The sequence below is a fragment of the Nilaparvata lugens genome, chromosome 3 (assembly GCF_014356525.2).
Source record: "Nilaparvata lugens isolate BPH chromosome 3, ASM1435652v1, whole genome shotgun sequence".
In the NCBI taxonomy this organism is placed as follows: Eukaryota; Metazoa; Arthropoda; class Insecta; order Hemiptera; family Delphacidae; genus Nilaparvata; species Nilaparvata lugens.
The window spans coordinates 31,504,774-31,566,469 of NC_052506.1; the positions used below are offsets into that span (position 1 = coordinate 31,504,774).

Sequence of the window (61,696 nt, forward strand, 5' to 3'; positions counted from 1 at the left end):
ACATTCCCAAATTTCTGCTCTCACATATTAGTCCAGTCAACGAAAGATTATAGAGTGAAAAGTTTGTAACACAATTTTTGACCTCGCAGCTCTTTTAAGGATAGTAAGGGGGTATTAAAGCTTACAAATTAGACTACAAGTATCATCTGTAACATTTCCCTTATCTCTTCTAGTTTTCTAGGTATGAGCTCTCGAAGGTGTCATATTTTGAAGAAAACCCCTTCCGGATCCAATTTTTCCATCTTTTTGGCCTTTATAGCTTTTTAACGATTGATTGAAAAAATCCGTGCTAATCATGAGCTCATAGAGCATCACATTCTCTTCAATTTCATGTATTATTTCATTATTTTACGCATCTCCCTACGATTGTTGTAGCCGTTATAGTGTTGAGTGTAAAATCATCAGTTCAACAACAATAGATCAATTGACAGGGAAATATGGAGGGAACGTTTGGAACAGAGTATTTGACTTTTCAGCTTTATTTGGACTAGTTAGAAGATTAACATATCAAAAGTCCTCTTCCCTACCCCTTGTGCTCAAGGGATGAGGGTGGTTTAAAAGTTTCTTTTTTTTTATTTCTGGCTTACACGCATGTATCTTGGAAACAATGCATTTCAGCGACATGAATAACTAATCAAAAATGAAGCTAGATAAATTTCCTACAAGTTTTGTAAAGTATAATTTTGTGATCTCCTTTAGTTTTCGAGATATTCACTTTTGAAAGTGTAAAATCTTCAAAATGACAGTTTTTCTTCAAACTTTTTGCACTTTCAGGGCTTATTACTCAACAACAAATAATGCATCGAAAAAATAAGAACTGAACGTGGGGTTGTATAGAAATCAATTCTCTTCAATGTTATGTATTATTTCAACATTTTATGCTTTCCATTAATTGTTATACAAGCTTTACTGTTGAGTGTGAAATTCTGAATTCAGCAACAATTGATCATTTGACAATGTAATTTGGACACAATTTTTGACTCTGCAGCTTCATTGAGACTAGTTAGAAGCTGAACATATTGAAAATCCTCATCTCTAACCCTTGTGCTAAAGTTGGAATAGGTACTGTCAAATTGATACTTGCTGTATTGAGAATTTCACACGATTAATGAACGATGTATAATGATATCTAATATATACGAGTACATTTATATTATGACAGTGTAATGTGCCTCTAAGGTATGAAACATTATAGATCACTTGTAATAGTACTTTACGTCACAAGTCCGGTAACGGTAGTTTACCGCATAAGTATGATTGTTTCTGCCCGAAACGTAGTTGAGGGCAGAATTATCATACGAATGCGGTAAATACGTTACCGTACAAGTTACGTACAATATTTTTTGTCATACTTTTCTCAGAAAGAATAATATTGCTGAGAAACAGTAACCATTACCTTACCTGCTGCTGTTCAAGCTGCTGCATTCTATAAACACGACCTAGCCCATAGCTCCTAGGTCATAACAGACCCATCTAGCTCAAATAGAATAATAAAGGCCAATGCTGAAAAATGTCAGATGAGTTCTTATAACTTGAAACTTATTAGATGAGTTCTAATAATATTTGAGTTATTCTATTAGTTACTTAGATATTATTAACTCACTCTCTTCTTCTCACTAAAGTTCTCAACAATAAGAAGTTTAAATTATTGTTACCAATATAACAACTGAAGACTATAACGCTAATACTATATAGCTATTTGAATCAATTTGAATGTTCCAATTTCGGAACTGGGAAACATACTCGACTGTAAAGAAAACCATATGATCTCTTTACAGTATAGTATGCTGTAATGAAAATCACATGTTTTCTTGTTCTGCAAACAGCTGTTTACCGGCTTGATTTGATGCATGGAAAACAGCTGCAATTGAGTAAGTATGACAAAAACAATATAATAAGTGTATAGTTACAATCAATAATTATACACTTAACAATATAATCAATGGAACAATCTGATCGTCTTTAAAGATTTCATGTTGATTATCAAAAACAATTTAATTTTGTTTGTTTTTGATCGCGATAAATACATTCTAATGCAAGGCAATAATACTTGCAGGGAAAGCATGGACCGCGACTCGACAGTGCTGCTGAGGACAGTGGCGGCGGCATTCGGAGGCGAGAACCGGACAGGGGGCGGCGGGGGGTGGCCGTGTGGCATGCAGGTGTTCTCACGACGTCAGCGCACCCTCTGCCACAAGCGCCCTGCCTTGGCCGCCGTGCTGGAGGGTACCGTCCACCTCGCCACCACCCACTGCCAGCGTGTCTTCCGCTTTAGCCCCTGGAACTGCCTACTGCCCAAACAGATCGTCCACACCAATACAGGTTAGCCGTAAAATGCTACTAATCATTTTTCATGATTAGTATCGAAACCGCCTCACAATGGGTGTTAACATTTAAAATATTTTAGTTTCAATCCCTCATTTCCTTAAAAACTAAAACTTCAATCAGTCACCATTTTGGATACAAGTATCATAGAACATTTTATTGATGTCATCTTTTTTGTTTTGGAAAGGTCTTTAAAATGATGTACCACAAAATGGGTGTTTACATTTAAAATATTCGAGTTACAACCCCTTATAAGAGGTTGAAGTTCAGTTGTACGTCGTAAGGTATAGTATTCGACCAATAACGTGTCCTGAAAGTTACAGTATTATATCTACAATAGTCTCCATCTTATTGATGGGTTCCCTTACACATGACTAGCTCTGTACATAATTATTACTGATGAAAGAGCAGCATAATTTGCATGATACATTGATATTTATTTATTTCTTATAACATTAAAAATGCAATAGATTATAAAAATGAATTATTCACAATCAGGTCTTTACAAAATAGAGCATGAGTAACTAAAGTGATTGAATATCTTATAAACTTTATCAGAGACTACTAGTAGTTCTGCGAACAGTAGACCTCGCTCATGAATACAACTTTCAATCTAATGAGAAGGGCCAGTACAGTAAGTACAGTATATTGTGAAGATTTGACTGTATTCTCAAATATATATATGAGATGGCGGTTGTATCTAGGTTGACTGCTCATTTCGAGAATAATGGATTATTGGTTGAAGACCAGTTTGGATTTCGTAAAAAGAAGTACATTTCTGGAGCAATCTATGATTTTGTCAAATATATGTCACTTGCAATTGATCAATCGCAGCTTGCTGCTGGCATATTCTGCGATCTTTCAAAAGCTTTTGACTGTGTAAATCATGAAATCCTGCTAGAAAAATTGAGCTTTTATGCAATATCAGGCACAGCTCCAAGATGACTCCGCTCCTATCTTTCCAACAGGAAGCAATGTGTGAGAGATCCATCTTCTGCAAAATGCTCTTCATTTACCAGGGTCCCAAATGGAGTACCACAAGGATCTGTCCTCGGACTTTTGCTCTTTCTGGTGTACGGTACATTAATGATTTACCTAAGGCAACAACCAATTCAAAGTTAATTATAATGTATGCGGATGACACAACTTGTATAGCATCAAACGCTGATCAGATCACATTGATAACTCAATTGAAGAATACACTTATAGAAATCAACGAGTGGTTTAAAGTAAATGGACTTTCCTTGAATGGCAGTAAAACACACTTTATACAATTCCGTTCCATACGCAATCAAACGAGGATAGACGAGACTCACCTTTCAACCATTAGAAATAGCTTAATACTCTCCTCCTCAACTAAATTCTTGGGACTTGTAATCGACCAGAATTTTTCCTTGAAGGAGCACATCAAGAACTTGATGAAAAAATTGAACCAAGCCTATTTTGTAATTTCAACTCTTTCCAACTTACTCAACAGAAACACATTATTGACCGTCTATCATGCATATGTTTATTCCCACTTGAGCTACGGCACAATATTTTGGGGTAATTCTGTAGACAGTCGTAGAATTTTCATTATGCAGGAATAGTTATTTGTGCAACTAGTGTGCAAAGTGCCACTTTGCTGCACCGAAAGAAACGTTTACGCACGAGCCGTAGGCGAGTGCGGAATGATGGTTTCTTGAGTGTAGCAAAGAGACTTAGCGCACTTATTGCACATTAAATTTTTCCTACAGTTACCATAGAATGTGGGAAGTCAGTAATAGACGGTGAGCTTGTCCTACATTTAATAAAATGTTTGTTTGTGCAAATCTTCAGTATTTGTAATGCTGATAATAAATATTGCAACCATTCCACAACAGAGTTATTTCAAATTCAATCTGAATGATAATATTGTGAATGTGAAACAACTGCATCAAAGAAATTATCTCAAAAACACTTGTTTAGAAAAAATATATGGCCAGTTGCACGTAGGTCTGTTAAATATGGACATTAAAATATAAAAAACATTAAAAAATAAATAATGAGTTTTGTTGGTTGTCAAAACTCCCTCTGAAAGGTAAACTATTTAGCTATTTATTAAATTTATACAAAATTGGGTTAATTAAGAAAAATATAAAATCCTATTCTTCTAATAGTACTTAATATAACTTATTCTATCTTTTAGTAAAATAACAATAATCATCCATCCATCTATCCTCTTCTATACTATAATAAAGGAAAGAACTGGATTATGCACGTATACACGTGTAAAGTGTGAAAAATTATATTTGACGCATCATCACGTCTGAACAACTGGACTGATTAACTTGAAATTATGCATATAGATTCTTGCTTAACCGAGAATGGTTATAGACCTATTTTCAATTCTTCAATATTTGATTACATCAAGTTTTCAATTATTTGTCATGCTTCCAGTTGTTGTATGGAAGCAGCTGAACATTTCTCTTAAAAGGGAAATTAGAAGATAGTATGATTGGGGATCCTTTTCGAATGATAAAAACAGGTTTTCCGTCGCACCCAAATTTTTTCCGCCATTTTGAATCCAACTTCTCTTTTTTTTAATTGAAAGGTGGGCATATGATACATGATTCCGATACAGGATTTCCAGAGAGAAGGTATGGTGAAAACCGCACATCGATATCTCAAACGTTTCAAAATTTATTCTCATTCATTTCCTTTATTATAGTATAGAACTGGCTTTAACACGTATACACGTGTAAAGGATAGGAAAATTATGTTTCTCATCTGAACTACTGGACTGATTTACTTGAAATGTTGCATATAAATTCTTAATCAACCGAGGATTCTTATAGGCCTATTTTAAATTCTTCTAGATTTCATTACGTAAAGTTTTCAGTTTGTCAAGTTTTAAAATAGACCCTTGCGAAGCACGGGTTACCTGCTAGTGGATTTATAAAATTCAATAACATTCCCAAATTTCTGCTCTCACATATTAGTCCAGTCAACGAAAGATTATAGAGTGAAAAGTTTGTAACACAATTTTTGACCTCGCAGCTCTTTTAAGGATAGTAAGGGGGTATTAAAGCTTACAAATTAGACTACAAGTATCATCTGTAACATTTCCCTTATCTCTTCTAGTTTTCTAGGTATGAGCTCTCGAAGGTGTCATATTTTGAAGAAAACCCCTTCCGGATCCAATTTTTCCATCTTTTTGGCCTTTATAGCTTTTTAACGATTGATTGAAAAAATCCGTGCTAATCATGAGCTCATAGAGCATCACATTCTCTTCAATTTCATGTATTATTTCATTATTTTACGCATCTCCCTACGATTGTTGTAGCCGTTATAGTGTTGAGTGTAAAATCATCAGTTCAACAACAATAGATCAATTGACAGGGAAATATGGAGGGAACGTTTGGAACAGAGTATTTGACTTTTCAGCTTTATTTGGACTAGTTAGAAGATTAACATATCAAAAGTCCTCTTCCCTACCCCTTGTGCTCAAGGGATGAGGGTGGTTTAAAAGTTTCGTTTTTTTTATTTCTGGCTTACACGCATGTATCTTGGAAACAATGCATTTCAGCGACATGAATAACTAATCAAAAATGAAGCTAGATAAATTTCCTACAAGTTTTGTAAAGTATAATTTTGTGATCTCCTTTAGTTTTCGAGATATTCACTTTTGAAAGTGTAAAATCTTCAAAATGACAGTTTTTCTTCCAACTTTTTGCACTTTCAGGGCTTATTACTCAACAACAAATAATGCATCGAAAAAATAAGAACTGAACGTGGGGTTGTATAGAAATCAATTCTCTTCAATGTTATGTATTATTTCAACATTTTATGCTTTCCATTAATTGTTATACAAGCTTTACTGTTGAGTGTGAAATTCTGAATTCAGCAACAATTGATCATTTGACAATGTAATTTGGACACAATTTTTGACTCTGCAGCTTCATTGAGACTAGTTAGAAGCTGAACATATTGAAAATCCTCATCTCTAACCCTTGTGCTAAAGTTGGAATAGGTACTGTCAAGTTGATACTTGCTGTATTGAGAATTTCACACGATTAATAAACGATGTATAATGATATCTAATATATACGAGTACATTTATATTATGACAGTGTAATGTGCCTCTAAGGTATGAAACATTATAGATCACTTGTAATAGTACTTTACGTCACAAGTCCGGTAACGGTAGTTTACCGCATAAGTATGATTGTTTCTGCCCGAAACGTAGTTGAGGGCAGAATTATCATACGAATGCGGTAAATACGTTACCGTACAAGTTACGTACAATATTTTTTGTCATACTTTTCTCAGAAAGAATAATATTGCTGAGAAACAGTAACCATTACCTTACCTGCTGCTGTTCAAGCTGCTGCATTCTATAAACACCACCTAGCCCATAGCTCCTAGGTCATAACAGACCCATCTAGCTCAAATAGAATAATAAAGGCCAATGCTGAAAAATGTCAGATGAGTTCTTATAACTTGAAACTTATTAGATGAGTTCTAATAATATTTGAGTTATTCTATTAGTTACTTAGATATTATTAACTCACTCTCTTCTTCTCACTAAAGTTCTCAACAATAAGAAGTTTAAATTATTGTTACCAATATAACAACTGAAGACTATAACGCTAATACTATATAGCTATTTGAATCAATTTGAATGTTCCAATTTCGGAACTGGGAAACATACTCGACTATAAAGAAAACCATATGATCTCTTTACAGTATAGTATGCTGTAATGAAAATCACATGTTTTCTTGTTCTGCAAACAGCTGTTTACCGGCTTGATTTGATGCATGGAAAACAGCTGCAATTGAGTAAGTATGACAAAAACAATATAATAAGTGTATAGTTACAATCAATAATTATACACTTAACAATATAATCAATGGAACAATCTGATCGTCTTTAAAGATTTCATGTTGATTATCAAAAACAATTTAATTTTGTTTGTTTTTGATCGCGATAAATACATTCTAATGCAAGGCAATAATACTTGCAGGGAAAGCATGGACCGCGACTCGACAGTGCTGCTGAGGACAGTGGCGGCGGCATTCGGAGGCGAGAACCGGACAGGGGGCGGCGGGGGGTGGCCGTGTGGCATGCAGGTGTTCTCACGACGTCAGCGCACCCTCTGCCACAAGCGCCCTGCCTTGGCCGCCGTGCTGGAGGGTACCGTCCACCTCGCCACCACCCACTGCCAGCGTGTCTTCCGCTTCAGCCCCTGGAACTGCCTACTGCCCAAACAGATCGTCCACACCAATACAGGTTAGCCGTAAAATGCTACTAATCATTTTTCATGATTAGTATCGAATCCGCCTCACAATGGGTGTTAACATTTAAAATATTTTAGTTTCAATCCCTCATTTCCTTAAAAACTAAAACTTCAATCAGTCACCATTTTGGATACAAGTATCATAGAACATTTTATTGATGTCATCTTTTTTGTTTTGGAAAGGTCTTTAATATGATGTACCACAAAATGGGTGTTTACATTTAAAATATTCGAGTTACATCCCCTTATAAGAGGTTGAAGTTCAGTTGTACGTCGTAAAGTATAGTATTCGACCAATAACGTGTCCTGAAAGTTACAGTATTATATCTACAATAGTCTCCATCTTATTGATGGGTTCCCTTACACATGACTAGCTCTGTACATATTATTGATGAAAGAGCAGCATAATTTGCATGATACATTGATATTTATTTATTTCTTATAACATTAAAAATGCAATAGATTATAAAAATGAATTATTCACAATCAGGTCTTTACAAATAGAGCATGAGTAACTAAAGTGATTGAATATCTTATAAACTTTATCAGAGACTACTAGTAGTTCTGCGAACAGTAGACCTCGCTCATGAATACAACTTTCAATCTAATGAGAAGGGCCAGTACAGTAAGTACAGTATATTGTGAAGATTTGACTGTATTCTCAAATATATATATGAGATGGCGGTTGTATCTAGGTTGACTGCTCATTTCGAGAATAATGGATTATTGGTTGAAGACCAGTTTGGATTTCGTAAAAAGAAGTACATTTCTGGAGCAATCTATGATTTTGACAAATATATGTCACTTGCAATTGATCAATCGCAGCTTGCTGCTGGCATATTCTGCGATCTTTCAAAAGCTTTTGACTGTGTAAATCATGAAATCCTGCTAGAAAAATTGAGCTTTTATGCAATATCAGGCACAGCTCCAAGATGACTCCGCTCCTATCTTTCCAACAGGAAGCAATGTGTGAGAGATCCATCTTCTGCAAAATGCTCTTCATTTACCAGGGTCCCAAATGGAGTACCACAAGGATCTGTCCTCGGACTTTTGCTCTTTCTGGTGTACGGTACATTAATGATTTACCTAAGGCAACAACCAATTCAAAGTTAATTATAATGTATGCGGATGACACAACTTGTATAGCATCAAACGCTGATCAGATCACATTGATAACTCAATTGAAGAATACACTTATAGAAATCAACGAGTGGTTTAAAGTAAATGGACTTTCCTTGAATTGCAGTAAAACACACTTTATACAATTCCGTTCCATACGCAATCAAACGAGGATAGACGAGACTCACCTTTCAACCATTAGAAATAGCTTAATACTCTCCTCCTCAACTAAATTCTTGGGACTTGTAATCGACCAGAATTTTTCCTTGAAGGAGCACATCAAGAACTTGATGAAAAAATTGAACCAAGCCTATTTTGTAATTTCAACTCTTTCCAACTTACTCAACAGAAACACATTATTGACCGTCTATCATGCATATGTTTATTCCCACTTGAGCTACGGCACAATATTTTGGGGTAATTCTGTAGACAGTCGTAGAATTTTCATTATGCAGGAATAGTTATTTGTGCAACTAGTGTGCAAAGTGCCACTTTGCTGCACCGAAAGAAACGTTTACGCACGAGCCGTAGGCGAGTGCGGAATGATGGTTTCTTGAGTGTAGCAAAGAGACTTAGCGCACTTATTGCACATTAAATTTTTCCTACAGTTACCATAGAATGTGGGAAGTCAGTAATAGACGGTGAGCTTGTCCTACATTTAATAAAATGTTTGTTTGTGCAAATCTTCAGTATTTGTAATGCTGATAATAAATATTGCAACCATTCCACAACAGAGTTATTTCAAATTCAATCTGAATGATAATAGAATGAATATTATAAAGTTATATGAGATTCAATTATAATAATACTTCCTCTACAAGAAGTCATCAGCAAGTGTAGAAATGGCACTTGTCTGGATAATGTATGTATTTTGAGCCATCAATGAGCCTCAAAAACATTATACTCCACCCGTGACTAACAATTTAATATTCTCCTATTCGAAAACACCCGTGACTAACAGTTTTATATTCTCCTACCCAAAAACACAAAAGTTATGCAGCAAAACTTTGCTTATACTTAAACGGTGCCCATTAATTTGGTTCATTGATTAATTTGTCTTTGCGAACAAAGCTGTAAGCTTGTTTCAATTTGTCTATTAATGTAAATAAATAAATAAGTTAATAGGCCCAGGACTGATCAAGGATTAGGCTAGTGGTCAGCCCTCAGGACAGACTTCTAACCTGACCATTCTATGAAATTTGCATGTGTACTTTTTATTCCAGTTCCAAATATCCTCAATTTTGAGTCTGAATGATATATTATACACAATTAGTGAAAAATATAGTTTCAGCTTGTTTTTTTCTTGTAAATACATTAGTAAACGTGTCAATTTGGCCTTTCTGCTTTTCTGGCCAATCGCCTAGTAGCAGCATGAAACGTATAATTAAGGTTATAGGCTTACTGCATTATTTAAAACGTGATTAAATTATATTACATAGACATTACATTTACCTGAAATTCTGAACGTCAATCATTCAAGTCACTGTTGAGTAAACAATATATTGTATTGTGTTTTTGATTACGGTATTCAATAAATCTATTCTGTATTCTGTTTCTAATTCATCAATGGCATTCATTGAAGTTGTTCTACGAAAATGTGAGTAGAGATGTTTCGGGGAGTTGAAGAACTGAATAACATTTTAAAGTGTAAATATTTATGTTTCAAACCTAATGGATACATTATTGTTTTGAAAATATAACCTTAGTGTCAGTAATAAGAGAAACCTAACCACAAAAGTAATTGAATATAAAAAATACTTGATTCCTTGATCATAAAAATGATCAATAAATGTTTCCAATGTCTTCCAGTAAAAAATATAGGCATCTCACACGTAAAAAAATTGTTCATGATAACTTGAATAGAAATAAAATACTGATATTGAATACTATCAAAACTTCTTGTTTATTTACTGTTCGTTATTCAATATCCCATGGTAATAATCAGCTGTTTTACAAAAATTTCCAGCCAGAACATATTCAGGTTTACTAACATTTCTTTTACTTTGCCGCACTCTACCGTCATAAAGCGTGTTAACTATTTTGTGTTGTTATGTTGCAAATTTGGAGTGTGAATGATATATTATACACAATTAGTAAAAAATATAGTTTCAGCTTGTTTTTTTCTTGTAAATATATTAGTAAACGTGTCAATTTGGCCATTCTGCTTTTCTGGCCAATCGCCTAGTAGCAGCATGAAACGTATAATTAAGGTTATAGGCTTACTGCATTATTTAAAACGTGATTAAATTATATTACATACACATTACATTTACCTGAAATTCTGAACGTCAATCATTCAAGTCACTGTTGAGTAAACAATATATTGTATTGTGTTTTTGATTACGGTATTCAATAAATCTATTCTGTATTCTGTTTCTAATTCATCAATGGCATTCATTGAAGTTGTTCTACGAAAATGTGAGTAGAGATGTTTCGGGGAGTTGAAGAACTGAATAACATTTTTTAAAGTGTAAATATTTATGTTTCAAACCTAATGGATACATTATTGTTTTGAAAATATAACCTTAGTGTCAGTAATAAGAGAAACCTAACCACAAAAGTAATTGAATATAAAAAAATACTTGATTCCTTGATCATAAAAATGATCGATAAATGTTTCCAATGTCTTCCAGTAAAAAATATAGGCATCTCACACATAAAAAAATTGTTCATGATAACTTGAATAGAAATAAAATACTGATATTAAATACTATCAAAACTTCTTGTTTATTTACTGTTCGTTATTCAATATCCCACGGTAATAATCAGCTGTTTTACAAAAATTTCCAGCCAGAACATATTCAGGTTTACCAACATTTCTTTTACTTTGCCGCACTCTACCGTCATAAAGCGTGTTAACTATTTTGTGTTGTTATGTTGCAAATTTGGAGTGCGACAAAGTCTTTGCCGCACTCAAATCTACATTCCTGCACTGGGTGTGGGAATAAGGTATTTTTCCTCCACCTACTATCAAAAGTCTCATTTTACACCCTGGAATCGAATACTAAAGTACTACTTTTCCTCCCATGGGACTAAAAATAATTCCAGCGGGAAAAGTGATCACTTTTACTCCCAAGGGAGTAAAAATAAACCCATAAGATTAACATGGAAGAAGTCCGACAACGCCGCGATTGAAGAATGATAATTGCCCATAACAATGAATAATAATTAGCGCGTTGTGCTTCGTTGCACCTCTGCTCACTATAGCAGCCCAGTCACTGTTACCATATTGTCTCGCATATTGTCTGAAGATGTAGTAAATTATTCATTGTTATAGGTATTGGTGTAGGTGGAGGAAAAATGTTGTGTGCATCACGGGACTAAAGTACTTATTCTCCCTCAGGGAAATTGTCGCCCTCGGCTACGCCATTGGGCGACAACAGTTTCCCTCAGGGAGAAAAAGTTGCACTTTAGTCCCTAGATGCACAAATAACTATTGCGTACTATAATTGATGCGGGAATGAGCACTTTTTCAGGTAACTGTAGGAAAAAGATATTGAGAGTTATCTGTAGACTGAGATCAAGGGACTCATGTAAAGCATTTTTCAAAGACCTTAACATACTCACACTTCCTTCCATTTACATTTACCAGCTAGTAGTTTTTGTTAAATTAATTATCAGTAAGTTCAATTTTTACAGATAATCATAAATATAATACTCGAAATAGAAAAAGTATTGCATTTCCAATCCATAGAAATGTAGTTTTTGAAAAAAACTCCATTTATTCAGGAATGAAGCTCTATAATAGGCTGCCAACAAACATTCGAAACATTGTAGTCCAGTCACATATACATTAGTGCATGCATTTTTTATTGTAGTTCTGATTTTCTAATATATTATTTGTGTACCTAAGAGAAGTCCAGAACTTATTACTGAAATGCTGAAATGAAGTGCATCCAACGGGTGATTCTCATAGAACATAATCTCATGAACCTATGTCATTGTGCGAAATATCAATGTAAGGACAATGTAGTTGGTGATGATGGTTGAGACTGAAAATTAGGTATTTTTCACAATACAAGAAGCATTGTTGTCAGGTGTACTTGGAAATCTATATGAGATAGCGCGCTCTACCTGATTTCAGATTGTAGAGCACAAAAATACGCCCAGAGGGATTTTGAATCATACATCTAGATGGTAACAATCGGAAGATATTGTTGATCAAAAACTAAAATTCATCAAACTTGATTTTTTCTTCAAATTTCACTCATTTTCGAAAAAATCATAACTCAGTACTCATTGGAGATAGAGAGTTCCGAATGATCTCATTTTATTCAGAATTTCATGGTCTAAAAAAAAGTCGAGTAAATTTTTCTGTCCGATTACGATATTTGGCAGAAATAGCTGAAAACTGGAAAATGAGCCGAAAATATGAGGTTTTTGGGCCACGCTGTATCTAGCACAAGGGAATTTTGCATGAAGAATATTGGTTCTGGACTTCTCTTAGGTACCCAAATAATATATTGAAAAATCTAAACTACAATATAAATTGCAAGCACACCCCGTTTTTTAAGTCTATATTGACTGGACTATTGAATCAGTCATTCTATTCAAGCAGGCAGTTTAAATAATTTATCCAATTAATTTGATAAATCAATTTTAAAAAAATAAGATGATTCAATTCAATTATTCTATCTAATCATAATAATTTATTTTACACGGTGATTCAGAATTATGGTAAAATAATTCAATACGTGATAGTAGAGGTGAAAATAAGAAAAAAAGTTCTTATAAACATATATCCATAAACGCTTCATTAGCGAGCTATACAGAGTGAAAGATTTCGCTCGGAATTCAGTTCCTCTGGTGAAATACACCGATGCTGAATTGTTTGGGGACTGGTTTTTGAAAAACTTATGCTGGATTCATATGGAAAAATAATACAATGAGGAACTGAATTCCGGGCGAAATCTTCACCCTGTATAGCTCGCTAGTGAAGCATTTATGGATATATGTTCATAAGAACTTTTTTTTCTTATTTTTACCTCTACTATCACGTATCAGATTATTTTACCATAATTATGAATCACTCTGTATAATGATATATTATTAGAATAAGATAAAACAATATAGTATCATCTGCAAAAAAATCTGGTTGGAAGGAGATTTGAACCTGGGTCTCACAGTGTGAGATACAACTCTATAGCTCTCTCAGTCATCATGGGCTGGTGATACTGAAAGCGAAAAAGTAGGAGCATGAATATTGCTGTCTCTCCAAAGATAACGGCGCTACGAAAAAGTAAGTTTCAGGATTGAGGTTGGTCTGCGGTTCTTTAAATTACAAAAAAACGGAGGTGTTTCATTACACATACGTTTTTGCGCCTTGTTCCAAAGAACTTGCATACCAAATTTCATCCAAATCGGACAACAACTGCGACTGTAACTGCAGTACAAACAAACAAAAGCCGATTGAGTCGAAACTAAGACCTCAGCTTCGCATCGGTCAACTACCTCAAAATAGCAAGCTCGAGCTGGGGATAGGGATAATACGGGAATAGCGATAATGATTTTCAGCTAGGACTCTCAGTATTTAAAACTATAATTTTCAGTAGTTTAGAACCTACCAAGAAATGTGGGTCAAATACATTTTTAAACATCATACAGTCTCCTAGCATCCTCGAACAAACCTAAGAATCATACGTAGGCAGTCTTCTTGGGGATTTCACTTTTCAATATTGTTACAGTTGAAAAAATGTAATTCATCTTTATATTATTCTATTGCAACTGGAGTATTCTGTACAAACTTGTAATTTCATGTGAAAATAAATTGAATTGATCTCCATCGAAAAACTTTTCCCATAGAATAGAAGAACCTGAAGTAGCTTATAAGTTTTCTCTGCTCCTGCTGTAATTTTCTTATCAATATGCAGTGTACCGAGAGACGGCTTTCCTACACGCACTGCTAGTAGCTTGCCTGGCAGATAGGATAGCGGACGCGTGCAACTCGGGCAAACTGAAGCATTGCCGCTGCATCCCGGCTGCAAGGCGACTGCAGCAGGACAATGAGCACAATGGCAACTACGTATTCCACAGAGGCGCCAGAGTGCCATGCTCGGCCTACAGCACACGATTTGTGCGCAGGTTTCTGCACATCCATCAGTCTGCTAGTAATCAAATTACTAGGATTCACAGAGACAATGCTCTTATCGGATTAAAGGTGAGAACAAGAAATGAACAATATTCCTTAAAGTAAGAAATTACATATACATTTATTCTCTATCTTGTGTTATTGAGCTTGTTTCAAATCATAATATTACAAAAAATTGAGTGGAAATATACGCGTAGTTGAAATAGTGCTCGTTTCCTTATCCTAAGTGTAACCCTGTAATATAAATTTCATTTATTCTATTACTGTAATAACAATGGAAAAAAAATGGTAAATAGTATAAAAGTTTTTGAATAATAAGATTTGAATGAGAATATCAATAAGATTTTATTGATTGATCACCAATTTTATTTTTATAGGTTATTTAAAAGGAATGAATTTAAAAAGTGAAAGTTCTATGATAATACGCATTGAAAATTAGTTATTCAACTTGAAAGAAATAAGAGTGGCACAACTCAACAGCTACCTTCCTTGTCTTCTAGAGAATAGAAACCAGAGCCAATTGGTCTTGACTTGACTCAAATCTGCACCAATGAAAAAACGTATGTGAGAACCACAGCATTATCTCATCAAAATTTCTGCTCAAAAATAAAATTATATCCATGTACTGGCAAAATTTGTTTGTTGTTCATTGCTTGGTATGACAATTTATTGAATTGTATTTATTCCATGTTTACTTTGTGAAACAAAAAATTCCATGTTGATTTTCATTTATAATAATTAATTGCACAACCATAGCATGTTATACTGAGTACCGGTAGGCCTATACCTAACACTCATTCTAGTGGAGCCTTAAAATCAAGACAATAGTTTTTATTAGTTTATCATCATCAACTACAACGCCTCTATTTTTCCAATGTGACTCTTTCTATCATAAAATTCAGTCTCAAGTTTCAATGCAATTAATGGGCTTGAATTTGAATAAAAGTTGCAGATTTACCAATGTACTGTTTGGAAATTCGATTAATCCAATGCTCATCCTTACTATAAACATTGTAAGATGACTATTTATGTTAAAATCGAACATTTTGAGGATAATGTGTATGGTTTTATTATTTTTTATGAAATTTGATGATTGAAAAAGAGCCTATGAATTTTCAGGTCCATATTGTTGAATGTAAGATATATTCAATTCATTGTCCTCTCGTTTCACACCTTCGGCCGGTCGTTACGGTCACAAAAAGTTAAAAGTTACTAAATGCAGTCTTGAAAATTTAATAAAATTATTCCTCCTAATATGATCTCATTTCCTTATTTGATGAAAAAGGAAGATCAAATTAGTTTTGTAATTGATGAACAATTTTATTCTATTATTAATCTTGATAACTATATTTCAGGAATATTTGAGGAATCTACAAAGGTTCTGCTTCAATAAAATGGATGACTGCTTTACACAGGAATCCAGGGATTGCAACAAACGGGTTTGCTGGTTGAGACCAGGGAAGTTCACTGATGTAGTCGAAAAATTGAAAGAGCACTATCACAGAGCACACCAGAAGTCAATAAACAATGATCTCATGAGACATCAGCAGGTGAGTCTATTATCAAAAATAGAATCCTATTATATTAAGCGAGCAATTTCTGTAGTTATATATCTGGTTATTTTTATATCTGGCTATTTTTATATCTGGTTATTTATGTTTAACGGATCTCGAAAACGGCTCTAACGATTTTCACGAAATTTTGAGCATAGTAGGTTTATGATATAAAGATGCAATTGCACTAGGTCTCATCCTTGAGAAAACTTGCTGAACGACATTAAAAGGATAATTCATCCTTGGCTGAAACAGCTGTGGATAGTAAAAAAGTGAGTTTGTGAAAAATCACAATATCGCATCCCTGAAATTCATAAGATGACGTATAGCCAGCTGTGAAATATAAACACGATCATTTTAGAGAATTGTGTTCTGTTTATCAATAAATAAAAATAACGAGCGAAGCTCGGTGCCCCGATATTAACAGTAAACTAGGCTAATTGATTATTTTAAGAGGATGACAAACGCTTCAAAAACTGAATATTGACTTGAATTACAGCTGACGCGATTTTGACATTTTTCCACAACTTCTTGAACAAGAAATAAATGTCAGTCAGCAAAGGTAGCGCCAATGTACCTAGAATGTATTCTAGATAGAATAATGGGTGGTGCGTTGTCAAGCAAGACAATTCAAAGACAGCGGCGCTTAACGTTTCTAAGGTCGACATTATTTCACTATATTTTATTTCATGCTGCTAAATTTTAATTGCTTTTCAAAATAAGCATCATGTCGTTATTCAATATTCCATTAACTCATTGTAATTGTTAACAGTAGCAAGGCCGTACCCAGAAAAAAGTTTCGTTGGGGGGGGGGGGGTTGTGATTCTAGGCGGGGTCCGGAGGGCCCAATAAAACCTTTCAAAAATTGTCAAATAACCCTTTTCCAGACCATTATTTTTTTATTGACAAAACGAAGCTTTGATGGGCTTGCCGCTTGAACCATTTCCATACAGAGCCGTTTTTTGTTCTCTCTGGTGGCACAAAAAGGTACTCATGGCATTAAGGCTTTTCGGAAGGTACACTTTTTTTCATTTAAATTGGATAATCTATCTCAATATACATTGTTAAGATCGTTATAAGAGTGAGGAAAAGTGGCAAATGAAATTTTTAAGTGGTCTAATAAGCGATTTATGGGCCGTTGAATTGCTAAATCCGTTTTCTTTCCAGATCATAAGCGGTTTCAACTATATTAACAGAACCTCTCTTAAAAATTCAAAAAATGTATCTTTCCAAACTAAAACATTTTATTCCCCATCATCGTTCATAAATAAAAAAATAACATTTTTTGTAAATTTGATAGCTTGTTTATTTTGACATAGATCGCGAAAAACTCATATTAGAACAAAGCCAATGATATACTGAATGTATTGAAAAACTCCAATGGAAATTTCGAAACCGTTTATGATCTGGAAAGAAAACGGAGTTTAGCACTTCAGCAACCCATAACTCGCTTATTGGACCACTTAAAAATTTCAGTTGTCACTTTTTCTCACTCTTATAATGATCTCAACAATTATATTGAAAAATATTATCCAATTAAAAAAAATGTGTACCGAACAGCCTTAAATAAACTATGCATATGAAAGATAAATTGATAAAACAAACTTGAAGTACCCTTTATTATTTAAAATATAAGTTTCAATATTGTTTTATTAATTTATAAAAGTAGCGCATTTAAGTGAAGTGTTTTTATGAAAGATAGCTTTGATATAATTTTCCCCGTTATGTGGTCTGTGGTGAATAGGAAAATAAAAAGATAGACAATACAAATAGACTTAGCATCGTTTAATGCACCACAAAATTGTGTACGTAACGTACTTTTTACTAGATATTGTTTTGAACTTTGAACTCTTCTTTATTTACCTATGAAAATAATTAAATAATAGCCTACTTGAGAAATTTAGTTCCTATGTAAATGAAAATTTTTATTTTGGGGAAAATTGGGGGGGGGGGTTCCAACCCCTGTGACCCCCCCCCCTGGGTACGGCCTTGAACAGTAGATTATTGACTATGCAAGAGAGACCTTACACCATAAACGTTGTTGAACCTAGGCGTTTATAAGGCGAACGCATAGAGTAGCCGACATACGGACGTCTGTGTGCGTTGCAACATTCGAGCACCTAGGGAAGGATTTTCCTCCGTCTGTCTGCAGCTGTGTGCGTTCGTTTTAATTCGATAATACGATACGGTATGTTGTTGGTGATATATTGGATCTATTTAAATATGCTGGAGGAGCTCGAAATCTGTACTAAAGATTATCTTTCATAAGTAAAATTACTATGAATTTTGCTCTTAGCATGTGGAAAACTTAAGCAGTTGGTTTAAAAACTGTAATACTGTTGTATTATTCATAATTCAAATATTATTTTTAAATAAGGAGAGAATCACACTAAAATCAAATAAGTTACATGAGACCGGTAATAGAATATTATGAAATTGCAAAAGATTGCCAAAAATATGATAAATTGAATTTATAGTTACAATGTACTATTTCTTTTTATTCGTAGGAAGAGGATGGACTAGAGTACTTGAGCAATATGCAATTCATCCAAGACTCGGAGGACTACTGCGATGAAACACATGGACTTATTTGCGAGAATGACGATAGCTGTATGCGATCCTGTTGTGGCAGGGGATACCGATTGCACACCATACAAAAAATGCATCCTTGTCGATGTCAATGGGATAAAAAGTCGGAAAATTATAACTTAGTCTGCAGAAGCTGTGTATCTGAAATACCGGTTTACAAATGCAATTGATAGAGACGCCTTTAAGAAAGAAAATTTGTAAATGTTAAATTATCCAAATCGAAATGAAATTTGCTGAATGGTCAGATTTGGATTATTGTGAGAAATTATCATATGAAAATCAAGAAGATTTATAAGGCAAGTGGTGAAATTGTGAATAAAATTTTTGTGGAGATGCTATTATTTTAGTGTTTCAAAAATAACTTCACATGAATTGACATGGATCTATCTTCATTTATAAGATACAGAGCTAAACTGAAAATATTCCATTGTCTTTCCTGAATCGGCAGTCTTAGAGCCGGTTTCCGAGCTCGGGATTTAGCTAAGTTCTAGACTTTAAACAGCTGGAGTCAGAAAATTGGCTTTCCGAAATGGGGCGTAGTCGTAGTCCACGTTTAAATTAAATTTCAAAAAACTAGAAAATTGAACACAAGATAAAATAAAGAGAAAATGATGAAAAGGTTAAGCTATTTTGAATTATTTAGGGATGTTTCATTTCGTCAAGGGAAAAGTTTCCAATTATAGAAATGAGAAAATAAAGATTATCATAAAAACTACGACTATGTCCCGTTTCGGAATGCCAATTTTCTGACTCCAGCTGTTTAAAGTCTAGAACTTAGCTAAATCCCGAGCTCGGAAACCAGCCCTAACATCCCAAACTAGCTGGATCATTGCGGCTGTAACTTGTAACTTATTGGCGGCCTGAAAAAATTTATATGAGCTTCGAAATGTGAAGTATTTTTGGAATACTTTGTAACATGAACTAGAATTATTAATCCTATAATTTTTATATGTACGTCTACCTGTACGGATATTTATGGATAAATCCTCATGGTTCTAAAAATCTTTCAGGATTCATGAACTAAAATAATGAGTATTACAATTATAAAACAGAGGTAAGAAATTAGAAATCAATAATAGTTTATTATTGGAAAGAGTCATTAAGACAAGGTTTATCTCGAGTGAATATTGTTACTGTAGATGAAATATTTCTAATAATTTTATATACTCTACATAGATTTTACTTATTATTATTTAAGATCATTACAGGCCCCTGTTTCATAAAAACTTAGAAGTCCTGTAATACAGGAACAGCTGATTTTATCGGCTATATTGAGCATGTAATATTGGAATGGTGATTCTCCTGTATTACAGGACTTGTAACTTTTATGAAACAGGCCCCAGGTCTTTAAGCTCAACATTGAATTTCCACTATAAGGTCACCTTCTTTGTGCAATATGATTGTAATAAGTGTTAACAGTTGATTATCTTATGTAAATAATTAATAATTATACCCGTTATTGTACAATATTTCCCAATGAACTAGTAAAATAATTTATAAGTTGTTTTAATGAAGATAATATATATTCATTTTGTATTGATTACTCATTATGATATATTTTTATGAAAGTTAGTCATAAATAAACCAAAGAAAAAAAGTGGGCAGAAATAAACAAATTTAATTTTGTTAGACAAGACATTTTAGATTCACATTCATTTAGAACCTGTACATGTATGTTTGCCTCTTGATTTAGAATTCAAACCTTGTATCTACGAATTTAAACGTCTTTCAATGATATTGCCTCTCTTTCAAAAAGGACGTGAGCACTGTAGTTGTCTAAAATAAAAGTTATATAATATTTAAATCGATTAGACGAAATGAATAAGGTTGAAATTTTGAGTTGACAGCATAACGAGGATGGAAAGCCTTCTTTTTCGACTCCATCACAAAGTAAAGGGCATTTGACAGTCACTTAGATAAGATGGAACCTGTAGAGCTGGTCAGGACCTGAAAAGCTTATAAGACCAAATTTCCCATATAGAAAAATGTAAAAAAATATTTATGTAGAATATGGTTAATGTTATTATTTCTTTTAATGTTTATGATAACAAAATATGTAAATATAATTGTACTATGAAAGCATTCTTTGTGGACATTAGACTCTAAATGTTTGTAGGTGATGTAGAATTAATTTGTAAATATAGCTCAACTATGAAAGCATCTTATATCATGTCTCATTTTTTTACCCATTTTCATCTTTAAGTGCTTTTTGAGCAATATCATGAATAAATCAATGAGTAACATTAATTTATCATGAATAATCTCCTTTTTAATTGGAATGAACAGATTTGGGTCATCTTGACTAATGAGGTTGCACAAAGGTTAAACTTCGAGTTCTTTTTAATCCCATAAATCAAAACCCAAATCGATTAAAGATAAATATCTCCCAGATTTCCGACTATATTTTCTCCCTATATCTTCGAGTAAAGATGATATATCCCAGATTTTTGCATTCAGAATTCGTATTTTTGGTATATCACAATAATCTTCATCTAGCTCTATTTTAAAATTTAGGTTTTGGTTTATAGGTTCAAGGCACGATAAGTTTGAGCGTTTGGACTGACTCTTAGGGCCGTTTGCACAGACAAAGCTTAAACTCGATTTAATCAGCTGGTGGCTTAAACTCAAAATGGAACACATTATTACAAAATAGACTTGATACGGATTTAATCCAGTTTAAAATGAAATTTAGTTTTAACTGTCACTATGCAAACGGCCCTTAGTCAATAAACTGGATTATATTGGAATGCGAGGATTCCAAACTGTGAATATAATAACAGTGATCATGGCGGAAGAAACAAGGTACAGGAATCTGAAAAATGAAACGTTGAATAAAAAATGAATAAGTTTGACAATGGTACCTTGGTAATGAATAATTGAGGAAAAGATTACTTATAGAGCTCACTATCGTGACTTTATTATTTTATTAAAACATATAAAGGTATTTACTTTACATCTTTCAGCATTGCAGCTTTTCGTGTATTTAATGGATGATATCAGGCGTAATAAGCACGAATGCTTGTCTCTTTCTAATTTACTTACATCTATGTAACTCTATTTCAGATCTTCGGCTTAGCATTAAAATATATTACTGTACAATAAATATGTATAAATTTTTCAAAGTACAATCACTTAGTAGGAAGTTCAACTTTTTCGAACGGTTTTCATTTCAAATTTAAGTGATCGTCACTGAGTAATATTTGAATACCATGCACAGGACTCGTTTGAGTTGAAAAAAGCAGTGTTTTTCATTTGAAGTAGGAGTGGCTGGAAGAGACCTTGTGCACCCTCCAGTGGCCGCCACAGCGGCAGGCGCGAGCCCACCTCTGGTCCCAGGCGCGCATCGCTGCCGTTCTCATACAGCTTTGCAGCTGGGCTTTACCACCACATCTGCACACAAAATCAATACATTGAAAATGTCTTGTTTCATTCAATTGAGCATTTTTTATCAAACAATTCAATGGGAAAGGCCGTAGCAAAATTAAACACAACCTTCAAGTTTCTTAGATTTTTCTAAAAGTATAACAAAACTCGGAGTAGTAAGTCCATCACCCCTCCACTTCAATGAAAACATCGGCTAATTAATTTAATATTGGCTTAATTTCATTTTCAAGAAAATTACTCAAATTGAGTTATTATAAGCGCTTATTCCCACAAAGTAATAGAAATATTTTGCTGCGATTTTTCTATTTTGATAACTTGATAGTATCCAAATCGAATAACTTTGAAAAAAAACACCAGTAAAAAGATTTTAAACCCCTTTGGCACAGCCTTATACCTTTAACTCCCTCTTTCATTCAGCGGTGTCCGGCTGACGAAGGAACACTGGAGAACTAGGTAATTTAGGGATGATGTCAGAGTTAATATACATTGTTTGAAATCTGTCAGGATATGTTTAAAATGTTCATGCTCAGTTGTAGTATTATCATGTATTTTTCATCTGTTCAATTTAGGGATGTCCCTCGATTTAGGGATTACGTCAGAGTTAATAAACATTGTTTGAAACCAGTCAGGATATGTTTTTAATGTTGATGCTCATTTGCAGTATTATCAAGTACTTTGTATCTGTTCTCAACACCCTAGACGCGTTGAATAGTGCAACTCCATTTCAAGAACAAATGCCTGAAAACTGCAGTCAGACTAAATCCATGGATTACATTTTTTACATTGTGTGAATGAAAAAGCAAATTTAATGCAATAAGATGACTGATCATTAAGGGTGAGACCGAATTCATTGCAAGGTATTATATGTTTACTGCAGTAGTATCGGTTAGCATATTATAATGTACAAAGGCTAAGATATCGATATTATTTTTGACCATAAAGCCCCTTAATCATCGATTCAGTACAGAAATTACTTTTCAAAAATATCACCACACTTGAATTCAAAGTAGAAGAAACATACAACAGCATTATATTTCATTGCTATTATAAAAAAGTTTTTTATTGCGTCATTATAGATGTACTGTATATTAAGCTGTGTTTTTAAAATATCAAGCTTGTTTTTGGTCCTGCAAAATTATTTCTTTAATATGTGAATATTTCCTATTTTAGTGATAATAATGTGAAATATTTCTTCTATGTTTCGTTTGAAGCATCTAAATTTAAAAATCTACTTTGTGAAAATAATAAGGTCTGAAAATTTTATGAAGTGAACAACTACAAGACTTGACCTATTTCGGACAATGTGTAACCTTATCTAAATTTGGGAGAGGAATAGCACAAATAACCTTATTATTTCTCTCTCTATCATTTTGATAATGTACTTCTTGAATCAATACAGAAGAAAAAAAAATATATTCTCTGGTGAATTGCACTAGGTGTAACAATTATTTGGCATAAACATTTTACATTGGAATGTACTGCTAGAACTACTTTCTGTTGCATTCAATGACATAATGAAGAACATGTCATTATTTTTCCAGGGAAAGGGAAGCTTGTTACAGATATGGTTACAATTCAGAGAATCTAATGAATTAAGATGCAAATTTAAAAGGATTGTTCATCACTATTGCAATAAATCACAATACCAAAAAACGTCATTCTCATTCATAGAATGTATTAAATTGATTCACCTGCAACACTGTTTGACAACGAGGGGTTGATGACCGAGGAAAATGTGTCGTATCGTGTCAACAGTCTGATCAGTCGTTATCGCACCTTCGATTGGCGTGATTTCCGGCACAAACAGAAGGTTGTCCGGTTCCACTCCGTATTCCAACTACAATAAAAATGAACACATTTTCAAAATTTGATTTCATTATCGAACACATTTGTCTATGCTTATGTTAAAGTCGATGTCTTGAAATCGTAGAAGAAGAATCACTATTGAAAAAGGATAAGATTGTAATGTACTACGTACAACGATTATGCAGAAATTATCTTCAACTAGAAGGTGTTTACCTAACTCTTTCAAATAAGCCATTGTTCTTCCAAACTAGGCTGAATGTGGCCGATCATTTTATCAGTGGTGAGAGAGTAATTGAAAAATGTTCATGGATGAACGATCAGCAATCGTTAAAGTTTTATAACATGCGATAATTTATCACTATTTAAAATTTGCGTCGTTTGTCATTTCATGACTAAACACAGAAAATGAGAGAATTTTCCAAAAGTTAATTAATCTCTATACTTTTTATGAATTCCCGAATTTCTTAACTGTAATTTCTTAACTGTAAGATGTTTTGAAACAGGTAAAAATTATTTACCTACAAACAATTTTGTCGTGAATGTATTTCTAGAAATCACAATTAACTTGTTTAGTCAGCATAGTCGTAGTGGAAGACAATATTGTATTCAGAGCTCAGTTCCTCGCTAGCGCACATAGCGAACGGACCTCATGAAAAACTTTGTAATATTTTTTAATAAATAAAATTGTTTTTTAAAAAGTAATTTATTTATTGACAAACTATAACTGGTGCAGTCGGTAGGACGGCTTCAGAATTAGTCAATTCGTGAAATTAGTGAAAATGATTTTCCGAAACATTGGAATAATTCGTTGGTTTCACCGTTGAAAAGTCGTCGCGAACATCATTTGTGTGAAGTGAATATTGCCACAGAGAACTTCATTTGTGTCAAGTGCATATTGTCATCAGTGAAATAGTGTTAAGAAATCATAGTGCAATGTTGGATATTATCTTGTGAGTAGAAACAATTATTTATCTTTTGAACTATTTTATTATTGTGACATTTTTGACCCACATATTAATCATTACTAATTAAAAATGAATCCAGCACCACCTGCCCCTAAATTGCCAGCAGCAGGATCTTCTGTACCACCAGGTACTACTCCTGTTCTCAAGAAGGAGTATCTTGACATGATTCCTGAGTTCTTTGAAGAACTAACACTGTTGAACAGATTCATAACCATTGTAGATAAGGTAGTAGCTAAGTTTTATGTAAAAAATAACCCAGATGATTTTCAAAATGAGTATTTGTATTCAACAATTCTATCTAAAATCAAAGGACAAGCCAATGAAGTAGTAAGTAGTTCAGGTAGCTATGATTGGCCTGACGTAAAAAACGTATTGCTAACTAGTTATCTAGACAAGAGGGACTGTTTCACTTTGAATCTAGAATTGAGTGAATTAAAACAAGAACCAGGCGAAACACCTTTCAACTTCTATCAGAGAATCAAAAAAACTTTTGAATCTTCAAATCGCTTATTTTGTTAACAAATAACCGCATGCCTCCAATGTTCTTTGCCAGTATGTATCGAAATTAGCAATAAGAGTACTTCTGAGAGGGTTACGTGAACCCGTCGGTTCCCTAATGAGAACGAAAAACCCAAGCTCTCTTGAACAAGCACTCAACATGTTGTGTAACGATTTTCAATTCAAAATGACACCAACTCCAACACAAAATCACCAAAAACCAAACTTAGCAAGTTACTACCAATAAAAAAGAACCCCTGTTTTCAATGAACTGTCAGGCAACCCGCCAATCAAAAGAAATTATTGAATCAGGAACTACATCAAATTGTAAATATAGTAAGATGAAAATAGATAATAGTATTGTCAAATGGATTCCAGAATTGAATAGCTATTTGTGCTTTCCAAATGAGGAAACTATAAAAATTGACAAGCAATCAGAAATGATAACAAAATCTGTAAAAGGAGTTTATTTAATCAATAGCAACAACAATACATTTTATTATAATGGTAGAAAACTTAATCATTTGTCTGAATCGAAGTATAGACCTAAGTTATTGAACCTAGACAACGTTATTAATACTATGAATGAAGTCAAGGAACCATAATTCACAATTAATTTAGAACATCTTAATTTTAATCCGATTGATATCAATAAGTACACCCCCATAAGGGAAGAAAGTAATTTTACGACAAGCATTAGCCTACGGACTTCTCTACTGTATATCGTACTTCAAGTAATTATTATCATAATTGTTTATAAAGAATTCTTTAAAAAAGTGCAACCCGTTCTTGCAGCTCATCCACCCCCTGATGTTCTCTTTAGGGATGGAGGAGTTATATGAGTGAAAACTGCATAGAATCACAGTTAACTTGTTTAGTCAGCATAGTCGTAGTGGGCGACAATATTGTATTCAGAGCTCAGTTCCTCGCTAGCGCACATAGCGAACGCACCTCATGAAAAACTTTGTAATGTTTTGTAATAAATAAAATTGTTTTTTAAAAAGTAATTTATTTATTGACAAACTATAACTTATATGCATCACTATCTGACAAGGAACCTGATAAGCTTAGACAGTATAGAAATACTAATAATGATTCTTCCTTTTACTGTGGTAATAAGCATATTAATGGTAAGTGTCCAGCTTTTAGAAAAATGTGTAATTTGTGTAAAAGATACAATCATTTTGCTAGGATGTGTAGATCAATTGATAAAAAATGCTATGAGATAGAAGTAGAGAGTAATAAAAGTGTAGGGGTTATTGAGGTTGCATTTGTTGGAGTGATTGATAAGCCAAATAAAGTAGGTCAAGGATAGGTATGAAAAATTAATTTTAAATGAAATTAAAGTTGTTTTTAAACTTGATACAGGATTCAAGTTAATATATTGAATGCTGGATTAATAAAGAAATTAAGAAATGATGTTACTCCAACAAAAGTTAAACTGAAAAATTACAATGGATCACCAATAGAAACGATTGGTGAAGTGAGTATAAATTGCTATGTGCAAGGTATAAAACAAGAAATCAAATTCATTGTGGTAAAAGTTAATTCTTGTTGTATATTAGGATTACCAACTATTCAAAAGTTAAGCTTATTGGTACGTGTGAACTCAATTCATGGGATAAGTCAGACAGAAAACACTAACTGGTTGAAATTATTTCCCGACCTATTCAACGGTATAGGAGAACTTGATTGTGAGTATAATATAAAACTTGAAAGTGATAGCTAATAGTAGCTGAAGCTCCTCGAGAAATTGCTTTTAATTTAGTAGATGGAGTTATGGAAGAATTAGATTAAATTGAAAATTCAGGTATTATAAGAAAAGTCTCTGAACCAACTGAATGGGTTAGCTCACTTGTAGTTGTGAAAAAACCAGATAATTCTCTCAGGTTATGTTTAGACCCACAAAATTTGAATAAATGCATTGTTAGAGAACGATTTAAAATTCCCGCATTTGAAGAGCTGGTCAGTAAGATGTCCAATGCGAAGTGGTTTTCAACACTGGATGCTAATAAAGGATTTTACTCGATTAAATTAGCAAAAGAGTGTCAGCTGTTGACTACTTTTAATGCAGGCCCATTTGGTAGATATTGCTATTTGCGTCTTCCTTTTGGGATTGCATCAGTTCCTGAGGTATTCTACAGAAACTTCTCACAAATTTTCGTGGGCTTCGAAGGTGTAGAAATTTACATAGATGATATAATCATATGGGGTGAATCTATTGAACAGCATAATGAGAGATTGCACAAAGTATTTCTTAGAGCTCAAGAACAGAATGTTAGATTCAAAGCTGGTAAATGCAAATTTTTGTTAGCAGAAGTCGGGCATACGTTGGGCATGTTTTAAGTGCTGATGGTCTTAAAGCTGATCCCAAAAAGGTTCAAGCTATAGTTGATATGACTGCTCCACAAAACAAGAAAGAACTACAAACAATGCTTGCAATTATCACTTATGTGAGCAAATTCATTCCAAATTTATCACACAAGATACTGACTCACTGAAAGAGTTGTTGAAAAAAGATACAGAGTTTATTTGGGGTGATTGGCAAGCTAAAATTGTTATAAGTTCAGACTCCAGTATTGAAATTCTATGATGTACAAAAGCCTATGGTGATGTCAGTTGATAGTAGTAGTTTGGGTTTAGGGGCTGTATTACAAGATGGGCTCCCTGTGGCTTATGGCTCACGAGCACTGACTGATAGTGAGAAAAAATGGGTTCAAATCGAAAAAGAGTTGTTGGCAATAGTGTTTGGGTGTGAGCGGTTTCATCAATACATTTTTGGTGAAACTGTACTGGTTGAGTCTGATCACAAACCATTACAATTTATTTTTCAGAAATCATTGAATGAAACTTCTTTACGGTTACAGAGATTAAGATTAAGGCTTAAAAAATATGACATACAAATCACTTACAAGCCTGGTAAAGAGTTTCTACTGGTAAATGCTTTATCGCGGTCATATTATAGTAGTAGTGATAATACAGGATGACAATGTTGATGAGGAGGTTGAATTGCAGGTTTGCATATCACAAACATTCAAAAAGTATACACAGGAAGATGCTGATCTATCACTAGTACTAGAATTTGTTCAGAATGGATGGCCTAGGAAGGATCAAGTTCCACAAGCTGTCAAGTATTATTATTCAATCAAAGACGACTTATTCTATGCACAGGGTCTATTATTCAAGAATGATTTGTTGGTTATACCAAAATCTCTTAGAAAGGAGATGTTGAATCTTGTACATTATAATCATTTTGGCATGGACAAATGTAAAGCTCGAGCTAGAGACATAATTTTTGGCCATTTATGAATAACGAAATTGAAAATATGATATCCACTTGTCAAACTTGTTTGAAATTCCAAAATAACAATAAGCATGAACCTTTGATATTAAGAGAAATTCCTGATGCACCCTGGATTGCACTAGTTGCAGACAATTTCCATTTTAATAAAGTGGACTACCTTCTTGTAATTGACTATTTCAGTAAATATGTAGAAATCATAAAATTGAATAACATGTCTAGTGATTGAGACGTTTTCTAACATGAATACTTTTATCAGTTGTTTTTCACTAAATATCTAGAAACTTGCAAACGCTGGCTTGTTCAATTGATTCTGTGCTTTCTTTCTCTTTGCTCTGTCCTTGTCAGTACCATGGAGTCTTTCTATTCCTTACTCTCTACTCTCCTTGTCTTTCAGATAATACCGTTTTGCTTACGTCATTTCTACATTTTGTTGAATCCTTTTTCGTTTGGTCTGAACACTTTTGCTCGAGCATTTCTTGGAGAAGGATCGTTTAATTAACCCTTGAATTTTTATCCTTTTATTTAGCTTCTGCTAAAGATGTAGTCGCTCAGAGCAAAGATTTTCTAACATCATAAGTTGTGATATCTATATTTATTTTTAGTTTTTCCATGTAGATGATTTTTTTTTTGTAAATTGATTTAAAGCAAAGTAATCATGGTGGAAAATTCAGTCACCATAATTTAATTTCAGTTGTTGAGTATCTGAATTTCTTTTTAAGTTTTTTCTGGAAATGTTTAATTTATTACATACGAAATCCGCTGTACAGGTAATGATTTATTTCTTTAAATTACTTTATAAGTTGTTTTCTTGTTTGAAATTTTCATGTCTGTAAATTGAATTTAATTCTATCCTAGCATTCTTAAAACTATTTTTCAGATCATTAATAACCATAATCCAATATTTGAAACATTTTCATATAAAATTCAAGCTTCAAGTTGTCTCAATTTTTTTTAAAAATAAAATAGAAATTGATATGTATTCCTGTTCTGGCTAGTCTATTGCATATAATATAATAAAGTCTGATTCATGTTGACATGTTCCTTTAAAAGTAATAAAATGAAAATTTTGGAAGCTTCAAAGCTCTTGACAAATTTATTAAGGTATCATGTTTCAAAAAGTACAGATTCTGTATTTTTGAACTCATCTTTTTTATAATAGTGGTTAAAAGTTTCTTTTCTTTTATTCTACAGCGGTCATTGCATCACATTGAATATCTTTGAATCTCGTCAATTCTCGTTGAATCTTATGGTATCTAGTTGAATTTGGAATCACAATCTTTGATATGGCCATGGAAAATTGTCAACAAATTCGTTCGAAAATAACTACTGAAAAAGGAACCAATTCATCACAAGTATAGAATACTTCAAGAGCTTCATGTGTTTTGTGCAAGAAAAGTGAATGTCCGATATAAAAAAAAGTGTAGGAGGCCTCCCACTTATATAACAAGGTATTTACGAATAAATTATACATCAACATCTAATCATCAGAATCTAGCATAGTAGAAATTGTAAAATCTAATTTTCTTGTATTTTAAAATATTCTTTTCTCTTACGTTTGTATATTAAATTTACATCATGATTACTAATTTTATAGTTAATTCTTGAGTATACCTAACCTATCCGACGGTGACAAATAGATAATTCAGAGAGATCAAATTGTTAGAGTCATCATATCCTTCTATTATAAACGCTGCTAAATTGATGTGTTTGAGGATTAAGTTGACAGAGTATTAAAGTTGATTTTATTTTATTATTAATTTGTACTATTAATTTCAATATTCTGTTGATTGTTCTTCTTACTCATCCATAATCACATCTTTTCTTTTGCAATTATATGCTCCCAAAGCGTTTCATGATGAAGTAATGATTGCATTAAAGTGAATTTTTGCGCGGTTTGGAATACCACAAATTTTGTATAGTGATGGTGGTCCACAGTTTGTCTCTAGTGAATTTCAAGATTTTAAAACGATTTGGAATTTCAATCATGTGACATCAAGCCTATATTATGCTAGGTTCAATGGTATGTATGTACTATTTGTATATTGATGTACAAATAGTACTATTTGTATACTATTTATAAAGACACATACAGACCCTCAAAAAAATGTTGAATAAGGCCAAGTTGGATAACAAAGACTTGTATTTTGCGCTTTTAGAGTATCGTAATACTCCTGTAGCAACTTTGATGAACATATCTCCTAATGAATTGATGTTTGGAAGACAGGTTAGAGGTTTTCTACCTACTAGGGCCAATCCTAGTCATTATCAGAATATTAAACAATCATTAGAGAGGAATCAGCTTTTGTACAAATCATATCATGACAAGAGTCATCAGAAGGAGCTACCTAGTTTAGAGCTGCATAAAAATGTGTTTGTGAAAGATGATAAACATAACATGTCTGAGGGCTATTTACTGAGTGAGGGAAGTAGGCCAAGGTCCTGTTCTGTAATGTTAAAAAAGAATCCAGTACTACACGATCAGGTAGGATAGTTGGAAAACCAAAATATTTGGTTGATTCTGAGTAATCTTTTGTAACCTTGTTTATGTTTCTACTTAATTTTCAGCTATAAGTTATCTTTTGTAACCATCAATATTTGTTTGTTCTGTACGTTTTTACATTATTATTTCTGTATGTTGCTCTATTATTATTTCTGTATGTTTCTCTATTATTATTTCTGTATGTTCCTCTATTATTATTTCTGCTGCTTGCCTGAAAAAGGGAGATGTCATATGTTTTGTCATGTTGTTGTTAGCAACGGGTTGAGTAGCCAGAGTAGGCACGGAACTGTTGGTGTTCGAATCAGGTGTATACAGATTATAAATAAATTAATTGGTAATTGACTTGACTCAATTTCTTTTATTTTATAAAAGATTTAACAGCCCTTATATCTACTTCCTATTGGATAGGCACTGGAGAAGTATTTATACCTGTGCCAATTAATATTTGTAAATTTATAATATCATACTACTACTAGTAGTTCTGTGAACAGTAGACCTCACGCAGTATTGTCATCCACAAGTATCTGATTGAAACTATAGACCTTATGGAATTACAGCAATAGACTGGCTTCTTCACACATATGTGTAATCACTTGTCAGCTAATTTATGATCAATAATTCTATAGTCTGATTTTTACTCTTATTATTGGCGTATGAAGGAGGCTCCTTTTTCCTTTTATATTATTCTTGAATAGCAAAATTTCCAAAAACCTTGTACATACGTCGACGCGCAATTGAAAAAGGAACATACCTGTCAAATTTCATGAAAATCTATTACCGCGTTTCGCCGTAAATGCGCAACATATAAACATTTAAACATTTAGGGCCGGTTTCCGAGCTCGGGATTTAGCTAAGTTCTAGACTTAAACCGGCTTTAAACTCTGGAGTCAAAAAATTGGTTTTCCGAGTGAGAGCGTTAACGTAGTCGAATACTACGGGGTAGGGTTTAAATTTAAGTTCTAGACTTAACCGAGCAAACACAATTCAGTTATTGTTTTGGAGTACATGAATAAATGTAATGGAATACCTAAATTATTTGAATTAGTCCATCTAAATTCATAGTTTATAGTTTGCAAGTTTATTTTGGAATAAAGTTCTTGATAAAAAACTAACCTCATTTTACGACTATGACATAACCTAAAAATGCTCAAGAAAAATAATACAAGGATTGCCTTGGAATTTTATCTCCCAATGTGGATATTATTAATCAATGCCATATTCAACATATTAATAATAATAATAATTTAACAATAATAAATTATTATTCCAGTTTTTTTTCGAAATACGTTTTTCAACTCAATAGGTAGCATACTAACATTTTTATTCCAAAATCAATGATAAATAATAGCATAACGTAAAATGAAATGTTATTTTTTATTCATGTTTCAAAAGGTTAGGTTTTGCTTTGAATTTATAGACCATACAAAGAATTAGAAACGTATTTTCATTAAATAATTGTTACAAAATAGTTTGGAGAGCATTTGAATTATCCCGCTGCAATCAGCTGTTTTGCTATAGGCCTAATGCCAACAATACAACAGCAAAATATTGAAAATTTCCCTCAAATTACTGCGTTAAAGTCCTGGACTTGAATAAGTCGAGAACTTAATAGACCCCGGAGTTTAGAACATAAACCCGTGACTCAGAAAGTTGATTTAGACCCGAGAGCTTATTTTAGTCCTGGACTCTGTAAGTCCAGAACTTATAGATCCCGAGCTCGTAAACCGGCCCTTAAACATTAAGAGAAATGCCAAACCGTCGACTTGAATCTTAGACCTCACTTCGCTCGGTCAATAAGTTATTATATTTTGACTGTATTTTTTGTGATTATTATTAGTGTTAACATAGCCTCATTTAATCTTTATTAACTATTAAACTATTGTGGAGAGAAGTAGTTTTGAGTGTATTCTGTCGATTCTTTACCCATAATTGATTTGAATTTGTGCTTGTGTGAATAATTGAATTAAGCTACAGAAGGAGATGCCAGGATAGATCCACCTGGAGGCTTTTTGTTGGTGCGGTCAAATGTCGACTTGGACATAGATGGCCCTGGGAGTAAAAGTACGGTAAGAAGGGAAATAAGCTAGTGACCCCTGGGTTGGAGAACTCGCTCAAGAACTTTTGCATTGTAATCTTTGAAACCAGCAAATTTCAATTATACAGAGTTGGTGAAAATTATGGGCACAGCTAAATAATATTTTTTCCACAAGAATAATTTGACAGTAGGTATAATTGGGGTTCCTATTTGAATGAAAAATTACTCTGTCGCTTCAACATCTTTGTCCCTCATATGAATCCAGATTCATGATAAATGATTTCGATACAGAGTTCCAAGAGAAAATGAATGGCGAAAGCCGCACATTGATATCTCAAACCGTATCAGTTTGTTGATGTAGAATTTGTAAATTATGTTAGATATTAACCAGCTGAAATCATGTGTCAGCGCATGAAGGTCTGTCTGTGTGATAGCTTCCAAAACGCCTTAGCTGATGTTATGAATGTATGAATGGAAAACTGTTGTAATTGCATGCAATGAAGTCAACTTGACCTGTAAAAATGTTCGAAGAATACGTGTTTAAAATTTGAAGCTGATTGATCAATTCTTTCTAAAGTTATTGAAGAGCATACAAACAGACGGACAACGACTTTGACCTTCAGTAAGTCGAACTCAAAAGTGAGAACTTGCTCACGCTCGTTCAATGAAATAGATAAAATTCACGTCATGAATTAATTAGATTCAGATAGATTACCTATTTAAATATGCGATAAATAAGAATGTTATCACTGGGAATAGTATAAATGGGCGAGTTTACTTACATGAATGGGCAGTGTTTGATAGAAGAGAGCGGGTGATGTGATGGCGATTATTGAAGTTGAAATGTTCAAAGGTGGTATCATCACTTGGCTTGGCAATAAACAGCATTCATCTGCAAACAAATAAAGAGTTAATGAGTTGCTTGATTGAATATGACATCTAGAAGATCAAGAGCTTAAATGTCAAAAACAGGATGATAAACAGTTCACTCTCACAACCAAATAACTATTTTTCTCAGAGGGAGTAAAAGCGAAGTTAGCCATGTGAATAGAGTGGTATATAATTTGAAATTTTTATAAATTCCATTATTTTTGTTTGAGAATTTTTTAGTAGGTGTAATCAAAACTAGCAGGTACCCAACTCAAGAGAACTCAATCATTCAGCGTTCAACTTGCAATTTTCAGCAATTTCTTTTATGTACCGTGGCTCTTAAATAATAAACTAATACATATTCGTTTATAATATCCATTTCCATTTTCAACCGAAATCTGACTCCAATAGCGTAGGTATGGAGGTAAGTAGATCACAAACTCCAACCAAATATCGTATTTCAAAATTTGAAAAATTGGGTTTGTACTTCAACAAGAATCTTTAAAAATTTGATCTATAATAACGAAAAATATTATAACAATAAAATCATTATTATAGACCTACAATTGTATGAAGAAGCATAAAAGAGATAAGATAATATTATCACCAATTTGGTGGATCAAGTAGTTATTTTGATTTGACTATTAATATGATGAGATGCCTAGTGCATAAACAGAATAAAGAGGATGATTACTTCAAAATTAATTGCACTTAAACATCAATTGTTCGAAGATCTGATTTCATTTTTTTATCAATGAAGTAGATATTAATGTCCGATGAGAATAGACGAAATCTTATGGTAGAGTATAAAAATTATACAACTTGAATATCCAAAATGTTTGTTCACATTAGATGCCGAAATTATAGCTATATACAGACGGATGTTTTATGATTGCAGCTACTTTTCCTTTTTAGCTTCGATTTGCAACAGGAGAGTAGGCCTATTTATTACTACTGGTCGCACTGGGAGGACTCGGAGATCTGCTGAGTCTGCCTGCTTCATTCGGTTTAGCTATTTTGTCGATTTTTTCGTTCGATTCATTCCTTGATTCATGCAATGTAGGCAGTGTCGTAAGGGAAGCAACAATACTCATTTTTTTCTCTTCCTTGAAAAATCCTATTGATTTCTTTGACAAAGCTTCGCGTTTTTCTTTTTCATCAGCCATTTGATATAAATCAGAAAAGAACATCTCCCTGGGTGACATGGGCGAATCGACCTGAACAAGCGTCAAGTAGTCTTCGAATGGTTTGAACTCAGGAAGTCCTATGAATGAGTCATCTCGAGTCATTCTTCTCTGAAGCAGGCTGTTCTCGACTGGCCGAACTCCTTCGTTTCTCAACGACGATGGAATGTCAGAGTCGGACTTGAATTTGGGCAGGTCGCACACACTCAGATTCCTAGTGAACAATGCATCGTCTATGACCACACTACTGTGCTTGATTTGGGCAGTGTTCCTGGAGCTACTGAGATTACTTCGCTTCCTCACAGTCGTCTCGGACAGATTGCTGACTTGAGCAGCAGGACTGCGGTCGACCCCTGACTCGCTCATCAGCTGATCTGATCCGAACGAGTTGTCCACCATCGAATTATAATTCCTTGACGCCGTCACTAGTCGCATTCTTTCATTCATTTCATCATTGACTGCTTTCATCATCTTGCTGGAACTACTGGGACCAGCAGTAACCTGATCAGTTTTAACGTCAGCTTTTTGTGATTTCAATACAGTGATCGATATCTCATCAATACCGATTTCTTCGTCCTCACCTCCTTCCTCTTCATTATTATACTTTGCAAACTTGATTTTTCTAAAAAGTTGAATACACAGATATCCGTAAATGATCCATATTACAACTGCAACTACCCAATAAGCAATTCCAAGAACCATTGCCAATGTATGCCTGTCTTTTCTTTTTTCAACTAATGAGAACAGCTGTTTCGACCACAGAAACCAAATCAAACAGTAGAAGGATATTGGCAGGCAAATCACCAGAACAAAGAACGAACAAAATATCACACAGTATCCAAAAAATGTATTCGATTTTCCCTTCATTATAAACCAAATTGAAAGTGAACTGAATTAAAAGTATCTATCATGCAACCGTTTAAACAATAAATAACTTATTCACAACGTTTTTAATCAATCCACAAGTTTCATAATAAAATATCACTCAAAAAGGAATACCATACAAAAATTCACAATATTATTTGAATGCTTTAGGTCGTCTAAATAGTCCGAGATAACCACAATATGTTACTGTAACTGACTAATAGGAACTTCGAGAACAGAAATAGAAGTCGCCGTGTTTCGCCTGCAATATGCCGAATACTAAATAACTGAATTGAGTCAACGGTCACATTCCAACTTTAGGAAATGAACAACCGCAAGGATGTGGTCGCTAATCAATGCATAAGATAAGTTGAGTCGAAAACCAGAGCAGACACTTTTACATAGTAAACTTTAAATAGAATCGAGTATTACCGCTTTATTCAATGGTCTACAACACTTACTTCTTACTTTAATAAATTGAATAAATCTAAGCTGAATGGAATAACAAAAATATATTCAGTTTTTGTACACTACATAATTTATAGCATTTGAATATTTATCTTCTCATGACATACTGAAAAAATATCGTTTCTGAACGCTAAAATACCATTCTTAGGGTTTATTTTAGAATATTGAAAATAAATATTTGCCATTCTGTACTTGGAATGAAATAATTATTAACAATTAAAAATCAAGTCAACTCATTCAAAACCTAAAAAAAGGTTTCAAGCATTTTTCAACATTTAAGAAATGTTTACAACAGACACAACTATCGACACTAAAATTAAGCCAAGTAAATTGTGTACATTTGCGTACACTAATTTCATTATAACCTATGAATAGTGAGTATATAACATAGTTTTTCTGTACCAGAATATTACGAAGCATATCTTGAAATCTCCTTTTACATACAAATTTATCTGTAGTTTAGCAAGTAGTGAGACTGGAAACTTTACCGATGAGATTGTCATCCGGCTCAGGACTCTGAACAAGACGAGACAACAGTTTGAAGAGCAAGGCGAGCACGTCCAAGTTGTCGACACTTCGCACGAAAACAGGCAAGCAGGATGACCGCAGCAAGCCCCATATCCTAATGATGACCAGAAGCTCTCGCAACGTGTTCACAGCTTTGTAGTCACGCACCAATTCATACCCTGCAAACACAAACAAAACGCCATTTCATGTCCACTCTGGCTTGTATTGAATGTAGACTCTACTTGACACTGATGAGATCTACTACTGACTGACATCATTGGAATACTGGGTTCTGTTAAGAGCTGATTGATTTAAGAATATCATATGTATCAATATGAATAGGTTTTCCAATCCCGTAACATGTTTTCAGGATTTCTTCATGTTTTTCCTGACTTCAACAACTACAGAATACTTACATTCCAGTAATTACGAGTCTTCATCATAAAACTATTCAATCCACAAGCAACATACAGGGCCTCGGCCATAGCAGCAACATGGATAAAACGTTTTTTATAGGTCCCGCCAAACTAAAAGTAATTTACATTGTGAAAACCTCAGATTCATCGTCAGTAAATTATAAAACCTCTTATATAACGTCAATAGAATTGGGCCAAGAGCTGAGAAGGCAACGTAACCAGACGGATATTTTTAGACTTGAGTCTAAAAATTCAACATTATGTTGGAGTACGTATTTCCTAAATTACTTTTATTAGAAGTGTGTTTTTCATATAAATACTATGTTTTATAATTTTCCTCGGTTTAAAATCAAGATTTTTAAATGACGTTATTATCAAGTTCTTGTAGTAAAAACTGGAGTAACTCATCGAATGTAAACTAATACAGTAGTTATGGAACTGAAGAACAATAATCATGATAAATCCGAAACACAACAAACTCGTTTCAAACATTTAAAAGGATATATCATCAATTTGAGACCATTCTTGCCGACAGTGCGAGCAGTCTTGAGCAGTCTCATGTGAAAATATTTACATGATTGTATAAATAGATAAAATGAAAAGATTTCAAGTGAATAAAAGCAAAAATATTACTCACGAGGTAGAGATCTTTCGCACATTATCACAATCTTCTTTTTGCTATTATTCTGATGAAATCAAACTGTCGTCAAACTGTGAATCATTAATTATTACATAAATGATAAAAATTATTTCTTCTTCTTTCCCTAACCCTATGTGCCTCACTGCGTCGGGTGTAGCTCGGACCATATTCTCCATTCTCTACTGTTGCCAGCAAATCTTCTCATCTCTTTCAAATTTTTGCCTATCTTCAAATCTGCTGCAATAACACCGTCAAAATAAAATGTTTTCCTAGGACGATCTCTATCTCTTTTTCCTTTTGGTGCTTTGGGCTAATCACCCAATCACCGTTTAATTCGGAGAAATGCATGTAGCCTCGGAACTGGATAAACGGATATTATAGGATAAATTATTTTTACGATTTGGGACATGGAATGTTAAAACTATAAATGGGATTAAAATTACATTTTCACAAATAACAGCCAATCGCACTATAAATGGGATTAAAATTACATTTTCACAAATAACAATCAATCGCACTCGTAAGATGACTAACATGTTTACAGATAACAGCCAATTGCACTAATAAAATGAGTAGATGAGTGAGTGGTTTACCAGTGGTTTTTCTCTGCTCAGGCAGTCTGGCGAGAAGATTGAGCGCGAGGTCGGCGACCCACTGTATGAGCTGGTGCAGCGACTGCAGAGTGCTCGGCTCCACTGTGAACTCTTTCGCCTCCAGGTGCAGCAGAACTTTGTCCACGTCAGTAGGTATGGCAGCAGACTCACCCATCACAGCTACAATCAGAGCACAGTTATACACACTTCAAACGTATTTTAGATTCAAGATAAGTATTCATAAGATTAATGTATAATCATTATTTCAAAGATCCAAAGACAGCTAGCTATATAGATAGAACTTAGGACTTCTGCTACTGCAAATATTGACAGAAGAACTAAAATCTTCCATATACCATAAGACTTGGCAAATTTCAAAACTTCTATTGCTGCACAGTAAACACTACAATGTTTAATGTATTTCATTTTAGTTATATAATTTAATATCATTTCTTTTTTTAGTTACATAATTTGATATTAGTAAGATGAAGCATAATATTACTACAAGATCATTAATCTGTTTTTAATACTTGCAGTCGCATAAGTCTTCAGCCTATTTAATAGCAAATAGATTGACATTTCGTTTATCCTATTATGTATTAAACAGTGATTGAATAGTTTTAATGTCACGTTTATTCCCCAGGAATTAAAAAAATTGAGTTAGAGACATCCGCTAATCTCCTATTTCCTATAAAATAGATATATGGATTTGTCAGTACTCAAACGTATATGTCCTTGTATTTGTAAGTATATTTTCAACGTAATTGAAATAATCCATTATTATGCTGCAATATGCTAATATCGCATAATATAAATAATATAGCATAGCAATTTATAATAGTATGCTAATTGTCAGTACTTGAACGTATGTCTTTGTATTTTTCAATACATTTTAAACGTAATTGAGATATTCAATCAAATATTATGCTGCAATATTCTAATATTGCATAATATACAAGGTTAAATAATATTGTATATTGATATACCATCATAACAGTATCTACACGTATCTGTCTTCGTATTTGACAGTATATTTTAAACGTAATTGGGATATTCTACTATTGTGCTGCATGTCATTATTAGAAGAGGATCAACAACTAGATTGAGCAAAGCTATTTAAAAGGTTTTTCTTAGCTTAGGGCCAGACCATATTAAGCGTTTTTCAGGCGTTTATAGAGTCGGCAGGGCAGGAATCTCTCCGATTGGCTATTTTGATTTGGCTAAAAAACAGAAATTTTCTGGGCCCTTAAGCTCACGTGAATCTTTACTAGAGAACAAGTGGAGAATAATACTAGAGAACAAAACGTTTTTCCTGTTTATTGTATACCTTGTAGGCTTTCGGCGGGGCCCTTGTCGTGGCTGACCAGATCGGAAGGCCGGAGCAGCGACTTGAATGCGGTGGAGACAGAGTGCAGCATGAGCAGTGCAGTGAGGTCGGCTGCCCGCTGCTGGCCGGCTGGAGTCAGCCGGTAGAGAGCGCCCTTCAGCGCCAAGTAGGTCACGTAGTGGTACTGCTGCACGGCCATTGGCTGCTTGTTGAAGTTGTCGGTCAGCCTATCACACACCGCGTCCAACATGTTCGCTCGGATCGAGACCAGCGCGTCCCACCAGTCCAAGCCTGTCACCAGGCAGTACTCCAGCAGCGTCGTCGCCACCGACACGTTCATCCCTATTCCACCTGTCAAGTCAACACTAATAATTACAATTATTCAAAGTAGATTAAACATTTCACATTACAATTCAGATACAACAAAATACAACATAATACAACAAAATAGAAATAACGATTCTAAGATCTAAAATCTACGATCAAAAATGTTACGTCAAGATATGACTTTTTGTAAACTCTATATTGATCTAATATTAATTATTATTGATTCTAGTTAATAATGATCAACTCTATCTCAAACAATATTCTATTTATTTATTTAATTTAATTACAAAAATACATAGTGGGAGAAAGATCATGCTTAAAATAAAAAATGTTCTGTTTATAGAACATTAATAATCTACTCATCAATAAAATACTAGTAGTTCTGCGAACAGTAGACCTCGCTCATGAATACAACTTTCAATCTAATGAGAAGGGCCAGTAAAGTAAGTACAGTATATTGTGAAGATTTAGCCATATCATCTATTATTTTCTCCATTGAAAGTGCTAGAGACACTGTTTCCAGAGACACCGGACTTATCAAGGAGGTACCTTTATATCGTCTCAATATTTACAATATTAACATATATTACAACTTTTCTAATAATTAATTGTAAGAAATCGGTCAACTGACGGAAAAATGGAATATGCAGTAGGCAATTTAGACGACGATTCGTCTCACAGACGATGGTGAGACGGAAAATGATTCTAAATAAGATGGGTTTGTTGGTGACAATGGAAGGAGGTTGCTAATGAAGTTTTTCATGAAAAGTGGATTCAATCAGGACCTCCTAGTATTTAGGAGGACCTGATTCAATGTTATGGCTTGTTATGCCTATACAGAATGTTAATGCTCACAAATCAGTTTCCGATCATATAACAAAAGGAAAACAAAAAAATTGACACTGTAGAACGGCACAAAAATGCATACAATACAATAATTATTGTACCTGATAAACTGAAAATTCAGTTTAAAAATAACTAAAATAATAACTGATCGTTATGAATAAAAGAAGTTGGAGATTGAAGAAATGTTTATGATGTTAAATATTGTCTACAACTAAAATAGTTGTTGATTAATTTTTATGGTGATAAAAATAGTCCACAATTAAAATACTTGACTTATCTGTAACATAGACAATAATAGTTATTTATGTATTGAGAGCGTAAAACTCGACTTTATCGCTGGAATCACATATGGTACACATTTTTTCTACACTGCAGTATTGGACTCTAATACAATAAAGAGTTTTTTTAATTAATTTATCCAATTAATTCGATAAATCAATATAATAATCATAATCATTTATTTTATAATGATATATTATAGAAACGAGATTTGAACCTGGGTCCCACAGTGCGAGATCCAACGCTCTATCTCGCTACGCTACCGTGAGCTGTTGATACTGAAGGCGAAAAGTAGGAGCATGAATTGCTGAACATGAATCTTCGAAGAGGCTAGATACAAAAAAGTACTTTCAGCATGAAGGTTGGTCTGCGGTTTTTTAAATTACAAAAAAACGGAGGTCTTATCGAAAATCGTTACACATAGTTTCTGCGCCTTGTTCCAAAGAACTTGCATACCAAATTTCATCCAAATCGGACAATAACTGCGACTGTAACTGCGGTACAAACAAACAAACAAACAGACAGACAAAAGCCGATAGAGTCGAAACTAAGACCTCAGCTTTGCTTCGGTCAATAAAGGATGTCCCACGAAAGGTGTAACAGCTGAAGACCATAGATTCTACATGAAATTTGCAACAAAAAATATTTAGTAAAACTTTCTTATATGGACCTTAGTTTTCGAGATTATATAGATTTTTCGATATTATTGGGAAACGTCAATAACTACAAAACTATTAGTCAAAATATAATTCTAAGGATATGGTTGGAAAGAGGAAGAAAATTCCAATAACATTAATATGATTTGCTCATTTGTTTGAAGTTTTTGAACTTTTGATGAGTGCTCAGTTCAGAAAACTTCCTTTGTCGAGTTAAAAGCCAAATTTCATACAGTTTGAACGCTTATAAAAAGTGAGACACCCTATATATTATCATGATTGTCAATAATACAATTTTATAAATTACATTAAATATTTTGTTTGTTCATTATATTTCTTCCTAGCGTACAAACAATTTGACAACTTTGCTGAGTTGGAAAAGGATAGACCTAACTGCTTTGTCTAATGACAAACAAGGATAACAAACAAATCTTAATCAGTTGCTATCTTAGTACTTTATAACATCAATCTCTAATAAAGTATTTTAAGTTACTAGAATTTGTCAGTTTCTTATAGAAATTACCAATACCCTATTTAAACTTTTTCACATAAATACAACTAGTTTTAAGCACTCATGTCATTTTCAAGTGTCAAAATGGATTATTATTATGTCATAATTTATTTTGGCACTTGTAAATTGCTTTAGTGCTGGAAACTAGTTGTGTTTATATAAAAAAGTTTAAAAATGGTACAAGTAATTTCTATAATACGATATTCTAGAACCTGTTGTTAAAACAGCCTTTTACAATTCTGGTAAAATCTGAATTATTTTTCTTTTTCATCATTGGGGATGATATTAAGGTTGTGCAAAGGCTAAAAATAAACTTCCTACTGGTGATATTTTTCAAAGTTTTTCGATTTGTATATCATCAAGCTATCAAAATGAAAAAGTTTTCTCAGGAAAACATTTTTTCCCGATCATTACTTTTTGAGATATGAGCACCTAAAGTTTGAATTTTTGGGACAGAACATTACAAATTCGGTAAGAGATAAATCCATAAGATTTGAAGGATAAATTCTTCAAGGTATTGTTGATCTAGTAAAACAAAAATTTCTTAAAATATCAATTTTTGAGAAAGTTATTCAAATTACCAAAAATAACTCAACTAAAAGTTATTTTTGGTGAATTTAATAGCTTTCTCCAAAATTGATATTTTAAGAAAATTTTTGTTTTACTAGATCAACAATACCATGAAGAATCTATTCTTTTAATCTCATGGATTTATTTCTCACCGAATTTGAAATGTTCTGTCCCAAGAATTAAAACTTTAGGCGCTCAAATCTCAAAAAGTAATGATCGGGGGAAAAAAATGTCTTGTGAAAACTTTTTCATTTTGATAGCTTGATGATATAAAAATCTAAAAACTTCATGAAAAATATCACCAGTAGAAAGTTTATTTTTAGCCTTCGCACAGCCTTATAGAGTTTTGTACCGGAATATACAAAGGATTTTGTGAAGAAGCTGTAATATAATTATAATGGATAGTCGTGAGATAAAATCCCAATTTAGTTGAGCAATTGTGAAAATGTGTGAAGGTTTGCTTGCATAGCCTGCGTGAGTCACCTGTTCCTTGTTCAGAGATAGGATGGATGCGATAGAGATAGATCTGGCCTTTGTTGTCGGCGGCGACCAGTGCACTGCCCAGGCGAGTCAGGTCCATCGACGAGATGGTCACATTCAGCCGATGCCGCTTCACGTCCTCCTCCCGCCACGCCATACTTAACGACGTCGAGGCAAACTGCACACAAGTTAACATATATTTATTTGCACTGCTAATTATTGTGATTATTTATTCATTCAATCATTTAACATAATATAACTTCTAGAAAGTACCACAGGCTTAAGCCCAAAGCGGTTCCCATTCTAATTTATTATAAATCTTCGTTTACACCAAACTTATTAACAAAATGTCATCAATTCTATTAGATTAAACGGAACTTGACAAACACATCTTTGTTCATCATTAGCTTTGGTGTAAACGCAGCTTAAGAAATGTTTACATAACCTTATTTAGACTATTTTATTATCAAAATCAGGGAGAAGAGCGTTTTTGGGTTAATACAGTTGATTCTCTCCCAACCATTTTATTTTAATGATGTGATTGTGTAAATGAAATAAATATATAAGTTCATTCAATCAAATATATGTGTTTTTTCAAAGAAACAAGGAATTAATGTAGAAAATATTTCATTTTTAAAGTTACTATCCCACACATGATCTTAACATGTGTTTAAAATTTTATTAATTTAAGTGAAAGACTCACCAAAAATAAACATTCAATCATCGAAATGTGCTCAAAGAATTTTGTTGTGTGAAAAAAATTGTTGTAAAAACGAAAATAAACAGAAGTTTATAAATTAAGTTGGGAGAATCTTATTCCAAAATATAAGGTATCCTACATTTATCTTATGATTCCAAGAGAAAAGTCAAATCATTGTCGACTGTGATACAAGCAAGATGTTTACTAAAAATGTTAAGCTGCTATTGATTTATTCTGTTTTATAACATTTTTGTCAATGAATGAATGAATAACTTTAATGAATAAATGGATTATTAAATGGATGAATTACTATTAATAAATGAATGAATTATTGAATCAATAAAAAATAATAATTAATAAATAGTGAGAATTATTAGTTTTTCAAAACTACAGAATTTTGATCGATTTTAAGAATAATTATGTAGCAATTGAAACTAATTGGCAGTTATTATTTCAATAAATAACTCTTAATAAATAAGTAGACTCTTGTTGATAAATTCAAATTTATTGAACAATTAGTGACGTTTTGGATGCCTAGCAGCCTGACCTGCTTGAGCGAGTCCCTGAGCAGACAGTGAATGGTGCCGTCGGCGAAGGAGACGATGATGTGGGAGGGGGGCGGGGCCACCTTGCAGGTGGTGATGCTGGTGACGGCCGAGGTCGAGCGGTGGTAAGCCTGATGCTGCCACAGCACTGTCCTGTATGGCTCGCTCACCACAACAACCTAAAACCAACACAATATACCTCCATTAGAATTGCAGCGCTACTTTGCAATATCACTTGAATTACACAAGCCGGCAGGATATACAAATCTCTCGATTTATTATTCTATCTGTATAAATAACACTCAAAGTAAATAACATTAGTAAATAAAAAATACGGCAAACCTTGAGCAATATACCCCCTATACAAAACATAAAACATTAAAATAGCAGCGCTACTTTGGAATATCAGTTGAATCACACAAGCCAATAGGATATACAAAAGCTCTCAATTTATTTTTCTATCTGTAAAAATAACACTCATTGGAATAAGGCAAACCTTGAGCTATTTTTGTTCGAATTTAGGTAATATAACACGGTTGCAACGAAAGATTAGTTTTTCACGCTCAATTTTTAATCCAAAAATAATAAATTATTATTATTATTAAACGAAGAAGGTTAAATGCTCTAGAACCTAATAATTTGTTAACGATTTCTTAGTTACAAATTATGCAAACAGCATCCAATCGAGTAGTTAATCAATCTCAACATATTTAAATTATCAAACTTTCTTGTTTAAAAAGCCGTATAAAGTACTCGAACCTATTACTGACAAACGACATCATATAGAGCTAAAACTATTTTCGACCCAATAAAAAATGTTTTTCAAAGGAAAAATATAACCTGCACATATAATTCAAATTAAAAACACTTTTGAAATGGAAACACTTACTTTTTTAGCAGTTACGACGATTCGACCTGTTGTTTTGGTCCGAAGTCAGAGCTCAGTTTTGAAGATAACCAACAACAGGTCAAAACGAGTTTCTACTTCAAAAAGGTTTGTAATTTGAAGTTTAAATCAGTGGAAAAAGAAATGGATTCACAACACGGTGCACATATATGATAGCTCACCTTAGTTTTGGTTCAAATCACTTGTGAATTGGCTTATTGGAACGATTATATGAGCTGTGGAAGCGTTTGAATACCTTGGGTTGGAAGAGCTTGTGCACAGGCACCGGCTTCTCGAGTAGCTCCCACACCTCGATGAGCGATCCGTTGTCGCCATTGGCTGCCACCACCAGAGAATCCGCGTCCTCCTTCACCACAAACTTCACCTCCGTCACTTCTTTATCTGCATCAACATCAATAGACATTTGATTCACTCCGTCCGTCACCGATCGTTGCAGTCAAATGAAGATCTACAATCTCTATGAGGCTCAACTCACACTTACCCGACTCAGGTCGAGAAGAAACTCGACTCTAGTCGAGAGCATGTGTTTTCAAATGGTGACAGTCGCGGAGACTAGAGTCGACTGGTCTGAGTGTCACCATTTGGAAACACATGCTCTCGACTAGAGTCGAGTCTCTTCTCGACCTGAGTCGCGTAAGTGTGAGTTGAGCCTTACTTTAATCTCATCTAGTATATGAGATCTGTAGATCTGTAGAATCTATAGATCTCCTATACCAATGAGTTAGTCGGTGAGTGACGTAGTCGGCTCCAATGAATAAAGTTTATAATACTCTCCATACTTTGCCACGTCATCAAATAAGAAAGTAAAGGTATTCTATGCAGGCTTTGTTGTGTCGTGATGAATAAATACATTAATTCATGGGTGGTTACGATGTGGAGACGTTTCTATAAAGTAAACATTGTTTAATAAATCACTTCTAAAACCTAAATTTATAGCATCTTTTATGTAACTTTCTAATTGAAAATTCATTAATTCACTGAGCAATTGTTCGGTTTTAATATGTGAATACTGTTTTATCTGTTCTCATGTTCTCCAGTTCTCAGGCTATTCTCATGAATAGTATGGAGGAAAATCAGTTACATTCACAATCTAATAAAAATTAAAAAATTTGTTACTAATTTGTTACACATAATGTTTGTTACTAACAAACAACAATCGGAAAATGTAAATGGAATATACTGTATAAAATTTAAAGCTGGTTCGACTAACGCTAGTATGAAGTATTGAAATAATATATTTGATTTAGTGCCAATTTTTTTCTAGATTCAACTACTTCAGAGATGATTTCAGTAGAGTTTAGAGAATAAAACCTTAGTTTCTTCTGTTCTCAACGAGTTCTATAATTCATGGTTCATTCCAGATTATTATTTAATCATGGTTTAAATATGATATCGTTTTCAACGTCAGTAAATCTCAAACTCTTGAATTGTCAAGAATTTGGACTCTAGACTTTTGCTCATGAAAATTATGGTAATAGAACGTGACAATGATGGAATGCCTGATTTTGCAATAGGGATTTTTTATTAATTGCATTGGATACATTCAAATCCCCATATTTCACTAAATTTAGAACTATTATAATTCACTGGACAAATTGCACAGAACTCAGGGTCTAGCACAACTTTCAATTCTTTGTCCCTAACCGACAATCTATATTGTCAAGGTGGTTTAGGATATAATAAACCAGACTTAATAGAGAAAATGACCATAATGATATAGTTAATAACTAGTACCCTTGTAATAGTTTCAAATTATAAACTTTTGATGAGTTTCATTCGAAAATATTACAAGGGTACTAGTTATTCATGTGTTATTCAAGTTATGTTTATTTATGTGTTATTTATTTAGTTATTCAATGTGTGTAATTTGAAAATATTACAAGGGTACACATTATTTTTATAATTAAACATGCAAGTAGCCCTATTAAAATACTTTATTATATAATAAGATAAGATATGAAAGTGTAACCTACAATGCTGATCAGCTTGTAGAAAGAAGCTTGGTAGTGCTTGTGATGTTATTTGCAACTTGTCTGAGCTCTGGGTGACTGATACTCTGTAGCATTGCACAGGCATTCGCACATCACCACTGCTAACTGCTACAAGGAAGTGTCCATCTGAAATTGAATATAGATAAATTAGTGACTTGAAGCTGGAAAGAAAATGAGATCTGAAGGGCGTTCATTGATGTCTGGACACCCAATGGTATAACAAATCTATTCAAAATATTGAGGAGCTTTATTCATATACAATACATTACAATGCAGGTAGAAACGATAAGCATTTGCCAAAAACTGAAGGTATTTGTCTAGAAGGTATGCAGGAATGATGACTTGATTTACACACAATACCAAGTCAAAAAAAGTGTATCAACAAAAATTTAAATTTATCAAATCAATTAACTTCTAAACAATAATTCTCAATCACAATTGCAAAAAGTATTGAAAAATATCACTTGAAACCAAGATAAGAATAGAGTTATGTCCTAATTCACTTGTGCTACTGAGTTGACACACCATTGAGCAAACAGGGCATCTGCACTTGAAATCCCAAACAGTTAATTTTGCTTGAAGAATATGAATAGTAATATATTGTAGTTTGTGATATTAATTTTTAGTTTCATCAAATTTTGATGCTCATTCGATTTCAAAACTTGATTCAACAATAAAAATTTATTGTAGCTATGTATAATAGCATAGAGAGAAGATAGCATGAGAAGATATCCCATGTTATAAGATGATTATGTTTTGTTTTTTTTTAATTTCAAGACTATATTTTAACCCAAGCCGATTACTGTAGACTACTGTCTATTATTACTGTTTTCCCCAGATGAGACACTACCAGTTACATAGCTTCACAAAAAATAACTACTGGGACTATATTTTTTCTATAATAATAGTTTGTGAATGAGACAAATTTTTCATTTTTTTTTTCAATTCAATACTGATGGAAGGCAGATGAGTGAGGGTCAAGTGAGAGAACCCACTGTACAGTGTCGGAGAGTTCTCCGAAACTGAAATTGAAATTAGTTTCTTCCAAGCTGACTGGTATTTTATATAACTGTTAAAATTGTTATTGAACAAGCGTAAGCGAGTTCTCACTTTTGACTTACTGAAGGCCAACGTCGTTGTCCGTCTATTTGTATGTTCTACATTAGTAGCAGTTGCTATGACGTTGTCAAATTTGCAAGACATTTTTTTTCAAAGTTTTAAATTTGTGAGTAGAAGCCAAGAATAGTGTAAAGAAGGTTGCCTTGATCCCATAAGACGTGTGGAGGACGCAGCCGGCTATGGTGTGACGTCATGCTGCGACCTCTCGGCCCGGCTTAACATGCATTCAAACGTAAAAATGCCCAACTTTGAGCCCTTATAGCAAATTAACCATCAACACTACATAGAAGTGAATGACATCAAAATGTTCAGCATTTTATCCTCTTTGAAACAATATCAAAACAAATTTTCAATAAAAATCCTATAAATGTTACTGGCGAGTCTAAAACAAATCGTTCGAGTGCTTGATTCGATTCAATACCTACTATTTCAAATGAGTTTTTTGTACTTTCTCTCACTTTTTCTCGCGTCGTTATAGTTCTTTCTCTTACTTAGATTCTCATTGATAAATTTCTTCCTCATGAAGGTCATTTGTTTGTGGAAAGATCTAACAACTTCATCGGGAATTTCAGGATATTTCTCTGATGCTATTAACGTAATTTTATCAACAACAACAATGCGAATCCATCAACGGTTTCCTAACAATATCACAAAAATAACCAATCTAAATCTGCCCTAAGAATGTATTAACATTATTTAAACATGATATAGATTTTTATTTATCCTAATTATGAACAAAAAATCACAACTTTCAATGCTGTTATTTCATCAAGAAGTAGAGTGCATTTCACTACTGTACTTTAAGGTAGATGAAACATTTTATGATAAACTAACAATGGTATTTAAATTTATAGTTAGTTAAAGAATATTTGAATTATAATTAAGATCTATTCTTGCTTTACACAAGTGTTCTTTGCAATGTTTTTGCCATGAAAACACACCCAACCACAAAGCCCATGTTTTTTTATATTTGTAACATTTTATTGTATTTTGTTTTGTAATTCTTTGTCATTTTGTTTTGCCTTGTTTTGTGTGTTTTAATGAATTGAATTGAAAATTAAGTATCCCATGGACACATTGAAATCAAAAATAACATTCTGCTTTAAATAATTGATGGAAAAAGTGGGTCTTCAGGACCCAGGCTCACAAAGAACGCCAGAGAAATTTAGGGTCATGACTAGAAGGTTAATGAAATACATTGATAAGTTTAACAACTGCACACCTTTCTCCTGGCATTATGAACGATCATTATATTAAAAAAAATACTGAAAATGAAGCTCGAAGCCTACCATCAAACAATTTCAATCTCGCACATTACACAGAATAGCCATACAGAATAAAAGCAGAACTCACTTGATAATCAGAATGTACATTAAGCCTACTTCATTAACTAGGATGATTAATATTAATAACAGTCATCAATGAAAAATACTAAAAATCGTCAATAATAATCCTTTTATATTAAGCGAGCAATTTCTGTATTTATATATCTTTTTATTTATGTTTAACGGATCTCGAAAACGGCTCTAACGATTTTCATAAAATTTGGAACATAGTAGGTTTATGATATAAAGATTCGATTGCACTAGGTCTTATCTTTGGGAAAACTCGTTGAACGACATTAAAAGGATAATTCATCCTTGGCTGAAACAGCTGTGGATAGTAAAAAGTGAGTGAGCGAGTGAGTATGTGAAAAATCAAAATATTGCATCCCCGAAATTCATAAGATGATATAGCCAGCTGTAAAATATGAACACGATCATTTTAGAGAATTGTGTTCTGTTTATCAATAAATAAAAATAACGAGCAAAGCTCGGTGCCCCGATATTAATAATAATACTGCATTGAGTTGAAACAAAACCACTATGGTATAAAAGAGCTATGTGTTGGCACTACGCTTTCCAGTAGACAACTGACATAATTTTATTAGTAACCAGATAGTTTAACGATCTAAAAAGTAGCTTGTAACCATGGTGATCAGTTTAATGAATTCGCTTAATTGATTCTAGGTATTTGTCAATGAGTATAGTCCTAAACAATTAATAGTCATTATTATACAGAATAATGCTTGCGACTACCCAGCATTCCGGGCGTTGATACTATTTACTTTTACAAACGATTGTCAAATAAAAAAAAAACAATCATTTCTATATATAATTGGATGACCAGCATAAAATTATATTTGTTTTCTTTATTTTGTCGTATTATTGTTCAAAATAAGTTCAAAACAAATAAGTTACCAGCTTTTTCACTGATGAATCGGTTTTATCGATTGAATAATATAGTGATAGATTCAAGTATTTTCTATACTTTTGGAAATTAATTAATGTTTTCAAATGACATATTGATGTAAAGCTAGTTTTTTCTGAATTGAATAGCATATTCATATTTATTATCAATACAGCGGTTTTCATGTGAGGAATTGATATTTGACGCGGTGTTTTGTATGTAATTCATATGGGAAGATCGCGTTTGCCGGCCGAGAGGTCGCAGTCTGACGTAGGCTCATGCCATCTCATGCGCGTACGTAAACGCGATCGAGGCAACCTGCTATATATCATCCTTGAATAGAAGCTACTATTAGTGTTCTACTACTGAACTGTCATATGATACCTGTAAAATAAATATTTCGATGTTTCCATAATAATTCTCACCAACACTGTATAATTACAAGTTGCGCATTAATACAACAGTTCATAAGCGAGTTCTTCAACCCAGGAGGTCACTAGTGTTATATTGATTGATGTTTAAAAGTTTGTTGCAGTCTGTATTGAAATTTATATACATGAATGTACTGTATTCCGTATTGTAATCCATAAATGAGACATGGCCCACTGTACTATTTCCAGTATTTATCGGCTAATAAATATTTCTAATTGTATTTATTGATAGGATGGATTGGTACTTTTGCCGTAGCAGATGTCAGCAGCGGTGATGCGATGCCGGATGGAGCCGAGACTCTCGCTGGTGGTGAGCAGGGCCGAGGTGCCCTCGCGAGGGATGGCAGCGATGGCCCCCACCATCCCAGTCGTGCTGATCACCAGGCACCCCTCCAGTGCGCGGTTGCCAAAGTGCCGCACTGACGGCGCGAACCTCACGTGCACGAACTTCTCACTGTACAACACGCTGTCTTTCTTCTCCGCAACCAGGCTGATCTGCAACACACCATTCCTTCATCAATTAATATTGCTTTAGGATTAATATCATCCCATTAGGAGAAATCATAATAATATTCGTGTGGCATTTATTGGTGTAGAGTATCTGACGGGAATATATTAAAAATTTATTTAGGTCGCCAATGGGCCTCACGACTGCTATACTACAGTTGGGCCGCCAATTTAGCGTGCCCATCCAATAACAGTGATATGGCTAAAAACTTTCAGTCATATCTAAGATTGAACCCGGGACCTTCAAGCTGTTAAGCAAGCGCTCTATCCACTTGCCTAAAGGTATGCGAATGTCAAAGAGGTGTGGGGATGATATGGGTCGATCGAGTGCGAGTAAACACAAGCACATTGTCTTTAAAGTGCATTGAATGTTATGGATATAATAGGACTAGTTTATAGTTGTCAAGTATCTCGTGAGCATTCCAAAAGTGTGCAACTGATACATTGAATACAATTGATATAGTGTTAGGAAGTGAAAAGGGTGACAACAGGTATCACACATTGTTATTGGTTCTCATTTTGAAATGAGTGAATGATTGTTATAATAAAAAGTTCAGAGGAAGAGTTCAGTTTCATTTTCATTATAGCTGATTCATCTTTATTAACTTGTCAAAAGCTTACCAGTACCTACAAAAATAATGTTTTCGTCAGACTTCTCTCATGGAAGTGATAGTGATAGAGCCTGTGGCTCTACTTTTTACCTTTTTTCCATTGTGGAAGAAAGCTGCTGAAATGATGAGCTCTCCAGGGAAAGAAGCGGTACCAATGCATGTCCAGTCATTGAGTATGTAATCTTTGAATGTCCAAAGTGCAACGTTTCCAAACGAATCTGCTACCAGCAGTTTATGGCCAGAAAGGTCCCACTCGATTGATGTTATCACAGATACACTGGAAAGCACTCTGAAATTGTAGAAAGCATAATCAATCATTTTTAGAATTTCCAGTGACTTGTTGAATTTATAATAAAACACCAAGAAATTGTTCTACTGCTAAAATATATCTTATGAACATTGCTATGATTGTTTTGGATTTCAATAAAATTACTTGGGAATATGAAAATACAGTAAATAAAAGTTCCTTAGCTTGAAAATATGTAAAAACTCAATTTCATAATTTATTTAACTAGATTTTTAAAAAATACCTCTTCGTTTCCATAATATACAGTCTGACATTTCAAGTGAACTTTCATATAAAGTGTTGCTTATCGTTGTTTAATTAAAGGTATGGGTGACATCCACTTCATCAAGATCTCAGTTGATCTCAGTTGAACCAGCCCGGGTAGGCAACTTCGGGTTGTCAAGCTCCTGTTGCTTTCAGGAAATCCAGTGGATTCAGTATTACAGTATAATATATTTGATTTTAAAATTATCAAAATATTCTGAATAATACTAGCATATTGCCAATTAAAAGCATAAACCTAACCCCAACCTCCAACTGACTTCTCCCTAACCCATAACCCCAACTAGTGTGCAACGGTTTATCAGCCTGCAACGAAAACTTGATGCCGTGAGACTTGACAAACTAAACGGCTCAACTTGCAATTTGTTTCAGTATATGAAGAAACGTCAAAATAGACACTTGATGAACTGAGACCATACCCCTAATATTATATAGAGGTACTAACTTGTGGCTATGCCAAGGTGTGTTGAGGTCCGCTACGTAGACATGAGAGCCCCATGTTTTGGCAGTGGTGTCATCAAGCTCAGTTCGAGTAGTAAACGCAATGATGTTTTGACTCGAAACCACACACAATGTCTTTCCTTCATGTAAGCTGCAAACACAATTATACAATTTTTCATTGATGCGATTGCAAGAAAAAATACAAACACTTGAAGCATAGCCACCTCTTATAAAGGTGTATTGGAGATGGCTATGCTTGAAGACATCTGATCAGTAGTTGTGACTGTCACTAGATTTGAAAACACTTTTAATGAATAGGTAATGATGATTGCCTACCTATTGAATATAATAGTGTTAATTCACCAATCTACTACTATTAAATTACTAGATCAACCTAGAATCAAACAAATTTAACAGGTTTATAAACGATTAATCCTGAATTCGGTTTATTGATATATTTACTCCAAATTGGATAACATAATGCCATTTAGACAAGCTTACGCGTGTATAGTCAATTTTTTTTCTAAGAAATGGTTGACCCTAAGATGAGGGCAAAAACTACGTTTCGAAGAATTGGGTACTTAAAAATATGCCTACCAGTAGCAGCTAGAAGCTTACCAGCCGGTCAGTTTCAGAGGGCTTCAAGAAGTTTATTATTGAGTCATTAGAATCACTTAGTAAGTTGTTCATGTTGAACAGCCACTATAATCATGTTGAACAGCTTCTATTTCTATTATATTAATTTTGATTAATGTGTTTCTCTTATGTTTGTTTTTGATTCAATTTTCCTTTTTTTGTTTTATTAGCAGGTTTTCATGCTTTGTGGCTTTTCTTGACGTGTCCCTGGGGCCTGATACCTTAAAGAATTACCAAAAATAACTGGAAACTAACTAAATAACAATAGCTTATACAATGGTACTCCACATGAATTTCGGATAGGCAGAAACACAGCCGATATATCTGACTTACATAAACACTTTCCGAAAACTTTGATGAAGTTGATGAGCACTGTGTATGCTATGACATGACAGAAGCGTTCGACCTTAGCTTCTTAACAAATTGCCAACCTTGGTTATCAATGGTAAACCATGGCCACCTATTAAAAGGACAGGACTCGGTCAGTCTCTCAGCATAGGATGGGATGACTATATTCTACAAATCATCCATATCACCGCTGATAAACACAGGTGTCACACAGGGTACGAGTCTGAGTCCGATACTATTCTCAGAGAATAGTAGTGACTTGCCCGAAGCTAAAATTATAACTACAGGAAAAAATTGACTACCTACTTAGGCTACTTGCATGGGGGATGGTAATAGGTGGACGACACTTTACTTTGATTGCACCCGTATTCTTGATATTAAAGTACTGATATTATCGAAAATAAAACTGGAATTAACGTAATAACTGAAATACCTAAATACTGTAATAGCTAGATAGATTATAACTAACTAATAACTAAAACTGTAATAAAATATACTGGAATTCTAGATACTATCAATATTTTAATATCGATGTAGCCGATGTTAGTCACTTAAGCCATGATGCAGACAAGAACCGAGCAGTCTGAAGCGAAAAGGCAAATAATCAAACAGCTACATTGCCAATGCAGCAAAACAGTATTTCACTTTAGAAAGTCGACAGCGAGGTATGTAGGCGACAGTAGGATTTCCTTCATATGTCGTGTGTCCGCGGAGCAGGATGTAATATTGGATGTGACTGTTAAATACTGAATCACTGAATGATAAACGATCAAAAGGTGCTGAATGCCAAGATGATTTATCATTCTTCAGATGAGATATAATACTATTGATAGATTTTTTGATACTCTGCTAATATGCTGCTCCCAGCTAAGTTGATTACCGATACTGAAGCCCAGAAGAGTAACTGGTGCAACATTCAGATAGGCTCTACCAAGAGTACACATCAGCTCATGCGGTTTTCCCTCATTTAGTGACAGTCTGTTAGCTTGGAACCATTATTTTGCCTCCTCAAAAATGTTTAGAGCTTTGTTCTTGGCTTTAAGAGATCCATTTCCATGAACAACAAAAGTGGTATCATCTGTGAACAGCAAACTTGAACCATCCAGACTAAGGTCATTTATTTTGATGATGAACAGCAGGGGACCACACACAGAGCCCTGTGGGACACCATATTTTACTGCTTTTTCTTCAGACCCAGCACCCATCATGCTGACGACCTGTCAACGATCCATTAAATAACTCTCAACCATTCTCCATGCATTACCATGTAGGCCTACTCCATACCTTGTTCCATACCAAGCTTCCTCAGTAGGATATCAAGTCACAATCAAAATGTACAATCAAATGCCTATGATAAGTCACACAGCATCAGGTCCACTGACTCGCAACTCTAGCCTGATGTATGGTCTCAACCAGAGATAAATGGGAAAAGGTTGTAGAACTTCCTTTACAAAAATCATATCACCCATCAAATTATTGGACTCCAGATAACTGTTTAATCATTATTGTTTCAATGGAATAAGGGGTACTGTAGAGATAGACCTATAGCTACCTTCCATAGTAGAGTCTCCTTTTTTGAAAATTGGAACGGTCTTAGAGACTTCAAGGCAAGCAGGGCATAGAAGATATTCAGCAGTACAAGCACTGGCCAATCAAAACATCAATGACGTTCTTTAACACTTCAACAGAGAGACCATAAATACTATCCAGGTTGTGGGAGCCTTGGACCTATCGACAATTTTACCAGTCAATATCCCTAAATGACGAAAATGAGCAGCACACCAGCGGCACTTGCATGGCTGGATCAACAGCTGAGATTTGGATGCCTTCAATTAATTCGGTGATTGTATTAGGAAAAAAGTCATTTACTTCATCAGGACTGTCTTTGCATTCCATTACCGGTTTCAACTTAAAATAATAATTTATGAATTTCCAAGCAGCCTTTAACGGATTGTAAGACTCTTGTTTGAACTTGGAATTTGCTTCCTTCTTAGTTTTATTAATGTCAACTCAATAAATATTTTTAGCTTTGAGATATTTCCTGTATATGACATCAGCCAGGCAAGCATTCACTGTGATTTGAACTGATTGTGCAGTTTCAACATAACTATTATTTTAGCTTGATCAAGTTCAGATGTGTAGCCTACCAGACTTTGCACTTTTTGACTTTAAAGGCATTAATGCTACCACTTCCAGACCAAATTTGAAAAAACACAGTGGAGCATGCTTATTTAAAGATTTTAAAGATAGTTTTTTTTCTGATGATACATGATTGCTGTCGTCTGGCATTGACCTTCAGCAGGTGTTGGAGAGGTCAGCGGAGCATCTGAGGTCTTCAACCTCATGGTTCCTGGTAAACCGTTTCCAGCTAAATGAGAGCAAGGCACAAAACATCGTCTGCAGTTTGTTGCGTAATCTGCCTCATGATCAGGAGCCTGTGAAGCTGCTTGGCTTCTGGTGGATTCAAAGCTCAGCTGGGCGGGCCTAATCCAGCAGGTGACCAAGAGACTGTCCCGAATCTGTTTCCTTTTGCTCAAGCTGAGGGGACATGTGACGGAAGCATATCTGGTCATGGTGTATCATGCACATTTCCACTGCCATATCTCCTACGGTCTACTCATGTGGAGTCACTCAGCCAAGGTTGTGGACATACTGAAGCTGCAAAAGTGGGCCGCCAGGATCATTACTGGAAGCGAACATATTGCTCATTGCAAACCCATTTTTGCTAGGCTGGGTATTCTAACTGTAATCAGCCACTTCCTCCTTCTCTGCCTCATGAAGAAAGCTCTCCAAGGTGACTTACCTGATGCGCAAGTTGAGGAGCATTGTGCCAAGAAGCTACCTGGTAACTGCGTACCATGCTTTGTTCCACAGTCATATTAAGTATGGGATTGTGCTGTGGGGACATGTGGGCACAGTATACATACAGTACGGAAACTTGGCTTTACCCTGACGCCAAAATCCGCCATCTTGTTAGGAAGCGCCGCATTTGTTGTGAGAGGATTCTGCTTCTTCAGTAAAAGGTGATCCGCATCAGTACATTCTCACAATACCTGGAACATTGCCGGCTATTGTTCAAAGAACAGCGGATCCTCACAGTCTTCAGTCAGTACCTGCTTACCTCGTTAGTGCTTCTAATAGAACAGCTACATAGATTTCAAGTGAGAGGCCAGGTCCATGTGTATTTTACTAGAAGACGTAATGATGTAGACCTGCCACAATTGCGATTGGCCAGATCACACACCAGTTTCCCAATTCGCACCCTTGAAAATATTCAACAGGCTCCCATTGTGTGTTCGTGAATTGGAAAATAAACCATTTAAAACTGTGCTTCGAGATAAACTCCTCAAACTTCCACTCTATTCCTTAAGTGAAGAGGAGATCAATCGTTTTATTTGTCTCTTTGACATGCCATCTCGATAGTTTGTGTAAATTTTATGAACGTTTGTGTTTTTAATTTCTTTTGACGAAATCTATCCAGTGTAAAGTCTGGTCATGGATGGAAAGAAAATTGAATTGAAGAACAATCAACAAAATTTGTTGACTCGGACTGATGTGCATCACTACAACACCAGGCATCGAGAGCTGTTTGACGTCCCCAGGGTGCGCCTTCAGAGATCGCGGGTATACTATAGGAGTTTAGCGCTACGCTACTTCAACAGGCTGCCTGCAGGGGTGAAGCAGTTGGACCTTAGCGTGTTCGAGAGAGTTGTAACCGGTTTTCTGAGAACCCGGGCTTATTACGATGTCCAGGAATATGTGAATGATGACCTCTCTCAAATATTATCAGGCTAAAGTGCCATTATGCTAAAGAGCAAGGCCTCATACGATAAATTTTGTTTTCGATCTGAACTTGATCACTGCCATCTTGATCAGATTAGTGTTTTTTGTTATATATTTTTTTATTCATGACATGACGCCATCGATCCTACAAATTGTGGGTAATCGATAAAGAAGAAGGTATAAAGATAAAAGTAAAACGATGGTGGAATGCATCGAATCACTCTTCCACAGACAAAAACAAAGCCAGAGACATCTAGTTTATGCTATAAAGATGTTTTCGAAAAAAATTGGCCTCAATCACCTTCCTTGGAAATAATTTCAATTAAATAATAAAAATACTAATATAATGGAAATAAAACTACAAAAACTCAACTACCTATCAGTAACTAATAACTATTTCATAATTCAGATCGGACCCTCCTTTCCAATTCCCTCAAGAACATTGCAAACCGGAACCTATATTGTTACAAAAACAGCACTGCCTATGGTACTAAGAATTAAAACAATATCCTATTAATAGGCTACTACCATAGAGAAACAATAGCGTAAGTTTTTTACTTTATGCTATTGTTTCTCTATGCTACTACTCACCAATCGAAATCTGGAAGGAGTTTGGAATTGTGTTTTCTATAGATAGCGTACGTCAAATCCATCTTTTGGATCAGACAAGTCAGTTTATCATTCACAAGATAACATCGTCGAAAAAATAATTTGTCTCTAACCTATTAGAACATTCCTTTATCAATTAAAAGCAAAGTATAAAAACAGAAAATACAGAACTTTTTACAACATATCAAATTTTCAAGTTTGAGGTTAAGTCTGCAGCTTGAGGTATAGGCCCTACTTGGACGGCGACAAACTAGGTTTTTCTTTTGATCCAGCTTGTCGCTTCACGCACACGACAAGCTTTGTTTACTTGCGGAAATCCACCACCCTCGTATTTTGGATTTAATTTAAAACTGGAGGTACGATTCCTTTTACGCGTCTCGAGGCTACAACAACACTCAATGTGACTCGACAGGCACAATCCACACGTTTTCTTGTTATTGGTTGTGAAGAGAGATCTTTCAAAGCGTGGTTAACTGTGAAGTGGTACCGTTAGTGGAAACTGATTCAAAACTCGCTGGTATATAAAATGCTGAATTTATAAAAGTATGCATACTCCTTCAAAATATAATTGATATGAATAAAAATTTTATTTCAATATAATATTAAGATTTGTATAAGTAATAAATAGTATCCTATTTTATTCATCATGAAACCACCTTCTCGTCTTTTATAGAATTAATAGTTAGTTATTGAGGCATTAAGAATTTTGGACTCAGCAGGGTACCTTCATCACTGTCGACCGATCTTCATCAGACTGGGTATCTATACGGTGTTCAACCATTATATTCTGCTCTCCTTGCTACACATAAGAAGTAATAACTATCATTCAATGACAAGAAGAGCCGATAAGCATTTGTATAATACCAGGGGGGAAGCTAAAATTGATGTACCCTTCTGCAGATTGAACAAGAAAAGAGACTCAATTCAATTTTTATTCAATCCTTGACCAGTCTTCACTCTGGATAGATTTCGTAATAGAAATTAAAAACACAAACGTGCATAAAATTTACACAAACTATCGAGATGGCATGTCAAAGAGACAAATAAAACGACTGATCTCCTCTTCACTTGAGGAATAGAGTGGAAGTTTGAGGAGTTTATCTTGAAGCACACTTTCAAATTTTTTATCTTCCAATTCACAAACACACAATGTGAGCCTGTTGAATATTTTCAAGGGTGCGAATCGGGAAACTGGTGTGTGATCTGGCCAATCACAATTGTGGCAGGTCTACATCATTACGTCTTCTAGTAAAATACTCATGGACCTGGTCTCTCACTTGAAATCTATGTAGCTGTCCTTTTAGAAGCACTAACGAGGTAAGCAGGTACTGACTGAAGACTGTGAGGATCCGCTGTTCTTTGAACAATAGCCGGCAATGCTCCAGGTATTGCGAGAATGTAATGATGCGGATCACCTTTTTCTGGAGAAGCAGAATCCTCTCACAACAACCCACATGTCCTCAAAGCACAATCCCATAGTTAATATGACTATATAAAACAAAGCATGGTATGCAGTCACCAGGTAGCTTCTTGGCACCATGTTCCTCAACTTTCGCATCAGGTAAGTCACCTTGGAGAGCCGATTGCAGGCCATGTTGATGTGCTGGTCCCATGACAGTGAGGCATCTATCATAAAACCAAGCAGCTTAACTTCTGGCTCACCAAAGGAAGTCGGTCTGCATCTCAGAGTGCATAACATGTTCTGTGTCTTAGTCTGGTTCATGCACAGTCTATTTGCTCCAAACCACGAACTGGCCTCTCCAAGCAGCTGGGCAGACTTGAGGATGGCCAATTAGGGATCTTCATCCTGGGCAATAAGAGTGGTGTCATCCGCAAACAATAATGCTTTCCCATCCATGCTGAGATCGTTAATGAAGATGAGGAAAAGAAGAGGGCCCAAAATAGATCCTTGGGGAACTCCATGGCTCACTTGTAGTGCCTCAGATTTGGCTCCATCCGAAGTAACCACCTGGGTACGTCCAGAAAGGTAATCCTGCATTATATTGTTCCCAGGACGGCTCCACCGTCACAATCAAATGCTTTGGTTGGGTCACAAAGGGTCATGGCAACTGAATGCCTGTTCTCCATTGCCCCGAATATAGAATCAATCATGGACTGAACGGCACCTGTAGTAGATCTTCCTTTGCGAAATCCAAATTGATCTCCTGTGAAAAGCATATTCTCCTCGAAATAGGTTGAGAGCTGGGTAAACATTACCGACTCATAGATCTTGAAGAATGCCGGTATTACAGATATGGGTCTGTAGTTTGACAGCTCTTCCAGGTTACCCTTTTTGAAAACTGGTACAG

At 34.3% G+C, this 61,696-nt stretch overlaps 2 protein-coding genes and 1 long non-coding RNA gene across 4 annotated transcripts; 2 read left to right on the forward strand and 1 right to left on the reverse strand.

Moving 5' to 3' along the window:
• Nucleotides 1-7,317: 7,317 nt before the first annotated feature.
• LOC111054149 (protein Wnt-4-like) lies at nucleotides 7,318-20,384 on the forward strand. Its single transcript, XM_022341120.2, has 4 exons — nucleotides 7,318-7,576; nucleotides 14,573-14,859; nucleotides 16,146-16,340; nucleotides 18,851-20,384. Exons 1-4 carry the CDS (start codon nucleotides 7,318-7,320, stop codon nucleotides 19,100-19,102), a joined length of 993 nt encoding a protein of 330 aa, XP_022196812.2. The 3' UTR covers nucleotides 19,103-20,384.
• A 1,436-nt stretch (nucleotides 20,385-21,820) lies between these two features.
• Nucleotides 21,821-59,620, reverse strand: LOC111054148 (mediator of RNA polymerase II transcription subunit 16). 2 transcript variants are annotated; one of them, XM_039423533.1, is made up of 14 exons: nucleotides 59,370-59,620; nucleotides 54,016-54,162; nucleotides 53,093-53,291; nucleotides 52,130-52,379; nucleotides 48,088-48,231; nucleotides 46,350-46,495; nucleotides 45,210-45,386; nucleotides 43,966-44,140; nucleotides 40,294-40,644; nucleotides 38,967-39,146; nucleotides 37,299-37,496; nucleotides 34,207-34,316; nucleotides 24,008-24,153; nucleotides 21,821-22,322 (listed from the first exon to the last, which is right to left on the reverse strand). In XM_039423533.1, exons 1-14 carry the CDS (start codon nucleotides 59,429-59,431, stop codon nucleotides 22,181-22,183), a joined length of 2,427 nt encoding a protein of 808 aa, XP_039279467.1. In that variant the 5' UTR covers nucleotides 59,432-59,620; the 3' UTR covers nucleotides 21,821-22,180. The 2 variants fall into 2 exon arrangements, with proteins under 2 accessions (XP_039279467.1, XP_039279468.1); XM_039423534.1 differs by lacking the exon at nucleotides 59,370-59,620 and adding an exon at nucleotides 57,799-57,836.
• Nucleotides 28,994-30,475, forward strand: LOC120350389. Its single transcript, XR_005570737.1, has 2 exons — nucleotides 28,994-29,656; nucleotides 30,081-30,475. It is a non-coding gene; the product is annotated as an uncharacterized LOC120350389 (long non-coding RNA).
• Nucleotides 59,621-61,696: the final 2,076 nt, after the last annotated feature.

What these genes read in the sequence shown, in the direction of transcription:
- LOC111054149 (XM_022341120.2), top strand. Translation starts at nt 7,318, where the DNA reads ATGGACCGCGACTCGACAGTGCTGCTGAGGACAGTGGCGGCGGCATTC. An exon ending in ATGCTCTTATCGGATTAAAG is followed by an intron (nt 14,860 to 16,145) that starts GTGAGAACAAGA and finishes ACTATATTTCAG; the next exon opens with GAATATTTGAGGAATCTACA. An exon ending in ATCTCATGAGACATCAGCAG is followed by an intron (nt 16,341 to 18,850) that starts GTGAGTCTATTA and finishes TTTTATTCGTAG; the next exon opens with GAAGAGGATGGACTAGAGTA.
- LOC111054148 (XM_039423533.1), bottom strand. Translation starts at nt 59,431, where the DNA reads ATGGATTTGACGTACGCTATCTATAGAAAACACAATTCCAAACTCCTT. An exon ending in TGACATCTGCTACGGCAAAA is followed by an intron (nt 48,232 to 52,129) that starts GTACCAATCCAT and finishes ATTCAATTTCAG; the next exon opens with ATGGACACTTCCTTGTAGCA. An exon ending in GTTGTCAAACAGTGTTGCAG is followed by an intron (nt 22,323 to 24,007) that starts GTGAATCAATTT and finishes TTTTGTGTGCAG; the next exon opens with ATGTGGTGGTAAAGCCCAGC.